This window comes from Lepeophtheirus salmonis, chromosome 7, assembly GCF_016086655.4.
Source record: "Lepeophtheirus salmonis chromosome 7, UVic_Lsal_1.4, whole genome shotgun sequence".
Taxonomy (NCBI): Eukaryota; Metazoa; Arthropoda; class Copepoda; order Siphonostomatoida; family Caligidae; genus Lepeophtheirus; species Lepeophtheirus salmonis.
The window spans coordinates 18,293,113-18,358,475 of record NC_052137.2 but is presented as its reverse complement, the minus strand read 5'-3'; the positions used below and the strand labels follow the sequence as shown (position 1 = coordinate 18,358,475).

At 31.6% G+C, this 65,363-nt stretch overlaps 2 long non-coding RNA genes across 2 annotated transcripts; both read right to left on the bottom strand.

Annotated features, from left to right (window-relative positions):
* Positions 1-21,239: 21,239 nt before the first annotated feature.
* LOC139906034 (uncharacterized) lies at positions 21,240-25,126 on the bottom strand. The gene is made up of 2 exons (XR_011781231.1): positions 24,685-25,126; positions 21,240-21,728 (listed from the first exon to the last, which is right to left on the bottom strand). It is a non-coding gene; the product is annotated as an uncharacterized lncRNA (long non-coding RNA).
* A 6,562-nt stretch (positions 25,127-31,688) lies between these two features.
* On the bottom strand, positions 31,689-63,812 carry LOC139906033 (uncharacterized). Its single transcript, XR_011781230.1, has 3 exons — positions 63,512-63,812; positions 31,851-32,027; positions 31,689-31,762 (listed from the first exon to the last, which is right to left on the bottom strand). It is a non-coding gene; the product is annotated as an uncharacterized lncRNA (long non-coding RNA).
* Positions 63,813-65,363: the final 1,551 nt, after the last annotated feature.

Below are 65,363 nucleotides of genomic sequence, written 5' to 3'. Positions count from 1 at the left end.
TCTAGAATTTTATCAAGAGAACTAATAAATTAGTTTTGATTCATTTGGTTTAAATTGGTTGTTAGCAATTATAAATCATGCAGTTGTAAGGTTGATAGATAATCAATATTTTAAGATTATTTTCAAATGCTACGATTTTTAAGGAATTTGGTCCTAGAGTAAACTCCATCAAAAAACAAAAAAAGAATTTGTTCACCCCACTTCGAAGCATTCGTTTCAGTTTAGTGTTCAACTAGTTTGCTCAAGTAACAACATAAACGGACCAGATGTGAAGTCGGATAATATTTTAACGACTCAAAATATGAAATTCGATTCAACATTTCAAAATATGTTATACCTACTCCGAACCTGTTCGATTACATCAATCATATAATCAGGTATCTGTTGAATAATTCGTTGAAGCATATAAACGGGGGTGGTCTGAATAGTTTCTGACCTAACCAAAATGCAAGACATTTTTCCTTAATTTTTATTTTATAACGTAATCTCCATGTAACTACACACTTATCCCATCAGTGCTACCTTTGCTGTAACCTGGCCAAATTGTACTCGGCGTTTTTCTCTGCAAAAAAATAATATATATATATATATATTTAAAGAAAGCTCGATATTCCCGAAAAAAATCTTTTTTCCGACTTGCTTTAGACAGATTTTGAATGAATGAAATTTCTGGGCATCAAAAAAAGTGTCTATCTTATTTTGCCATGACTCAAAATTTACGATACAAATGTATGAAAATTCGTAAAGTAAGAAATACAAAATACTTATTCGTCTTAATCAGCTCGGAAATATGAGGAAATGGAGAAGGAAATAAACAAAGACGTTATCAAGAATTACAATAATGCCCAAGGGCGTCCGGAAGTTTTTTTAATTTTGGGCAGCTTGGTTTACAAAAATCCAAACCTATTTGCAAGAATTAATTTTTTTGGAAAAAAAAATTCAAAAATCAATAGCTATGCTCAAACAGTAATATTTTTTAGAAAAAATTTCCAAAATCCACAACTGTTTACAAAAAAAATCAAATATGAAATTATCTAGTAAAAAATAAAATTCCTTAATTTGGAGGGGGATGCTACAAGCCCTCCAGCCAATGCCTGTGAACGCTTCTGATGTTGTTCCCCAATTATACTCTGGGTACAACACGGAATTACAATTATAACTCTGAAATACACGCTAGAGGGCTCTCTCTGTCTTTTTTGAGTACACACGAATGTTCAATCAAGTTAGGAATATAATTCAATCAGTAAACAAAGAAATTAATTACTCAGGAATTAAATAGTAATGACAACTGTTAAGGAAAAGAAAATTCAATGTTTAGAGAACCAATAAAAAAAACAGGTCAACTATAACTACCCATTTATATAGTTCCTACCGTTGCTTTGTTGCATGCGGAATAGGAATTATGTTTTTTTCCTTTATTTCCCAGCTGTTGCAGTGAAATATACGTCCCCCTTGAGTTACCTCCAGGGGGTACTTGCTATTTTGAAAAGTATACTTGTATATATAAGTAAGGGGTGTTAATTCATGAAAATGAGCAAATTAAATTTAGTACCTACTTTTTGGATGCAAGAGTATCTTTTAAGCACTCTAGAAAAGTAAAAAAAATAAAAAATTGGGCATTTTCACCTATGAATCTGTATTTTTTAAATATATTTTCAAACTAATAAGAAGAAACTCGGGAATTTCGTCATCATTAAAGCCTTTTTTTCCTTAAAGCATTAGTTTTCTCCATCTTTTATGGGCACATACGAATGTTTAATCAGGTTTTGAACGTAATTAAATGTAGTTAGGAATATAAACTCACTACTTAGGATTTCAGATGACCAATTGCAAAAAAATGGACTACCTTAAAAATTGACATGATTTACATCTCTGTGCGTTTGAGTATCCGAAGTATTTCGTTGGCCTACAATTTGTTTTTCTTCCAAATGAAAAATAAGGAAAATATATTGTGATGTATTACTTGAGAAAAATAACTTTAATGAAACCCTTGAAATTCAACAACATAACTTTGAAATTGAAACTTCGGAATACTTTTACAAATAGAAAATGTCGTTAAAAAAAGTTCCTTTTGAAATGGCTACAGAGGTCAAAAAACGTTCACTGAAGATTCAAACTTTACAAATATAACTTGTTCCTTTTTTTCAACTAAAAATTATTTGCACTGGTTAGGAAGTACTTGCCTCGATTAATGAAAAAGGTTTTACTTAATGAAGATTAGACAAACATAAAAAAATTATTGATATATATATTCAATGTATTTATTTAAAATCCAGGTTTTTTTATTTGTTGGAATTTTGTCAAATGCTATGACGTGCTTTTGAAAAAAATATGAAAAAAAAATTTCAATACTTTCTGCTGGATTATTTCTGTACACAAATAAGTAAGAAAATATTGTACGTCAAAGTAAAAAATGTATTGTGTTCGTCGGTTTGGGTAAGGACTCGACCATAACCTGGAATTATGCGAAAAAAGTTAATCCGTAGGAAGATTATTACTCATACAATTATGAAAAATACTGACTAAAGACTTCACATGCAAAAAATAAAAGAATGCGCAAATTATTTTGAAATCAAATTAGTCATACAAATGAACTTTGATTGCTTTAATTAGAATGAGCTCTTTTAATGTTGGTAACAATTCTTAACAATTATTGAAGAATTAGATAAGAAGCAACTGATTTTGAGAATTTTTTCTTTTTCCTAGGTAAAAAGGTTGTGTGATACTTCAAAGTTAAAGACGTTACATATTTTATATTTTTAACATTTTCTCAATGATGACAGAGGTGTTTAAAATAATTTTAAAAAAAAATCAGATATTAAATTTTTTGAAAAAAAATTCAAAAATTAAATTTCAAATACTAATTTTCTTGGAAAAAATTTCAAAATCTAGTTATACACGAATATCTTAATATTTTTTGAAAAAGTATTAAATATTAAACTTTGTAGTTAATAGCAACAATTCCTTAATTTGGGGTGGTAAACAGCCACTCCAGCCCAACCCTATGGACGCCCCTGTTATTATTAGATTCTTGAAGACAGAACATCAAAAGTAGCTATTAATGCATGTGCTCATGTGAGACTGAGAGTAAGAATGAGGGGTTGCTCATCAGGAATTTTAAGTGTAAGAAGTCCTTGTTGTACTCGGAGTAGAGTTGAGGATCGACATTTTCAGTTAGTAGCAACCTTCAAAAGTAAGCTGTCAAAATTTCATGATAATCTGTTCTTTTGATTGTGAGTTATTGTGCTAAGTGTGACGTCACTTTTGTGATTTCCAAAACAATGAGTCAATAACAACTAATTTTAATCTTAGACTACTTCTTGATGGAAAAAAATACAATTCAAGCAAAGAAATGGGTTGAAAAGTGTTCTAGGGACTTCGTGTTATACCAAAGAATGTTTACTATATTGTTGAGCTTTCATATGATTTATGAGTCGTACTTTGGAATTATTCAAATATAATTTATCAATATACATATAATTCGTTCAATTGTGACAATGATTTTTTGCGACTTTAAGAGTACAATTTGCGGCACGAAAGGATTAATACGAATAATTTGTGTATAGAAAAGTACGATAATTCAATGAAGTATACAAATCACTATATGATCATTAGGAGAGCCTTTACCCTGCAAATATAATTTAGACTCATTTTCTAGAAACATAATTATAGCTTGCCTTTGAATTGACGGGTCACATGGTATGTGGGAATATAAATTTTGATTAATCTAACAATGACTCTCCCTAATTTGATACCATTATTTTAATATTTTAAGATATTACGTCGTGGAATGTACCGAGTGGTCTGTTAAAATCTGAACACTTTGAATTGAAAACTTCAACAAGATATGATTGATTAATTAAGAATAGAATTTCAACAAAATTAATGCTATAAATAGATGTGTGTTTGAGGCCTCTTAATAATTAATGTTTGCCACTCTCTGTGGCAAACATTACTTCCAGGCGGAGGTGGTAGGCCTCGCCCGCTGCAGATTTAGTCCTCTGTTATGGTGTCGCAGTGCTGACTGACAGCGGCTTTGAGGGACTTGGTGTTTGGACAGCAGACACTACAGGCCTTCCCCTCGACATATACACAAAAGGTTGATTCGAGAGGGTTAACATCAGGCCTGTAGGGGGCCAAAGGTGTCAAAAAAGATTTGAAAAGAGTCTTGCAGCGGATGAGATTGGTTTCTTTCATTGCTTGTGTCAAAGGTTACCTCTCCACCCTCACCAGGCTCTCTCCAACCTCTTTTTGGTAGCTCTCCAGAGAGTCTGTTATGAAACCCCGAGATTTCTTGGATGGGCCCTCATGGACTTGAGAGGATTGGTCTGGCCTGCTTTCTTAAACTCCTCCATGTCCAGTTTGGCCTTTTTGACAAAGCCCTTCTTTTACTCCATCGTTTCGGGCTTGCTGACGGAGTAGACGGGGGTCCTGGAGACGCCCAAATTCTTGGAGTGCGCGAATGGAAATTCGTTGATCACGTTCAAGTGTCATTTTTCGACTTGTTCGTAAGCTAGAGAGCTCAGGTTTGTTTTGTTTAGTAACTAATTGTTTATGCTTTAATAAAACGAAATATGACTTAATTTCAATCACTCAACATTAATTAATTATTGAAAAGTGATCAAATTTTAATGAACCACCCGGTAGGCCTCTTGCAATGATTTTTTTTGTCAGAGGAGGTATCTAAAAATGTTCAATTAGATCATCGATTCCAACCGACTCTAAAATAAACTTATAAGTTATGATTTGTGATGCACCGACATAAAAGCAATTTGAAAAAAAAAAAAAAATCAAGAGAAATAGAAAATCCTAATATTTATTTTTTACTTCATATATACTCCTATATGCATTCAATACCTTACAACTAAGCAATTAAACATACAAAAACGAGATTGTTTTTTTAAACTGGTATCTATACAGTCATAATAGATACCTATTGATGGCTGGCAATAGTAATCAATAAAAAATAATTTTATTTGAATTTTTTTTCAAAGTTTTTTTTTTGTGAATAACTTTGGATTTTGATTTTTTTTCTAAAAAATGTAACATTTGAAAAAAAAAAAAAATTTATCTCTGAAATTATTTTCCTAAAATTTTTGATTATTTGATATTTTACAGCACCTCTACACTCTACACCGGAGACATTTCTATAAATAAATTAAATATAAATCCTTGTATACAAGGATTAAAAATCGACCAAAAATAAATTCGTTTCTTATGAAGTAAAATAGTTGGAATAAGAAAATCATTTTTTTCTAAATTATTCTGCCCGGATTTTATGTTAAAGATTCACATTTGTAACACAGATATTGGACTAAAGTATTCTATAATTATTACTGCACTAATATTCCTTTTAAAAAAAAAACAGTAGGTGAATAAAATTCTACCCACTTAAAAAGTAATTGTAAGCATGGTTGGATAAATTGTATTCATTCATGTTACAAAAAAAAAAAAAAGTTAGATTCTAGGAATATAGTAATATATAATAACAGATAATACACTTTTTCATCTCTAATCATGTCATCTTCTTGGAAGGGATCTTCTTATCAATAAATAGAAATATGACCTACATCTGTCATTTATTGATTTATACAAAGACATTATTTATAGAGAGAAACATTAAGGCTCGTAGAAATGTATCAAATTTATCTCCATATCTTCCTTTCACTAGGTATTTACAATTCCAGGTTTATAAGTATTTTTGCTCCTTTTTCAAAAAATTATTTGGCTTTATCAATCATAATTCTACAGGATTCGGAAACAAAACGTGGACAGTTACTAAATGCTAATTATGTAATTGAAATAGAGAGGTTTTGTGATTTTTTCCTGCATACTCCGAATCTCCTGTCTTTTTTGCATAAGTAAACAAAAATAAACATTTCCCAACAAAAAAGTTTTGTGATAAAAAATATTGACATTCTTCCAAAATCAGTCATTCAGTTCACGTTTTGCTTCCGAACCCTGTACATAAAGGAAATTCACTACTCAAGTAATAATGAAAACAGCTAAATAAATGAAAATTCACTCTTGATTTTGCCAACTCCAATAAAGCAGGCCAGCTAAAAAATACAAACGATTTATACCACTATATATGAAACTCAAGAAGGTTTTTAACTAAGAATAACTTTCTTTAAATCACCAGACACAGGAGTGGTACTTAAAACTTAAAGGTTTTCTCCTCAAGAATGAAAATTGTTTAAATCGTGATTGTATATCGAAAAGAAAGTTATACGTGGGTAACTTTGATAGACTACATATATGCTGAGAGAGATCAATAGGGTTGTTACACACGTAACATACAGAAAGACGATGCCGTTACCTCTAATCCTCACCCAGAAAAGATGTAGGAAGGTTTGCCAATCGTAAGGATTCAAAAAAGAAACTGAAAATGACCATGGTCACCCAATCCGTTTTAAAAAAAGTTTGAGGGGGAGAGCAGCTTAGCTCTCACAATGTTTAATTAATTAGCTGCAAATAGCTATGAGACGAAGGGTATAAACACAAGTCCCATTCCGTATCACTCAAGGTATGTTGTTAATCCTCATATATACTCTGAGTCCAATAGGGACTTAGCCTTACAAGCAGTGATGCAAATTCGTAGTATTTGTGACATTTTGAATGTTCTAAAATTTGGGAGGAATACCTCAGTTCCATAATCTATTTTCAAACGACCAATTTGAACCTCGGACCTTGCTTTAACAAAACTTTTGAAGATACCGTGGCAGGTTGGCTCCAGTTTAGTATATAGTGTTGTTTTTTAATTAATACGTAAGAAACTTGGCTCAAGGACTCTTCTCAGAGGCTCTAGAAGGATACTACGAGATGCATGCTATGAACTCATTAGTGTTTAAAATAGTTGTCTGTCGTTAGGACCACAGTGGGATTCTGCCAGCAACAAGGGAGGTCTTGGAGCTCATGCCAGCACATGATTCATGTGAGAGGAGCACGCCCTGGGATTGAAGGTACTGAAGTTCTAAGACCATGCACCACAAAAAGTAAAGCTTAGAGATAGTATGATCGGGTTTTGATAACTCAAATATTCTTGTAGGTATTATGTATAAATGTCTTTTATTTGAAAAAAAAAGTCGGTAAAAGGTCAGAAAAGGTGAAATTTATCATAACTTAACCTGTCTTTTTTTATTTAGAGTAATAAATTAAACATTACTAATAATTTGGGAGACATTAATTATTTGTAAATATGGATATTATTTCTTTTTTGATCAGACAGATGGAAATATAACAAAATACAAGCTATCATAGTCCTTGCTCCTTCATATCAAAACACACGTTTTGAAAGAAATCGTAAAATTTAATTACATTGGATCCATTGAGTAACCTTTTAATATTTTTCAAAACCGCTTAAAATTTATATACGAGGATGTCTTTGGACTAAAAAAAAACACGACATTTCTGAAATTTAAAATATAAGCTCCATCCTAATTCAATATATTCTTGTTTTTTATTAAAATTTATCTTCATTCCTTATGGTTTATATCACATATAAGGCAAATCTTATAGAAAAATGATGTTTTGACATTACAAGTGAGATAAAATATTGGCAAATTAAATTTCTTTCAATGAAAAAATCTCACTAAATACACATACAGGGTTGATCTTATCTACTAGTGGTAAACATTTTATTATTTTCAATTATTCAAGAGTAAAATATAAACAAGAGGTTATGTGAGGACATTTATTTAACAAAACCATATGAATTAACCACTTTTCTTACATATGTGAGCCCTCAGCAGTAATAATTACCCTTTTCCGAGGCCTAAATCCAATGCAGACCTTGGCTATGTATTCAGACTCGAGCTTGGTCTACTCCTTTATGATGGAAGCCTCTAGATACTGGCCACTCCTGAGATGAGTAGCACACGCCCTCTCCTCCGGGTATGTCTAGATAGACTAGTCCAAAGGATTCGTGTCAGAAGAGGAGAGCGGCCACATGTTGAGTTCCCCAAAGTCTGGAAAGTTGTCTCTCAGGGAAGCCTGGGTCTTGATGACACGATGACTTGTTGAGTGAAAACAAAGTTGTCCCCAAACCTTTTCCTGGCCAAAGGTAGCACTTTCTTATCTAGAAGTTGGATTTAAGCATCTACATTGAGCCATTCCTTCTTCTTCACAAAAATGGGAGGGCAGACTTCACAACGACCAGGACCATGGTTCAGTCTGGATTTTATGCTCTGAATACATGTGTTACTGAAGCTGAGATATTGTCTGGATGTTTGGTTGTGATGCAGCAGCTGTTTTGCTTATTCACAGTGACATCAACAGTCAAAAAAAAAAAAATCATACGAAAGAGCAAACAATTTTGGTGGTCTGGATAAAATTTAGAATCTTCTTTGCTCTTTCCAACCGTCTTAGCTTGCTTTGTTCTGAGATAACATGTCTTATTGTTCTCCTCCTTGATTTTGCTCCAATCTCATTCCGGATTGAAAATAATAAAATGTGCACTACTACATAAGATCAACCCTGTATCATGGGAATGACTTTTAAAGTTAATTTTGTTTTCGTATAATGTGCATAATTAGTTTTAATAAATCAACTAAATATACGCACCCTCTTTATTTCAGCCTTCCTCCCATGATTGTCTAATACTCGAACATCATCTGCACACAAGCAGAGTTTGTAGGGGGGTGGGGAGGAGACTCCCATGATCCTTAAGATCCAAATATACGGAGTGCGAAAACATAAAATCATTTTTATAGTGTGTTGCAATCAGGATGTAGAAGTATTTGCAGATGGGCGTAGTTTAATTCCAAAGGCGAGGTTCTAAAGTTAACTTTGAAATACAGTCAGTTGCTATCATGCCTTTGAGTAGAATTTGAATGATCACCTTCAAGTGTCATTTTCTCGACTTGTACGTAAGCTAGAGAGCTCATATTTCTTTTACTTTGTAACTAATTCTTTATGCTTCCAAATATCAAAATTTTAATTAATTTCAACGAATCAACCTTAATTAATTACCAAAATAGTAAGTGTTCAGATTTCAATGGACCACCCGGTCTTTGGGTTTGAATGATTAGAATTGAGGATCGAACACAGAGTAAATCCTGCCTAAGTCCTTGGTTGATACAGAGTGGGGTTTATGTAATAATAGCTACAATATTATAATTTTTGTAGCTACCGGGGTACGTTTCAGTCCTGACTAAGTTGTTTATGCTCGCTCAACTTCGACTGTCATAAGAGAAAGGAAATTTTTGAAGAAAAAAAAAAGATGTAGTAGCTAGCCTTCTTTATTTTTGTTGTTGTCAAATTTTATTATCATTTAGATCAGGGATGGACAACTGACGGCCTGAGGCCCGCAACTAGCCCTCAAACTCACTTAATGCGCCCTGCATACGAAGTATATAAAAAACTGACAGCCTGAGGCCCGCAACCAGCCCTCAAACTCCCTTAGTCCGCCCTACACACGAAGTATATTAAATCCAAAGAGAGAAAAAACTGACGATACTCTTTTTCATTTGATACTCATTGGGACCACAAAAATTGACATTGACATCCAATCCATTGTGAGCCAGCAGGGTAAACCACAGGTCTCACATTTGATTTAATGAATGTTGCCATTATTGAATGTGAGCTATTTGTATTAATTTTTTTAAAGAAACTTCTTATATGGAGGAGTTAAAATTCATTTTTGCACTTTTTTTAAGCAAATGTTTTGTCTTTGTTGCTTATTAAGGACTTCTAAAAATCTATTTATATACAGAAAATAGTTGTATGTTGGTGCAATAAACAGATATCAATACATATATTATGTGTTCTTAGTGATAATCATTTGTAGCATCTGTCATATCAAGTCTGTGATCTAGTGCTATAAAATTGAGCCTCTTTATCATGGATGTTGCCCTCCCCGGATTTAGATCATACATAAATAATAACTTTTTTGTGTTCATATTACGTAGAATCAGCTGCTTTAAATCATGCAATATGCTTAAAGCACTTCTTAGAGTTTTTTTATTTGCAATTTGCACAATCTGCACGTATAGAATACAAATTGTTGACAGCATAAAATAAATGATGGACATTAAACAAACGACATACTTTCAGAATATTCCCCTTGGATGAAGCTTCATATGAATGAAATGTCTATAATTTAATAATATAAAAATGAATTAGCTTAAAGAAATGATTAGAGGCTGTTCCGAGCATATTGGGAGTTATACAGAGTTATTTGTTAAACTATAACATATTGTTTTTAAATCCTATATTACTGAACTGGGATATTTTATAAAATGCTTCTTAGTCCTTTGAAATAAATTTTTTGGGGTGTCTGTGGGGGTTGGTCTGGAATAGCTGTATCTTTTCCCCTTCCCTCAAATAAGGAACTTTTGCTTTAAAAAACCCGTGATTCGGCAAATTATGCAGCAGAAAAAAAAATGATCTAAACTTTTTTTTAACAAAATAATTAATTTTTTTGAGAATAGCGGTGGATTTTTAAAATTATTTAAAAAAGTTAAGCATTTAAAATTCCATTTTTCTATTAATTTTTTTCCCAAAAAAATTAATTATCTCTGAATTGCTATAGATTTTTGAAATTAAAGTAATATCTGAAATTCTATTTTTTTTTTTTTTTGAGGCCGAAAGTTAGTTGACTAAAATAATGAAAAATATAGTTATTTATACATTAATCACTCCTGATATTGTATGAAATCATCCTATTCTCTAATAAAAACTGAAAAGTTCACTAAATAATAATTGAATAAAATGTCAGTTACAGTGGGGATGGAATATGAAAATACTTAGAGTCCCTTCTATGGTGTGAATAAGGTATTTATTACAACTATAATTGTAATCTTTTTGTCAACTACGACGGCTTCAAGTTCTTCTTCTCATCATCACTCTATATAGCGAAGATATTAGTGGTCATACTTTATAGTTTCTCCCCTCAATATTGAAATAATAATGTGAACAGCTTGAGAAAATAATAAAACATAAATTATAATTTTCATCTATGGAAACAAGGTCCTTAGTGTGACAGCCCACTGCTTGTTGACAGTGGCCACTATGTCATTAAAAATTGGATGTCATATTTTCCAAGTCCTCCTCTCTTGATCAAGAACAATTTCATACTTCAGGGGGCAAGTTTAGGGGGAGGGGGACACATCTTCCAAGTCTAAAATGCTACAAAATTGCCAGGATACTACTTTTTGGTTTACTTGGACATATGGCAACGTATTACAAACAGTTTTGCTACCAAATTTATTTAATCTCTTTTAAATACCGGGCCGTGTAGAACTATTTACCGATTTTTGTTCAGAACATATCGCGGACAAAAATGACATTTCGAATGACTTGAGAAACAATTTATTCATACATTTTTAGAATCATAAAATAGTTTGTGATCAAATTTAATCAATGTAGCCACCATTTGACTCAATGACACTGGTCAGGCGGTGTCTGAAGCTGTCACAGACTTGCTGGATGTAATCGGCGTCCATGGAGGCCCAGGCCTTGTTGACAGCAGCCTTTAAGGCATTTATGTTCTTGTGTCATTTTTTGCAGGCCTTGGTCTCCACGTGCGCCTAGATAGGGAAGTCAAGGGGGGTCAGATCTGGGCTCTGAGGGGCCAGTAGTCCTTGGCAAAAGTTCATGTTGTCCTGAGCTTTCTTGGAAGCGTGGGGGGGTGAACCATACCGGCTTCATGGCCTTTCCGTTGGATCTCCAAAGCTCACAACACAGTCATTTTGCCTGTTGAAAACAGGATCGACCGTAAAAGTTTTCTCATCTGAAAAAATGATGATGCATCCAGATGAGCTCTTGATATCATTCAAGATTTTCTTGGCACGCTCAAGTCTGACTTCTCGCTGACGTTCAGTTAGCAGAGGGCGTTCAGTACGCCTCAGGGACTTTCCTCCAGCCCTTTGATGTCGACGTTTCCATCTTTCTGGCCATGTCGGCAATGTACCTTTTGGGAGTCCTCTGGAACACTGCCTTTACTTGCCTTGTTGAGACAGTGGGCTTCCTGCTAGCCCCAGGGAAATGCTTGAGATCACCCCCAGCCTTCAAGCGCTTGGAAACGTTGTAAATTGTCTTCAACGAGGCCCCAACCTTTTCCTTAATGTTGTAATGAGGCACTCCCGCTCTTGTTTCCTGATTGGACATGGTCTCACGTGTTTCACGTTGTTTCGCTCTCACAGGAAGGATTTTTGTTTATTTTAACAGTAAAAATACGAAACAATCAGATTGGTTGCCACAAAACCTCTTAAAAAGTATATTTACATCATCGGTAAATAATTTTGCACGGCCCGGTAGAGTATGAATTTGCCATATAGGCCTGAGTGTTTTAAGGAAATAGTCAATTTTCGTAGTTAAGTAAATTTTCCTAGTTTTTTGTTTTTTTTCAAACGAACAATACACAAAATGTACATTCATTGGATAAGACATTAGTATCCCTTAATAATTCAGAGTTAAATGATAGATACAATCAAATACGAAACAAAGTTACATATAGAAAATATATGCTACATACTTTTTGGAGTGGAATAATTTTTATATGTAAAGGGGATCAAGTTTTTCAGAATGTAGAATAAAAAAATGGTATATAGTTATACAAGCATACGCATGAAGTCAGTATCAATTTGCTTTTTCCTGGAAAGTTAAAGGATGGACTGGAGTGCATGAAGTAATTGAAAGATTTCCATTCGATTTCCTTAATTGATATTCTCGCTTGTCTTCTTCTTTTTTAAATCATAGAATCAGGTCACATTTTATACAGCTGTGTACGTGCTAACATGAAAACAATCTTGAACAAAAAACTAGACAAAGAAAAAATCCCAATTTATTTTTTTCTTCTTAACATATACTCTGCTAAATTGAAAACTATATTTATTGAATATACACTGTGTGTCTTTTAACCCAATTTTCCATAAAAAAAAGTAAATTTTAGAGCTTTTGTGAAACAAAGGAATAAGGTTCTGAACTTCAGGTTTCAATCAGAGAGTAATAAGTGTTTGAAATAGAAGCAAAAAGACAATGAGTTGCTGACTTGCTCTTCGCCAAAATACTAGTGGCCTCAATTTGTGAGATTGTCCCTTGAGGACACACACTTGTTTATGAGGTGAAAAAGAAAATCAATTACTTTATTTCTTCATTTTTTAATCAGTTCTAATACTGACTGTCATAAGGACCGGTCCTAAAACTGGAGTATACTGAATCAATAAGGACTGACAAAATGATTAATTTTTCGAAAAAAAATCCAAAATTTAAATTTTTTGAAAAACATTTCAAAAACCCAAAAGGTTTAATTCCGGTAAATTATGCAGCAGTAAAAAAAAATTTAAAGACTAAATTTTTTGCTCGGCTACATAATTTGCATGTATGACATTTTCGTAAGAAAATAAATCTCAAAAAAAAAAAAAAAAATTACCTCTATTTTCGCGTAAAATTTTTTCATCATGATAAATCATTCTTACAATTTGCAAAAGTGCAATAAATATTTAACGACTAATTAAACATAGCCAGAATAATATAATTATAAATTATAATCTTCTTTTTACATAATCTGAATACAGGGATACCTCAAAACAAGACTACCATATTTCTTCAATGACCAATTTTTTTTCAGAAAACAAAAACAAAATTCCGTTGCTTGGTGGGGTGGAGAGCTTCGACCCACCTCTTGCATACGCCTCTGATTATAATCTACAAACCTTAATAATTCTCCTTCTTTCAAAATGAAGAGGTTCTGTGATTCAAAACGTTTCTTATTTGGGAGAGAGGAAATACCCTTCCTACAAACAAAACACAGTTAGAATCACATAACCTTTTTACTTTGGAAGGAGGAATTATTGAGGCTTAAAAATTATAGTTTACAGAGTTCTTTGAAATAAATTATTATACATGTATACAGATTATTTCAGGTACATCTGTATCACCTTTCACTGCATCCTGATCAATACGTTAAGCAGTAGAGGTTTGATTGTTTATTTATAAGTTTTAATAATACAAAAGAAAAAATTCATTCAAGGTGTACGTCAAATTTGCCAACCATTCGCTCAATACAAGGTCTAAAGGATTTGCAGGCCTTGAGCACGTCTGCATGGGAGACTTTGTCCAAGTACTTGATGATGGCGGCTTTCAAGGAGTCGATGCTGTTGTGTGAATTGGCAGATCCCTTCTGCACTATTTTCCCCTAAAAGAAGTCATCCATGGAATTCTGGGGGAGACATTAGCTTTTCTGTGACCAACCATCTGTCGTTCTGGATTTTGGGGGATCTGTCGACAGTTCATTGCTTCCCATCCGAACAAAAGCTGATTTGATTACCATAGCACTTCAAATCTTTCTGCAATTTTCTTTATAGGCAGCCTGGGTGGCCTTCATTTTGTCTGTTAAGGATATATCTATTGTAGAAGAGGTATGACTTCATCTTCAGGTCAGTATTTATGGCCCTGTAGATAGTGACATAGCTTACTTGGCGCTTTTTTGCAAGCCCGTTAATCAGACTCCCTGGAGATGCCTTCACACACCGTTTCAGGCCTTCAGGAAATCTGGGAGTGCGTTTTTTATCACTCCGGGACTAGTGGGCTTTTATTTTATTTGTCCTTCCTCTTTCCTGTGATTGTAGATTTCGTAGTCTGTGCTCTTTGAATACCCGAGCATCTTCTTTATGTACTCTAGGCTGTATCCCAAAGCCAATTGAATAATGGTGTTCCTCTGGGTCTCTTCCACCGTAAATACTTGTTTTGAATTAAAAATAACGCAACTACCTTAAAGCTAACGCCCAATCTCTGACTTTGAAATTAAAATAACCGAGTTAAATGATTTACTTATTGTTCATGATGTAGTTGAAGATGGCCCGAATTCACACCTGACCGAACCTATATACGTACGTAGTTGTAGGATGTTTCAATCAAGGAATTTTCACTGGGGGAAGTTTTGTCCTCATAAATATAGTATAATGCCAAAAGTTAATATTTCCATTTTTCAACTACTATTGAAGTGTCTGCCTTTCCCCCTAATATTATAATGCATTTTTTGCAACATTCTTACTTGCTTGTTATGGAGCTGACTTTTTACATGATAATAAGATTTTTTAGATCCTGTATCAAAACATGGTTTCTCTTCATTTTCATATTTTCAGTAGTGACGGATTCAGCTATTTGGGGATCCTCTTCCACTGACTGGTACTTGAACATGCTTTTTATGGCCAATATCGTATATTCCTGACTAAGTTAAAAAAAGCACTCATGTACAATTTCAGCCTTCTAGGTTCAACGGTATGGACACCCACAAAGGACAGAAATTCTATTGTATATATATACAGATATATGAGGGCGACAGTTCCCTGGGCAAAAGTTCTCGGGCGAATCTTTGCAATCTGACCATGTTTTGATCTCGATCCATATGTATTAAAGTAGCGTTTATACATTTTGCAAAAATTTTAATTGGAGTGCTTTGGAGGCAATTGCGAGAGCCCCCCCGTCGACATATGATAGATGTAGTAACTCTCCTGCAGATAAAAAAAATTGGAATAAAGTTTGCGAGATATAATTTAGTTATTTATGTGATATACATCAAATGAGGGAAAGTATATTGATGATGATAAATTTATTGCATGAATAAGTAAATTAATTTCAAATAGCATTTGATATTTACATAAATTCAATATTGTGATATATATTCATGCATTAATTTTATGAGATAATGCTTCTTTGGGAGATTCTACCTAAATCCCATTATCCTCTTTAATAAAAGAAAAACTATAAATTATATCTGATTTAAAATGTCATCCATCCATAAAAACATTGCAGATTGTCTTCCTCGCGGTCCCAGTCTGCTTCCTAATTACTTTTGGGAGCAATCCGGCATTTTCCTCATCGGGAAATTGTAAAAAAATTACTCTAAACCTCTCAAAATTTGGATAATAGAGATGAAGAAATAATAACAGTTGACTCAGTTTAATTGATAGTGGCGCCATATTCCTTTGTTTAGTGAGTTAAAAAACAAATGTTAAGACTCGATTCAACCCCTTTATTTTTTTTTCTTGATTCATTCATTTAAAAAATTGTAGAAAAATAGTTTGACATTGGTAATCTGGAAATAATTGAGAGATAAATAGCAGTCGTATGATGGACTTATGTGACTAATTACTAAAGGATTTCAAGGAGGACATTTTGAGTAAAAAATGTAGCTTAATATACTATTTAAACATTATTTGGCTAATCAGTTTTGAGTTGTCTTTGTCTTGATTCAATAAAAACCATGTTGTTCTTAATTTAGTCTTGATACTACATATTTTAGGTATAACAGAGTACCATATGGTTCTTTAAAGGGAATATTTTACCTATTAAGAAATTATAATTAAATAAAATAAAAAAACTTTATTTATAGGTGCTCATTAAAGCAAGGAAAATGTCGTTAAAACCACACGAGTTACATTTTCATTTTTAAATTGCATTGAATTTACAACTTCGTATATAAAAAAGGAAGACTTATATTTGTGGTAAAGCATTTATAGTTATTTTTCTTAAATTACATAAATTTAATATGTGAGTTAAGTTAAATACAATTTCTTTATTGTAACTTATTTATTTTATGCACACAATAGCTTCACAATTCAATAAATCAATTATTGTAATTAATTGAAAATATTAAAACCATATTTATAATAAATGCATATTTGCTGTGTCAACATAAAAACAATCTTGAACAAAAATCTCCAATTAATTTTTTACTTCATAGGTATATACATACAGTCCAATATTTTATGGACCTATTTTGGCCAACTATATGCTATATATTCAAATTTGTTGCATGAGTTAGGATGCACCAGAATCTTAACTAGAGTTTAGAACCTATATTTGAGTTAAGAGACTTATATCGGCCCCGATTAGAATACCCAGGTAGGCAGATGAGACAAAATTTTTATAAAAATACTACAAATACGTTTTATTCATTCTTTCAGCCCTTCTTTTAAACCAAAATAGATCCCTAATTTATTGTTTTACAAGGTTAGATCCACCAACTTACAATATATTTTTAGAAAATATCAAAAATCAATGTTCCAAAAAGGAGTTTGAAGATGTTTAAGACTATAGTTCTCTATTTTTACGCACAGTTACAAAAGATACTGCAAACCTATTTCGTACCTTAGAGATAGCTGAGACGTAATTAAAAATACTTAAAAATTTGATCTGATTATATAGATCGACGACTCTAATCAACAAAATTATTGAATGTGGCCTAAAAATCACTCACCCACAATAAATTTTAAAACTCTTCAATACAAGCTGCCAAAGGCTTGTTTGTGGTGAAAGAGCTAATTTTCCTCGATCTAAATCGGGAACGCATATGGTTCGCATTTCCAAATATATACAAAAGCGTTTTAATTGTAATACAGCTTGTAGACCCAATGTTATGGGTGCAAGGATATTTACCCAATGTGTGGATGGAGACTATCCCTACTTGCCAAAATAATCCCTAAAATATACCAAAAAGTTTTAATTTATCTTACGCGACATCCGAATATTGAGTGGTGATCCACTATCTCATTAAGTCCGTGATACATTTGCCTTATGTGATTTTTTTTTTTTTGCAATTGGAACAGATTTAAAAAATAATCATCTGGAGAAACTTTCTCCATCTTTAGCTGCAATTCAAAGGATTTTATCGAAAGAAACACCGTCTTTTTGATTGTCCTCGACCATGGACATTGTGATACAAAATTGCTATAGGAAGTTTTATTTTAAAATCCTTGTAGAACCCAGAAAATTGGAATTGTTGGCTTTATCAAATAGTATTTTTTCGATTCACGATTTGGCAGACAACTCAATGTTCGACGGTGGTAATTTTTTTTACCCACTCATGAAAGCCACATAATTTCATATTATGCCCATTCCATGAGAATGTTGCTCGAATCAAATTTTAATGAAGATGCTGAAGAAATACACAACAAGTTTTTAAAAATTTCAAAAAAGAGAAAAGATAATTATGAGCTCAATTGTGAAAACTAATGATGGAACCAGTATTACTTTGCAATTTTAAATCCCATCAGAATGTCTATTTTTGATGCTTCTTGAAAAGATTGTGGGAAATTATTTAATATAGAAATACATGCTTTTGCTGGCTGAAGAGCAAATTCGATTCATTCTTCAGTATCACAACAACCAAGTTGAAAAGGCAGAGCAGACAGACAAAAAAAAATTATACTGTTGATTAACCGAATACAGTACCGAATGCGACAGCAAAGCCGTGGTTCCTACAATTCCGTTCTGGTAATATGGATGTTAAAGATGATGTACGCTCTGAATACCAATCATAAAAAATGTTTATAAAATAATGGAAATTGTGGAGTTGGACAGGCACTTAGTCCATTGTCCAGGAACTGAAAGATTAGCCAGAAGAACCCGTTTGTTACCATTTGCTAAAGGCTTTCTTAAGAAGAAGCTCGATGTATAGAAGCCACACGAATTTACACCTTTGAACCTTTTGAATCGAATTGATAGTGATGAAAAATGGGTTACATATGAGAACAACAGCTGAAAAAAATCATCCTCAAAGCACGATGAAGTGGTTCAAACGATCTCGAAGCCAAGTATTAACGGCCATGAATGTTATGTTTTATGTTTGGTGGGATAAAAAATGAATCATCCACTATGAGGTGCTCCCATCGGGCAGAACACTCAATTCGGACTTATATTGTCAACAACTGACCAAATTGAAGCAAGTTACCGAACTGAAGCGACTAAAATTGTCCAATAGAAATGATTTTGTATTCTATCAAGACAATGCTAGGCCAAATACATTTTGAACGACGTGCCAGAAGCTCCGAGAGCTTGGATCGGATTTTCTATCGAACCCGCCGTAGAGTCCAGACATGGCACCAAACGATGATTACTATTTCAAGCATTTGCAAAACCTTGATGGTACAAAACTGGTCTCAAGAGAGCCTTTGCATAATTAGCTGGTCAAGTTAGTTACCATTAGGGACGAAAACTTCTTCAGTCACGAAATTATGAAATTGCCTTCAAAATGGACAAAGTTATCCAAATAAACGGAGCTTATTTAATCTAAATCGGATAATCCTAATTTTGTATATTTTATTGTCAAATTAAAGTGAAAAATCACTCAGAACTTTATAGTTCACCTATAAGTAAAAGTAAATACTCATTACGTTCCACAGATATAATTAAATATGTTCATTTCCAATGTATCTAAATACAAATTATACACTAAGAACTGTAATTATATATACCAGATTGGCCTGAAAAGTTTCGGACCTCAACGTGAAGATGGCAGCGCTCGTAAATAAAAGCTAGTCACATCTATCTAGTATCTGTTATTAGTTACCCACAAATTTTTCAGCCATTTTTGACGCGACGTTGTTATGTAAAAGTCATTTGCGTGAGTTGATGTCCGTCTTATGGTGAAAATGGACTAATTCGAGTATCTAGCTGTCATTTAATATGTGTTTTTGAAAGTATAACCTTTAGATAGAGTAAAAAATAGAAGACATATATAGGCTTCTTGTGTTAAAATTTGATGTGTCTGAGACAATCCTACTCCGAGTAATTGATTCAAAGACTAAAAATGTCTCGTGAACAAAATTTTGTAGAGAATAACGCCAAGTACTATTTGGACGTGTTATAGAGATGGGAGCATCGCTGGGAAAAGTATAGATTTACAAGGAGACTATGTTGAAAAATAAATTAAAAATTCAGGAAAAATGTGTTGTATCTTTGTTCGGTCGGAAATTTTTCAGGGCACCCTCGTAAGAAGAAAAATCTATGACTCAAGTGACAAAAAATAGGAAAACAGAATTACGTCGATCGACTTCCAAGTATCTTGAATTCCACGGGTGAGACAAGTAAAAGTAAAAAAAAAAAAAAGATTTGTAAGGGCCACCCTACTACTAGTCTGTCTCATTAGAGATAAAAATAGAAATATAAATTGCATCATTTGTTGAATACTGTAATACTAGGAATAGGTAAAATTAATCGAAATTGGAGATTCGGATGTTTTTTTTGTAATTTGGATCGACATCAGGAAAATAATGTTTATTTTGTGATTCTAATTCTTAGTTATTACTTTTAATTACAGGTATTTAACTATTAATTACTTTTCTAAATTATGAAAAAAAAAACCTTCAATTTTAATTAAAACTATGAATTTTGAAATTTTTCTGAAAAAAAATTGATCTTTGAATATTTTGTTCAAAAAATCTTATTTTGGAAACTTTTTTCCGAAAAAAAATATTTTTTTGAGAACAACTGAGGGTTTTGAATTTTTTTTTTAAGTTTATTTTATTTTTGTAAACAGCTTGAGTTTTCGAAAATTTTCGTCAAAAACTTTAACTTTCTGTATAATTGTGGATTTTTGAAATTTTTCTCTAGAAAATTTAATTTTTTGTGTACACCTATGTATTTTTTATTTTTGTTTCCAAAAAGTTTAATTTGTTGAGAATAGTTGCGGATTTAAAAAAAAAATCCAAAATATTTTACTTCTTTGAATTTTTGAGAATGTTTTAACTATTCGATTGTATAATTCATATATATTTTATTTTCTAATTTAACAAAAAAAAGAAAAACTTCAACCCTTCCCCCAAAAAAAAAAAAAAAAAATATATATATATAATCCTGTTCACTCATTTGAGTCGAGTCGACCTAAAACTTGAATCGACACATAAAGGGTTGCTTTTTTAAATTGTCCCATAATTCATTGGCTCTAAATCAAAATCTACAAGTCTAATTTTAGACATTTAATTTGATTAATATAAATATTTAATATATAAATTTATTCAATTTTGCCATCTTTGGCCTTTTTAACAACAACCAATCTCTTTCAAATCGCATTACAACTGGCACGTACTGCATCATCTGAAATTTGTTTCTATTTCTTAGTTAACAAAATTTTCAAAATCACTTCCTGACCTCCTATTAGACTGAATTCCGCCCTTCCATTCCTTTTTCCACATGTAAAAAGTTTAAATGTATTTTTGGAAAATAATATATTCAACAACAAAACCTCTCAGACATTTAATTTATGCAACAGAAGTCTTTAAAACATTGGACATTTTTAAAAAGACTTCTTGTATAATATTTCAATGGATCATGTACCTATATATTCAATGTAATATTGTATACCCTGGTCTTTAAAAAAAGTCATATTAATTATTTTATGTATATTAACATTTTTTACTCATTAAGAATGTTGAAGGAAATTAAATGAAAATTTATGAGCCTCACGACAAAACTCCATGTTTGTGTAACATAAATAATTCGGGAAATGATGCACATTGTTTATAATATAATTTATTTTGACACTAGCATAGATGCGAAAATATTATTTTTTTGCAGGGTGGTTCAAAATAAAAGTATTCTAGATGTTGATAACTTGTATTAGAATATGTATGATTCCTTTTTACAGGCTTAACATTGTTCTAAAACTGATCAATATGTATAGTGTTGTAAATCGTAAGCATTTTTGGCATATAAAAAATGGGAATTGAAAATCAATTGTTAACCTTGACAATTTGAAGAATTTTGAGTTGGAGAGCAGCTTAGCCTTGATGCCATTTTATTAAATTAGCCCCGAGCAGTTGTGAGTTGAAGGAAATAAACGCAAGGCCAACTTCATATCCAGCAGAGACAATATCACAGGAATAACTCCATTTCCGATCCTCAATTCTTCTCTGAGTCCAACAAGGACTTACACTCATGTAGTTACCAGAATTAGTACTCGGCATTGCCGGATTTATTAGGGACGTCGACCAGACAAATTTTGCCTAAAAAAATAGAAGATAATTACTCAATAAATCATGAGTGTCACACCCTGTTCTTCATGAGCACCTGCACACGTAGCTACTCAATATAAATATGATGGATGTTCTCTCCTCAAGAATGAAAGATTAATAATAACAGCTTCAAAAGAAAAAAATATTAGGAACTCATGACAGATGAACGGTAATTAGTATAAGTTTGTAAACTGAAACTACTCCAACATCCTCCCACCTACTAATAAAAATATCTCAAACTTATCATGTTCTATAAATTTAGCATATCTTACAATCAAAATAATCATTGTTTTAATTATGATTTACTAAAAAGATAAACGGTTTCTATAAATTTTTTAATCAAAGCAAATATATTTTTATTGCCTAAAATAATAAATAAATGTTTGCAAAAATTCTATTAAAATAATTTCTAAGCAATTTAACACAAATAAAATAATAAAAAATTGCTCCATAAAATCTTCAAAAGAAAATCTAAATATATCCTCATTTTAATTTTTTTCTTCAGAAAGTCAATTTTCTTTCGATTGATGTTATTTTTTAATTAATATCACAAGAACTACATAGTACTTTATTTAAGATGGCATATTTACTCAGTTTTCAGAAGTTTAGTTGGTCAAAACATGAAAAAAAAAAGCGTGTATTTCATGTATAGAGTAATCTATGTTCTAGTATATAACCTAGATCAGGCATCTATAAGCAAGTGCTTCGGCAGGGGGTGAGCAGCAGGGGCTGTAGCCCCCTCCCTCCAATTAAGAATTTTTGTGTTTTTCTAGAAAATTTAATATTTGACATTTTTTGTAAAACAGATGTGGGTTTTTGAATTTATTTTCTGAAAAATTTAAGATTTGAAATTATTTTCCGAAAAATATAGTTCTTTAAGAACAGCTGTAGATTTTGAAACTTTTTCGTGAATAATTGTGAATTTTTGAAATACTATTCTAAAAAAATTAGTATTTGTAATTTAATTTTCGACATTTTTTTGTGAGCATTTGTGAATTTTTGAATTTTACTCCAAAAAAATTTACTATTCCAAATTGACTTTTGGAAATTTTTACTCAAAAAATTTAATTTTTTTGGAAGAACAGCGGATTTTTGAACTTTTTTCCAAAAACAAATGATAGTTGTTTTTTTGGATAAAAATTTAGTATCAATCCAAGAGCAAGGTAAAGTTACAATTTTGTTGACTAGCGTAATCTTTGAAATCTCATGTGACCAACATGTTTGGGTATAATGTCAAAAGCATCCTAAAAATTGTGCATTTTAATCCAGAATCCGATTTTCAAGACACAATTACAACCTTTTTTGATATAATTATAATGTCACTTACGGTACATGAATAAAAATAGTGTGTTATCTTAACAGAAAAATGATCACCGTCTTGTATTTTGCTAGAATGGTGAGCTTTTAAGAATCCTGTTGAAAATTGAAATATAAAAAGTGCAAGAGCAATATTTTACGGGCAAATAAGTACATTTGTAAAAGCGCAATATTTGTACCTTTCGCGCATGTAAAAATCGTCCACAACTATATTCTCTGACATTCAAAATATCTTTATCAATAAATTTAGTTACCTTGATGACATAGACTTGCCATAATTAAATTTATACTTACATAAATGTAAATTGCCAATATCAAGGATGATATATATTTATTTTTTTGGGGGGTGGGTTTTGGAATTTTTTGAAAATAAAAATTTCAATATTACATTTTTTCAAAAAAAATTTCAAAAATCCACAGCTATTTATAAAAATTGAATTAAAAAAAATAATCAAATAATCTACAGTTTTTCTCAAAAAATTCATTTTTTTGAAAAAAAAATTAAAAAATCAATAGCTTTTAACAAAAAAATTACAAAATTAATAGTTATTCTCAAAAAAATAATTTTTTTTGGAAAAAAAATTCAAATATTAAATTTTTTGGCATAAAAATTCAAACAATGGCTTACAATGGCTTCGAAGAGCTTGGTGTTTGAATGACATACACTGCAAGTGTTACCCTCGATATGCGCCAAAAATTATAAAAAAAGGGAGTTTGCATTTACTGTAGGGGGCCATATGTTTCAAAAAATATTTCAATTTTTATTCCAAAAAATTTAATATTTCGATTTTTAATCCAAAAAATTTAATATTTCGATTTTTAATCCAAAAAATTTAATATTTCAATTTTTAATCCAAAAAATTTAATATTTGAATTAATGATTATGAGAGCTCAAATACATCTATTTATAATATTAATTTTGTTGAACTTCTTTTGTTAATTAGTAAATAGTATCGTGTTAAAGTTAAAATTTAAAGTTGTCAGATTTTAATGGACCACTCAGTATAAGAAAAATCTAGATTTAGTCAACTGTCCATCTGAAAAATAGAATTTTCCTTTATCATTATTTGACTGTACATATAGTTTTGTTTAGATAAAATGCTAGCTTTTAGAGTGTATGAATCTAACAAGGAGGCATTCACCAACCACGAGGCCACTTAGAGGTGGGAGTTAGGGATGAATCCCTTTAACAACGTCTATTCTCGTAAGGGAGAAAGCAGGTCAAGTTAAAACTTCATTGATCAGAATAGTTTGGCAAAATGACGTCGTTGGGTACAGAGACATAAATTTGAAAAAATATAAAAATGATTATTGTCCTTTTTTCTATTTGAAAAAAGAGTGACATATTACAAAAAAAATGGTCATATCAGAAATAAATATCAGACGGAATTAATTTAAAAAGGTCAAAAGTATGCTTTTAACTCTCTAAGTACATCCATCCTAGAGTTCAAGATAATGACAAAATATGTATTATTTTTTTCTAATTAATCTTAACAATACCAATTTGGTGTATGAACACTATTTAACTTAATTTATGATTATTATGTTTAAAACTTTATAATTTCCTTTTTGATCAAACTTGTATGAAATATTAATTATTTTTAACAAATTTTAATTATAAAAAATGTACTTATCACATTTGATGAGGTTGAGTTTGATATATAGGAAAATCGTTTGAAAAGTCCGTGCAAAGTAGGTATACTGGTGTATATCAAGGGTATTTTTAGTCAGAAGCACATATTCGAAGACGAAACACCAACTTTCAGCCTGATCGGTCATTTTCTTTCTATTTAGCATTCGTTGGAATGATAGAAATGGAGTGATTTTCAAAAAATAGACGAAGAAGAATTTCGTGTGTTGATTAAACATTACTTTATGAATGACAAAACGTCTCAAGAGACTAAAAAGAAGCTTGATAAACATTATAGGGACTCAATTAGAATAGTTAATAAGTCGTTTCAAAAATTTTGGAGTGACCATATGGGCTGAATGTTCTGGACTGTTAAGGTTGCTACTCCAGAAATCATTGATCAAATCCATGATATGGTGATGGATGACAGAAGAATGAAGGTCCATCTCCAGTTGGAACCTTATTTCCATTAATTTTGAGACCACAACTGCCGAAGTGTGAGCTGGTGCATTGCTGATGCATTGTCGGGACGGAAAGTGACATTTTTTTGTGGGCCAATCGAGGGCGTTTTTCTTGCAGCTCGGTTATTAAATGGTCCAATAACGATGAATAATTTGCACCTGTATAGTTTGCCTTTTTTCCAGATAGTCGTTGAGAATTATTCCTTGGGAATCCCAAAGACAATTGCCATAACCTTTTCGGCTGGTTCCTCGATTCAAACGAATTCCAAATAGAAATAAATAGACCGATCTGGTTTAAAGTTGGTGTGTGCCTTTCCAAGAGATGCTACAAACTAAACAAGACCTCAATAGTGGATACGCGCCAGTAGTGTCATCTCTCAGACTTTGCACATACTTTTTAAACGTCCCTCGTAGAGTAACAACTAATATTATAGTATTAGCAACGCATATACCTAAAATTGAAAAAAAAAGGGAAATAGGAAAAGGACTACTTAAAAGCGGAAAAAATAATTAAATTCACCAAACCTTCTTCAAAAATTGTCAAAACTATAATTAATTTTATAGAAATACATCTAATTACTGCAATTATTCTGAAATAGGTTCTTGGATGATACTAAAATTACTGAAGATAAAAAACTTTTTATACACATTTGAAGTAATTTTATAAATTTGGGTAGTACAAAATCCCAGTTTATTAGGGTGTACGATAAATAATGAGTTAGGTTCGTTATCTCGAAAAGTGAACAAGATAGCTCAAAATTTCTAACGGCATCGTTATAAATAACATGTTTTTGTACTGGGAGAGGTTTGGTGATGTCACATAAGTGTTATAATAGTTGACAATTGCACCATTTCTATCTATCACCGCTCTGGCCGCTGCAAATGGAGACACATGATTTTCGCTCCTACTTCTTGATCCGTTACAAGCTCGGAAAGACAGTCAACCAGATCCACACAGACCTTCTTCTGTACCTTCACTGACACTTGCCCTGGCCTTTCCACTATCAAGAGATGGAGGAAGGTCTTCAATAGTGGGAGTTTTGCCCTGGAGAAGAGCACACGCCCTGGACGTCCCTGTGAGACAAGGGCAGAGGAAAACGTCGTCCAAGTGAAATGTTTGATCGGAAGGAAACCTCAAATGAGTACTCGTGAGGTTGCTGCTGAGGTTTCCCTACGACACACAACCGTAACCAGGATCATCAAATGGGATCTTGGGCTCATTAATGTCCTCAGTTGCATCGTCCCTCACCAGCTCTCAGAAACCAACAAGAGGCAATGAGTGATGTGCTGTAAGGACCTCTTGAAGCTGTTCCGAGATCACTGGCAGGTCTATCTGGAGTCTCATCTGTTAGTCAAGGACGAGTTCTACTTGGACTTGGCGGTGCGGAGGCAGGTTTGGGTGGAGCCCAAGTGGACCTGGTTCTCAACCCCCCGTGTAAAGATGACGACGAGGAAGACGATGCTCCTGATGGAGTTCACCTGCAAACCAAAGCGAGTCTCCATCCAGACACTATTTCCCGACTGGAAGACCATGATAGAGTACCTGTATACGGCCGGGAAACGCTTCAACAACCTCAAACAGCAGAGAATTCATCTGAAAGATTGTCTCCTGATGTGGGACAACGCCCGTCCTTATGCTACCGCTGAACCAAGGGAGTTTCCTGATCCGAAGGAACCGGTCAAACAGAGCCCCTACAGCCCAGATCTGAACCTCTTTGACCGGTTCCTGTTCTGGAAAGTAAAACATCTGCTCCGGAATGACAAGTTTGGGGCATGAAGAAGCCTCTACTGCAGTGGAGTGGGCGATGAAGAGGGTGAGCGAAGACGAGCTGTTCGGCCAACTCAAAAGCTCCGAGAGCACTGCCATGACGTCATTGCAGCAGGTAAGGATTATATTTACTAATTTAGATGTGTTATTTTAAGAATTTGAGAAAAATCCTGAGTTATAATGGGTCAGGCACAATGTTTATGGTACTTATGAAGGGTTAGCAAATATAAGCTTAAAGAAAATCATTTTTTTAAATCGGAGCGGGGTAAAAAAGAGAAATAAATCAATGAACAAATTTTATGAAAATAAAATTTCAAAAAATAATTATTTTGAATTTTTTTTTTTAAATTTCGAATGATATATTTTTCGAGTTATTTTTCCAAAATCCACAACTACTCACAGAAAATTTCAAAAATCTATAACTTTGTACGATAATGAATTTTTTGAGAAAAAAACTTCAAAATGTATAGCTGTTCAAAAAAAATTGCAAATATACATTTTTGGATAAACATTTCAAAAATTTAAAGATTGTAACAGAATATAATTTGTAAAATTGAACTTTAAAAAAAAAATGGAAAAATTAAATTAAATGGCATAATATATAAAATTTTCTAGTAAAAAGCAAAAAAAAAAAAAAATCTTAGGGGGGGAGGACTACATCCCCCCCGTCCAATACCTGCGGTCGCCCCTGTAAGGCTATATACATATAAAAGAGGGGGTAAAAATTATGTGAAAAAAACAACAACACGTGCTCTAATAATTACCCAATGGCGTGGTACACTGAGTTAAAGGGACATATTGGAAACATCCTAAAACCCTTATAAAATTAGTTATATATGTATAAATGATTGAAAAATACATAATCGTATTTTTCAACAATAGTTAACTCCATGGTGAGCGTACATATTATTTTTTTCTTTCATCTCAAGATTCATTCATAGCACATTCCTGTCACATTGATTTGAATGAGCCCCCCCTTCCCCTTTTAAATTGAGTGTTTTCTTATTTTCTAATATCGTATTATGTCAAGCAGCAAAAGGGATAAATCAAATGATTGATTGACTCAATAATTTCGACTTTATAATAGGGTTAAATCTTTAGTGATGCAATGCATCTATAGAATATTAACAACTAAGGATAGGATGATTAATCAGAATAGGAGAATCGGGTATTTTTTTTTGGAAACTGAATAGTGAAAATAATGCTTAATTTGCCATTGCCATTCTTATTTATTATTACTGATTACTGGTTTTTAACTATTTATTACTTTTCTAGCTACTTTACCTACAAAATAATGAAGAACTACTCAAACGTAGTTACTCAATGCGTACATAAGATGTTCTCTCCTCAAGAATGAAAGAGTAATAATAACAGCTTGAAATATAAATAAATACTGATTTGACGCTGTTACTGATGAGATAACATGTAGTTTAGTCTCTAAAGTACTATGTAGTTGAATATTAGCATCATACACTCGATTCTACATGCAAAACGCCTGTGATATTTCATTAATATGACTACATTGTTATATCTCTCCATTTAATCATACATTTATAAATTATAAATACAGATAAACCTTGCTTTATTAATATATTTTATTTGGTTTTTGTGGGAAAAAAACAACTAATTCTTTAAAAGAAATCGACAAGAAGAATACAAATGTGATCCGGGCTCAACTTTGAGGAAAATAATTTTAGCTTGCTTCTTGTCGACAGTCCACACAGGTATTTAAGCTACTTCCTGCATTCGTTAAACAAAATATAGTTTTTTTTTGTTTTTTTTTAAATAACGAAATAATATTGGCACGTTGAGAATTAGACTTGATATATATTCATAATTAATTATTATTCTAAATATTTATTTTTGTTAGGTGATATAAAAGGCCGTTATCTACATACATATTTCATTCTCAATCAGTAATATGAAAATTTATAACAATTTTTTTAACATAAAATTTAAATATGCAAAATTTAAATTGATCTTCCCATATATCATTCAATCTTTATTCCTATTAATTTTTTGTGATACCAATAATATATTATATTAAAAAGGAGCCTATAAAAATCAATTTGATAACTGATTTTATATATTGGATGAACAGAAGAGCCACCAATTTTTGATAAATAAGTCAATTACACTAAGTAACATAATTTCCCCACTCCAAAGTAAAAATCACATTGTTACTTAAGGCATAGAATACAAAAATTTCTATTAAAAATTTCAACCGCAGCATTAACATTGAATCGCAGAGGTTTAGCATTTAAAGCTTTTTTGAAATATCTTGTCTTTTAGTATAATTTTGATTCAAAGCAATATTTTGAAATGAAATAACTATTTAGATTAAAGGTAATAAAGTTGATAAATTAGTTTTTAAGTTATCTTGAATACAGTTCCTTCATATAGGGTCTAATTATACAAAAATCAATTAAATTGAAGGGTTTTATTTATAAGCTAATATTCATAGGAATATATTTTTTAAATTGCTCTATATTAAAGCCATGAAAAAAGATTAAACCTTATTTTAAAAATTTTTACCGTACAAAATAATTCTATTATAATTTATTTAATTTAGTATCACTTTTAATTTTGTTATAGAATATATAATAAATATGCAATGTAAAATTGCGTGGAAATGTTTAGAAATTAAATAGAATTAAGTTAAGTATTTAACTAATCATAATATTTTTGAGGCAGGAAGATTAAACCCAATTTGAATATGTCTCATATACATTATGTATCAAATTTAAGTTATCTAATTTATATACATTGAATTTCTGAATTTTTCTAACTCTAAAATATTCATTACTTATTACAGTTAGTCAAATAGATTACTAGATTATTTTTAACATAGAAAAATTTCACGAAATTTCACAATGGATATTCATTAAATATTTTATAAGAAAATTAAAAACTGTGATATATGGTTTATTCTTTTGTTTAAGGGATAACAAAAAAAAAAAAAAAACATGTAAAAATTATTAGCCTCAAACTAAATCCTTTATATTACTTTATTTTTATATGATTATACTCATATAGAAGGAACTGTATTTAAGATAACCTAAAAAAATTATCCTGCAAATGCTGGATTTTTTTGGTTCAATTTTTTTAAATCATTGTTTTATTTGCTTTATGAAGTAGAGTCCCCATACCACTTTTGAACCCATTACTTAGCTTAACACTAGAACGACGGATAGTAACGACCCCCCTTAAACGACGGTGGATATCAAAAATGATACCCATTTATTTTTTAATATTTGTAACTGTTAGTGGTTGATAAAAATAAAAGTAATGTGTTAATTTTTATTTTCTCCGAAGATTTATTATTTATTTAAAAAAATAAACATAACTTTTATAATAACACATATAAAGAAATTAGCATTTTTTACAAGTTACAATTGTTTTTTTCAGTACCAATACAAGGCTTGCATACGAATCTCTTACATTTACAACAGGTTTTACTTGCTAAGCGCCGTGATTTTCTTGTACAATTGACTGCACACCAGCTTCTATTTTTAGTTGAACAGTTTGATTGTGATTGAAATAATTGATTATTTTCTTCTATATCATCCTTTGATTCATCATCTTCACCAATAAGCTCGGTAATCAAATTATTCAAAAACTGGCGATAAGTTATTTTCTTACCAGTCACTTCTCTGTACAAGATAAAGCATTTATACCAGCAAAATCCAAAATATTATAAAAAACTTGTAAAGGCCATCGGTGTGAGGAAATTTTGGTGGAATAAAGTCTTGCCATTTGATCTAGAATATCAACTCCATACTTAGTTTCATTATAATACTGGATTGATTCTGGTAACCTTTTTCGTACATCTAAAACTTTAACACTTTTGTGAACAGAGCTCAAAATTAAAACATTTTTGTTTTTTTTCCCTTGATAAGAAGTCAATGTTTTGCCACTATTTACAAAGATTAAGCTTGAAAATAGTGCTTGTTTGGTAGCTTTTAGTTCAGGAGGTATTTCTTTGCGAGCACGATTCATAGTTCCTAAAATAGTCGTCCTATTTTTCTGAAGTTCATTTGCAAGAGACAATGACGTAAAGAAATTATCTGTTGTAACATTCCTCCCTTATCCCAAATATGGTTCCATTAGCTTCATTACGACATATTCTGATAAAGATTTATTTGCTGGTCTTTGATAATCTTTTTCCAAGTAAGGAAATCCATTTACCAAGTATTTGGACGATGCATCAAGTGGTAACCAAAAATTTTATACCAAATATTGGTTAAATGGATATCTAACTTTTGTTGGGAATAGTTGCTCATCAATGGTAATATTTTCACCTGGTCTGTATGATGACTTACAATTTTCGACAAATCGATCCCATACCATTGAAATCAAGGCGACCTTGTCGTTTTGAAGTCTTTGTGATCTTGTGGAACGAATATCAAAGCGGATATATCTCAATAATTCCTTATATCTGTCGTGAGGGATAGTATTCCTAAAGAGACTTCTGTCGGCTGCCCTTTGGCTAAAATTCCTCTCGCATACATTATTGCAATCAGTTGGAGCATTTCTCGTTTGCTGGTTGTCCATACATCATTCTTAAGTTTTGAACGAGCCTCAACTTTACAATGTGATCAATAATATAATTATCGATCAAGAGTTCAAAAGCTGAAAATGTTTTATCTGTAATGATGTTACGTTTTGCAAATGATCATGGGCGTGAGACTTCCTTCAAAATGTTTTCTTGGCTAAAACGGGCTGAAATTTTTCCATTTCCTATTTGTTTGTGCCAGATTGTGTTATCCTTGCCAACTCTTCTAATAAGTTGGTTGATAATGTTTCTTAGAAGACGGGAGTTGAGTCACTTGATTGCATCCTGGTATTTCTTGAAATGTTAAATATACCAATTAGTTCTTAATAAATACATCTAGTATATAGCAAAACTAATAATGGTATTCCAGAAAATTACTTACCGGCAGGCTTGTCAAAAACATCCGAATAGTCATCAGAATCAGAAGAACTTAATTGAGGTGGTTGGACATATTCTTCATTTTTTTTCCAATTCGAAATCCTCACCTTCTGAATCGGAGTACGATGTGCACTCAAGATAACGTCTTATTTCTTCAATGGATAATTTTTTCTTGGACATCCTTGCACAATAAAAGGTGGAAGCAGAATGGATAGTTCAGAAAAAATCTACGTTTATATTTATACTAGAAATGTACACGATTCCTATCTATAGAAGTTTATTCATGTTTGAACTTGCTTCAGCCTGTCATACACAATTGTAGAACAAACATATTATTTGAAATGATTGGGTATCAAATATGATACCCACGTCTGTCTAGGTAGTGTTCACTGTACCAACGAAACGAATACTAATTTTAATTTATAATTTAGTTTTTTGTGATTAATAAAATGAATTAGAAGAATTCATCAACTTATAAACAAATACAATCAAGAAGTTTCTTACAATATTTTATTGAATCCCAAATGGGTATCAAAAATGATACCCTCATCGTTCTAGTGTTAAACAGTATTTTTTCTCATCAAAAGGCAGTGTGAAATTAAAACAAGAAAGCGTCACACTTAGTAAAATATTTATTTAGTCCAAGTACCCCTTTACCAGCAAAAAAGATTTCTAGCTTTAGCGACAAGAGCGTCCGAAGGTTTTTTTTGGGCGGGGGATTGTTTGGAATTTCTTTTGTAAAAAAAAAAATCGGAAAATTAAATTTGTTTGGAAAATTTTCAAATATTATTCAATTTTGTAGAGAAAATGTTTAAAAATCCATAGCTATATACAGAAAATTAAATTAAATTTCAAATATTAAATTTTTTACAAAAAAACAGAATTCCTTTATTTGGAAGGGGGCTTCATCCCCTCCAACCCACCCTATTTGGACGCCCCTGAGTTATGTACTACTTTTTAAATATTCTTTCAAAATTTCAAGTACCCCTGAGTGTCCCTTCAAGAACCCCATGTGGTATGCGTACCCCATTCGAGAACCACTGTCTTAGATAAAGTATCTATACTCAAAAATGAATTATACTTTCTGCAAACATAGGTATGCATACATACATACATACAGAGAAGCAATGCTTTAATTATATAGAAAATATGTTACAATTATGCTTTCCAGATGGAATATTTCATTGTCCAGACAGTAACATTGAAAATTCCCTATTTAACACAGTTAAAAATTCCTACAAAATTCCTTTAATTCCTTTTTATTCCCTTGGAAAGTTTCCATATTTATTGTTATTTATTTAATGAAAATTCTAAATGTACTTTTAACGGACAAAAGTAAAAACACACAAGAAAGTACAAGAACACCACCTTTGACGGACAACTGATATCAAAAATGATCTCACTAAAGTTTTAAAACTATGTTAACCAATAAAAATGGTGTTTAAGTCTCCCCTTACTGATATAGTTACTATCTAAGTATTAACTTGCTGCTAAAAACAAAATAAAAATTAAATGTAAACAAGTAAAAATCAGTGGGGCGAAATTAATGGAATTATTAAAAATTATATGGTTCCATAACTTCATCTAGACCACTGGTTCCCAATAAAATTCGATATAGTGCTCCAAGGTGTATATGTTAGCATACTAAAAAGTTGGCCATCTACGATATGCAAATAAAGGGCACATATCTAGGCATGTAACTAAATTACACAAAGCTCAAAATTCTAAAAATAACTTCATATTCTGGAAAAATATTTATTACAATTAATAAAACGATTTAAATGCATATTGTATTTATGATGTGCTATGTGACAGCCTTTCCTGGTAAAAATGATTCTATAAAGAGAAATAGGAAAGGCATGAATTTTCCCATTTTCAAAACTTTTTTATTTTTGATTATGGCTTTTTAGTCTGCGTTCAACAATTAATTGTACTTTATGCAGATTATATAACCAGGTTTGACGATGGACATACAACTATGAATGGTAAGCCCCTACGATGAAATTGAAAACACAAATGTCATGTTACAAATACAAGGAAAGTTGATTAGAATAGGTTCTAACGAAGAACTAAAGGTGCAGTTCAGAAATTGGGATCAACAGCTTTGGGTTCCAAACTAAATTTCTTGTTGTTTATCCTACTCTATTAGCTATTGCAAGAAATTTATTGGTAGAGGTTGCATTTTATACTTCGCGGAAAGGCTTTTTAGGAAGACTGCCAATTTTTTTAGCAAAAAAATAAATTGAATATAAGTCATTGAACGTGAAGACTTGAGATTAAACCTTACTATTTTGAATTCACCCCTCCCATCAATGGTTAAAAAATTATTTGCTTTTTAATTTTAGGTAGGTTAATAATTTTGCTATTTTTTGATTTGTTTCGTTTCAATTTTAATATGTACTTCAATTTTTTTTTTTCTAAATATTTTTTTTTCTCTTTTCCTCTTTATTACTACATTTATTAATGTATTGTCCATTCAAAAAAGATATCTATTAATGTTTAAGCTCCCAAAAAACATTTAAAAGTAACAAAGTTAATAAAAATGAAAAGGGAGTCTACGAAAAACACAAAATCGATAATTTTTCAATAGCTAAAAAGTTTGGGAAGCTCTGGTCTAGACGTACGTCACATGTTTAATAAAATATTTGGATATTTTGGAAGGCTAATATAGATCATATTTTAAGACAAAGTCCAAATATTATCAAAAATGATACAATCGTCATTTAGTGTGAAAGGAAAATTTAACATCAAATTTTTTCGTCAATCTGTAGTCTACGAAATTTCTCTTCCTGTGAAATTCGAGCCACACTGGCACGGCATTTACGTAATTTTGGACATATGCTTGGACTCAGGACAAAAAATCGAAAGACAAAACGTAGAAGAACAAAAACGTCAAACGTACAAAATGTAGAACGGAAAATTTTTATAAGGATATTCCAAAATAGAAAAAAATTATAAAATGTAACGACGTAGCTCAATGGATGACCCGCTCGGGAGAAATTATTCATAAAACGTCAATTGGTATAAGTTCGATACTCAGTCTTTCCTAGAGAAGGAAATATACTTCATGATTATGGAATTAAAATCATTCCTATGTGAGATGGAGTAAATTTAATCATATAATGTTGACTTATTCTTAATGAGTGCAACTCCATCTAACAAATAAAAAGAAAAGAAAAAAAATTATGAAACAAAGCAAATGCAGAAATAAAAAGATCCGCAATCATTTTTAATGTATATTTACGTTTAAAAAAATTCCCTTTTCGCTTAACTAAACATTTGTAGGAAATTTAGAAGCATTTTTAGCTTGTTATTAGATTTAGCTACAGTTATTAATATAGTTTTTATGTTTATTTTTGGTGATTTAAAACTATCATGAAAATGATTAAAACTCATATAAGCGGAAAAATACTTTTACATAATGTGTAGTACGGCATCCTTTTCATTCTTTGCCTCACTGGGCTAAGAAAAAGTCTTTGTCTTTTTTCAATACGCAGGTTGAAGTCATAATTTATTTAATACATCATCAAGAAAAAAGAACAAAAATTTATACACATGGTTTTTTTTTTGTAAGTACCATTTTTGATTAGGATTAAATAGATTTTTATTGCTGGTTTTATATTTTAAAATGGAAATTAAAAGGTCATTGAGGTCATTGTAATTAATAATTTTTTTTTCTGTTGAATTTAATGTGAATTAAACGTCAAAGCAAATTTTTATAATTATCACTCCAGCAGTTGGGTTGTAATATACTAAACAAATAAAAAAAGGTGAATGAACTAATTTCAACCAACTTCAATTGACGTTACCTTGAACATATATTATTTTTTTGAAAATAATTATAGAATTTTATTGTAAATTTAGTAAGTATTGTTTTTACCAAAATAACTCTAATCTAAGGTATAAGGACAGCATTCAAGCAAATACTCAATTTTATCTGTAAAAATCTAAATTTTCAAAACTTTAATGCCGTTGAGCTACCTCTAAATATTTTTCAAAATAGTTCAAACTTTTCTTCAATGTGGTTTGTACAATGAGGAACTATTTTATAACCTAAGACATTTACTTTTTCAAAAAGAAAAGAAAAATATTTTGTTTTCACCCTAATCCCTATCAATTTCTACTTGATAAAGATGCCATCTATTGGAAATATCATAAAGGAGAATAATGGGGTAGATCCATTACATACAACAATTCAAGCAGCATCACCAAAGGTAATTGTCCCTCTTGATAATTTAGAAAATCAAGTAAAACAATAATCAAGCAAGCAATTAAGGCAATGTCAACGAATTCATTATCTGCTCCATCCACCATAATTTACCAGTTCACCATTGAATGTCTTGTATATGTGGCTGCCAAATTATCCAAGAAAGAATCTTTAACAAACACATTGAGACGAGCTATACAAATATATAGTTAAGCAAATAAAGGAACTTTTTAAAACGTAGATAAACATTAATGCATTGTAAATTCATCATTCACACATTGCTCTTTGTTTTTGCACTTTCTTAGTCTCATAATTATATTTTGTTTCGAAATATCCTTATAAAAATTGTCCGCTTGACGTTATGTCCGAGCAAAAGAATATATGTAGTAACTGTAATGAAAATAAAGCAAATATTTTCCCACTTGATGGCTCTATTAATGTATGTCTCCCATTGTATAATTAAGATCGGTTTATGTTGGATGGTGTTTGAAAAATAAGCTTTCGTAGAAAAAAAAAGCTTTACCACAGTATAGAGATGGTTCTACTCTGTATTGTTTGAGCGGTCGTCAAGGATGGACACCACCAAAGAGAAAATATGCCGTTTATTAAATTTTTTCTTCAAAAAATGCAAAACGTCAGTAAGATGGCTGAAAATGTGAATATTGTGACAGCCAATAACGAAGTATTTTAGTTTCTTCTATTCAGTTCTGGGAACATTTATGTCAAAGATGCACCGTCGTCTGGAAGGCCAACTTTGGAAAATGAGGGTTAAAATACTGGAAATGTAACGAGTCAGAAAGACATTTAAGCACTGTTTTAATGGCCAATAATGTTAACAAAACATGTAGACAAGGTTTTTCCACTTCATATGGCCACCTTCATGATTAAGCACAGCCTTTACACATCGCCTAATGTCCATGTAGGAGTTGATGACACATTTCTCGTACAAGTTATCGCATGCAACCACTATTGAGGACTTCATTGTGTCCACATTTGGGTGTGAAGTCCTGTTGATTTGCCTCTCCAAAGTGCCATGTATAGAAAAGTTCAGTGGGTTCAAATCTGGTGAAGAAGGGGGCATATTTCTTTGGACCAGAATCTATTCTTGTTATCTGTGCAGAACTTTTGGCACTTGGTGAATGTGTGAAAAGGGGTACCGTCCTGAGTCCACATGTAGTTACCCTCCGGATAGTTGGTATTCAGCCATGGTAAGATGGTGTATCTAAGCATCTTATAGTAGGTCTCCTGGGCGATTTTCTATCCAACCTTAGAAAAGAATGGAGACATATTCTTTCCATCAGAGGCCACTATACCGAGGACCATTGTTTTGGCAGGATATTTGGCGTTGAAAACTCCTTGGTCGTCTTCTTTTGTTTCCACAAGCCAGCGGTCGTTCCGGCGTTTCTGGAATTGATGAACTGCGAAAATCTTCTTCTCCAAGAAAATTTTCACCATTTGCCTTGATCCATTTCAGGATTTTCTTGCTCCTTTTGAGGCTCCTGGCTTTCAGGCCCTCTGTAAGAAGGTGGTGTGGGGTCCTTGTAAAGGAAACTAAACGCAAGTTGTGCTTTATAGCCCTCCTGAGTGTTCTAGGAGCCACAGAGAAGCTGTGGGCGAGTCGATTCATCGATTTAGTGAGCTCCTACTTTATATTCTTCTCTAAACTGAACAAGAACTTCGTATCCCTCTTTGAAATTATGACCTCCACTTCCTGACATACTAGATAGGTCTTCTCCATTTCTTTTCATCTTGGCCAACTTTAAAAACAGGCTCCGGAAACACTGAAAATATCGGTAATTTCAGCACAACAACTCCTGCATTTAGAAGATCTGGGATGCTCTGCCTTTTTGCTTGTTGCTCGGTCATAATGAAGAAATGACTAAATAATAAATTTAGTTTGTTTTTATAAAAATGATAGCGGAATATCAAAAAATATAATCTCTACGCCTTTTCATAAATGAGAAAATAAACATTAATTATAGGTCCAAGTTTTGCTGCCCTACCCTGTATAATTTATATATATGTATAAAGCCATTATTTATAATGTATTATTTTTTGCTACACCTTAAATGTTGATCAATTCTACATTTCGATTCTGTTGTTTGACTCTTAACCTTACCTACTGGTTTAATTGTAATTATTTTATAAAAATAAAACAATTCTTGAAATGAACCTGCATTATAAGGACTTTTATTACCTAAAGTTCTTAGAAATAGTTAATCAATTAATGATATTGCACAAAAAATCTGCAATTTGTACACATAGTGTTTGTTTTTAAAAATAAACATTAATTCTATTAAGCTACAATTTTTTCTTTTTTCTTTTTGTATTATTTTTTTAAGAGTGCATTTCAATTAAAGCCATTTTAAGTATATCCATATAAAAATAATTTACTTTTAAGATCAAAGTTGCATTTTTCTTTTTATCAATCGTCAATTCGTATTCTACAAATTCAATATAGTTTATTTAACCATTAAAAAAAGTTGGATTATAGTTCTATTATTCTATAAATGTTATTCCATTGTATACTTGAATTATGTAAATATCATCGAAGTGGCTAAATATATTACTTACTGGGTCCAATGATGAAATTGATATTAAAAAATATTTGACAAGCAATACAATGTTTGAAATTTTTTGTATAAAGGTATAGATTTTTGAATATTTTTTTTACTAATTTAATTTTTGAAATTTTTTATATATAGCTACAGATTTTTGAATAATTTTCTTACAAATTTAATATTTGAATTTTTTTTTTTACAAAATAACTCCAAAAACCTGTACAATCCGTGGCCTTAGGTTATTATGGCATGTTAGAAGGGTTCCTGGGGCCCTAGAAAAGTCGGGGTCGTAGAATTTAATTTGTATTTTGGCTTAGCACTGTACAACCTGAGAGCACGGGTGTACTTTGAAATAATAGGATGTTTGCTTGATGCTCTGGAAAGCAATTGTGACACTACGACTTTGGGGTCTGGCACACAATAAAGCAACTAATTTATAAGAAAAAAATAAAAAATAAAATAATGCTTGTGTTGACAGACGTCCTATGCTAGGCTCTGATAGTTTACTTCTTTTATCGCAGTTTTGCTTTTGATTTCATAAGAGTTTTGACATTAATAACATTCTGTTCCTTTTTGGCATAATTTGGGTGTTTCAATAACGTTCGTGGATTGTCTTCTGTGGAAGAAATCTTGGAGAAACTGTTCCGGAGTATCAATAAAGGGTGTAAAATTTCTTTTGTAACGTCCTTTTATAGAATTTATTAACTAAAGTCTGCTTCTCTTCCTTTTTTTTTAAATTTTCTCATCGTGTTTTGTTCCTCACGGGAGGTTTGTTCTTATTTTAACCCTTTAATTTATTCCGAATAATAGGAAATAATTATGAAGAAATCTTCAAGTGAATGTAATTATCTTAATGCACATAAGAAAGATCTTCCTTCAAAAACCATGGAGGGTAAGATTATAATAGATTAAAACCGATTTAGGGTGATCATTCTCCTAAAAAGCCTACTTATATAGAAATAGAAGATATTATTTTCGGAAAACTGAAACTGAACCATTCAGTGCTTCGGGGTATTCATATTATAAAGCGTATTTTGTAATATAACTTTAATAAGTAGCTAGATATTGGTGTTGTTTTCTTTCACGACGAGGATGAGTTTATATTGAGAAAATCAGATGAAAATGGAGGTGGTATCAAAAAATTGTGAGGAGCCTAAAAGCTCAACGTAAAGATGCTTCTGGAAATTCAATTCTTTTGAGAAAAATAGTACTATTCATTCGCCTCATGAAGTTGTGAATAAAAGAGAAATAAATTCTATTTTTGAGAAATATGGAACGATTGTGAATCATGCAAAAGCAAGTGTCTTCCATAATGGAAGGTTAAAGGGTCTAAGAAATGTAAACGTCGGGTTGACTTTAATCCCTAAGTAGTGTGAGTTGCCGGTTTTCTTCCCATAAGGGGTTGTAAGACCCGAATCAGTTATCCAGGTTAGCCTAAAACATTTGCGAAATGTTTCATCACTGGTCATTTCACAAAAAGATGTCCAAATACCTTTGTAAAAGGGTAAAAATTCGTTAAAAACACAATAAGTAAATATGTCAAGAGAAAGAGGGCAAAAATATCGATGAGGGTGGAGGAATAGATCCAAATTATAACTGTAAACTTTCAAAACCTAAAGGAATCGAAATAGGTTATGTCGCAAATGTTGTGGAAAATCAAGAACGAAGTCACTCACCAGGGAAGGATGTCAAAATCGTAAAGGGGGAATTGTTTACAACAGAAAAACAGGCTAATAATGATGGATATCCGGGAAATGAGAGGGAAATAATGATTTGGGATGAAGTTGATGCGTTGAACGAGATATCTAATAAAAAATTAAGTGAAGAACAGGTACCTTCACTTTCGGTCGTTGATGAAACAGGTAGTCATATAACTACGCCTATAACAGAGAATGAAGCCAACAATTCTTAACCATTGAAAAATATTTCATTAGACTCAATTGAAAATTTAAAACCAACTAAGAAAAAGAAACCTTATTAATTCAGAACACACGATTAGCTCACGTGCAAGGTCAGGATCGGTTGCAAAAAAATCTTCTCTAGATATTAGTCTTTCCCCACAGAAAAGTGAAAATCCCAGGAAAGTACTGAAGAATTAATGTTTACTAGTTTTTAATCTTTGTTATTAATATACATACTTTCCTATCATAACCTCCTCTGCCGGTATTACATTGTCAGAAAAAAAGATTGGGGGTTCCTTGAATCATATGAAATAAGCAGAATTAAAAAATATGCAACCGTCTAGGAGAAATATTAAAACGAAGTTGTTGTCCTAAGACTTATGGTTTATCCTATAGATAAGAACTTACGTTCTTTAATGGCATATTAGCTACATTTCTACTATATTTCATTAGGTAGATATTATGGACTAAATTTCGCTATAATTTTGTCACTGTATCTGTCAGCTAACTTTTATTTGAAGTCCAAATAGATACAATTTTTCATTTATTTTCCTTTTAAGTACATCGTTTTTTTTAAATCTTCAACTAAGTGGTGTATCAAAACTTCTTTTATTTTTCAATTAGCGTCGAGGGCTTTTGGGAATATATATACACATATGGTTTGAAACAAGTATAAAATGAAGTTTTATTTTCTTCATAAACAGCATAAAACCATCTACTACATACTTCTTTGTACATAAAAATGTAGGTTAGACTGCTCCGGTTTTAGGTTAATATTTTTCAAATATTTTTTCATGTGGACAGAAAAAAACTGACTTATTCAATGTTTGAAGCCTCGCATGTTAATTTATTTGTGCTACAGAATAATTTAACTAACTTTTTAAATAAGATTTTTATGTTGAAATTGGCCATTTTTATGCCTCTTGGTTCAGCCAAAATAAGATTTTATTATTTAAAAAAGGTATATTCTTTTGTATTTGACTCATCAAAAAGAGTATTCCTTTATTTTTTTTTATAATTTAAGGGTCGTTATTAGGATTTCCCTTTTTTTTGGGGGGGAGGGGAGGGGAATAAAATGACAATTTTGAAAAGAAGTTTCATTTATGTAAACCAAATTTGACAGAATATTGTTTTTTATTTACACCAAATTTGACAAATAAAAACCTTTAAACAAGGTACAAAAAACAAAACTACTTTTTTTTTAAATTTAAAATTTGGAAGTAATTATTTTTTTAGAGATACATTTGAGAAATACTTTTATGAACAATTAAAAATGATTTTTTTAAGGTACAAAATTTTGCAAGAAAAAAAATATAATTAACAAAATCATACGAATTTGCACTAAGCGTCAACCATCTTTCCCACTCCCCAAAGTCTTGGGCCCTCTGCAAGGGGGTCAAAAATGTGGTCCAAATCACCAACACCGGAATGTATATGTAAGTTTAGTTTTTTTTTTTGGGGGGTTATATAATGATGACTGCAGGTAGTTTTTTTTTTTTTGGGGGGGTTATTGCCGTTGGGGTTTTGACAATTATGACAGAAATTGTTAGAGCACTATTTTTTAAAGTTCTTATTTATTATTTTTAATTGTAGAACTCTAACTTTCACTAGCGCTAACAACAGAAAAGATAGTTTAGTGATATTTTCTTCCTCTCGTTCATTCTTCTTCTCTCCCTTCGACCAACTTTGTCCCTACAAACTACTTGAGAACAGCTAGAGCAAAACTCCTTCAGGGATAAACATTGTCACATTGTGCTCTAAATAGTAAACATTGTAGTTTACTAATAACTTTTGAGGTCAATAGTTTGAGTTTGCGAGTGGCCTTTAAGATGACTTTTTTTTTTTTGTAGAAGAAACAATTTTTTTATTTGAAAAATTTTAAAGTAACATAAAGATCGCTTTAAACTTTTTTTATAAGTAGGGGAGGGCGGACAATGGCTGCATTGGTTCAGGTGTAACTGGTGCAAGGGAAAACCCAAATCATTCAGGACATTTTATTATTTATTAAAAACAAGGTCTTCTGTGCAGTCAAAAAACTATTAACACAAAAACAAGACAGTCTAATGTACTTAGTATATGATTAAAGAGAAAATAAAATACTCAACCTTGAAAAACCATATTTTCCACTTGTTGAAATGTTTTTATAAATGTTTACTATCTTCTTTGTTCTTTTAATCTTATAAATTTTCGACTCTCTTATAACTCAAAAACCTGCTTTTTAAATTACGTACGTACTCATATTAGTATTGAGACTTGGTCCAAGACCGAATTTTCTCGTTGGTTCGGACATTAGGAATCAACATAGTACCCCTGACAATTTGAAAAATAATTTTGAGGAAAGCAGCTTAGATACTCTGACGCTTCATCTAGAATCAGCCGTGACAAAAGAGGATAGAAATAATCAAGGACACAGGCAAGAATTGCCCGGATGCTGATTCTTAATTCACAACCAATCATTTGGTTGGCTTTCCGTCTTTTATGGGCACACACAACAGCTCAATCCGGTTTGGAGTATAATCGAATATAGTCGGGAAGGAAGTTCACTCCTCAGAAACTAGATAATAATATCAAGAGTTTGGAAAAGGAAATTCATTCTTCAGTTTTACAACTAAAAAAAAAGCAGAAACCGACGGAGCTATTAAATAAAACTGATTTTCATCACATGTTTTCATTATAATACAATATAAAACAAACATATTATATTTTACTTAATGATATAACTTATTCTGTTGTATTACATGCTAATTTAAAAAAGGAGGAAACACCCAGAATGACCACATGAGAGATCAGTTTCATCTCCTTCAAGAACTAACAACTGGGATCGGATGAGACCGGACTGGATTGCATTCCTTCGTCCTAAATAAGGACCGAGACAACACTAGTCTAAAACCCTTCCTATTTTCTCCCCTTCCCTACTGTAAGAGTTGTACAAATATGATTTATGTAAAATATTTAAGTCCATATGACGTCATTTTAACAAACTTTACAGTTTTGAAACACACATGACCGTGAATCTCACATAAAATCTCATATTATACTTGGATTCTCTCTTAAATCACTCACCACCTTAATTAAGATATATTTCATATTGTTCTTCCCCTTCGATAATATCCACTGATTAGAAAATAGAATCATTTTGCTTATGAATTTTAAGCCTATCTTTGTATCGTTGATCCATTCAAGTTTCGTTATAAGGAAGCTCCCAGTTTGAACAGAATCCCCGTTCTTTCTAATATATTATTTAGCCGTATTTAAAATTAAACAAAACGAAAACGAGTACTGAACTTGTTGAAAACGACTGAAATTTGAAGATTTTGACATTTTGATAAAAATCATCCCGAACGTAATGTCAATATCCCAAGATCTTAGAATAAAACCCAAGGTGTGGCATCTATGGCCTTGACGTTACCAACAGTTCATCTGCAGAGTTCGTCTAAACAAAATTTTATTTTATGGCCTATTTTTTTGTAAGACAGATCCTTCTTTGTGACCGATCCAGACCTAAATTTTTGTAAGGCCCGAGTGAGTTCAGTACACTGAAAATAATAACGGTCTCAGAATGGGACAGAATTTTCCGACCAAAACTAATTCAAAAATGAACGCTACACCCAGATATGTCTTGAATCCTCAAATTAAGTCTCACCTTTCTTTAGGTGACCTTATAAAGTCGTTTGGAGGTTTAGAAAAAGTTTTATTATTGAGCAGAATGGTTAAACCAAATCTATTTCAATATATTACCTTAAGCCAAAAACTGGTTGAAGGGGGAAGTGTGTAGTGACTACAATATCAGTATGCTATAATAACATAATTAAGGGATTTTCTGGTCTTTTTAATCTTTTCTTCTATTCAATTTTTTATAATTGTATCATAGAGTTAGTAATAAATTAGCACTCAGCATGTTTACTAGTGAGTTTCTTTTTGAAGTGTCCAAGGACACTACAATGGTGATCCCAACTAGCCGGTGGATAGTATTCCTTAAGACTGTGAAGTGAGTAAACTTAGTCACGTGTCAGTGGAACACTGCCATCTTTTACCTCCTTACGCCCAAAAGGATACTTCCTTCGCATTGAAGCTCAATTTGAGTTGGCTCAAATAACTCAGGAAATAACTAAATTTAATCATATGCTGAGTGCCATTCCGGAGGACTTATTGTAGAAAGTCCCGGATTATTATTTAAACAGCTGCCTGAATTCAGTACAGCCTTTGCAGGACTTAAAAAGTGATTTTAACAAGACTGTGTGCAAGATCTGAGGAGAATCTATGTACTCTTAAACTTAGTTCTAATTTGAAAAAGGAGCTTGATGTCGATGAGGAGTCAATATTATCAAAAGGAATGCTGCCCAACGTTCGCGTTTTAAGCGTAACAACGCATGCTCAAGGAAATTACTTAAATAAAAGTTCTGTTCCTTCTACTTTTTCTTCTTCCAATGTGCGTAAGAATAATAATAACTTGTGTATTTTCCATAAGAATTATATCAATGTCTTTCTCCCAATATTTGTTTGGATATTTTAAGTTAAAATAATATAAAAAATGATAAGACGCAAAATGATCTATTTAAATGTATTAATTATAAAAACACTAGAAATATTTTCCCAAATTTATACATAAATAAAAAATTTATCAATCTTATATTCAAAGTCCTAAATTATTTAAAATGTAGTCCTACATTACTGATTCTTTCACTAAAGCAGATAATCCTATAATATTTTTAGTTGATACTGCTGCTGAATGCTCATTGAAAACGGCTATAGCAACAATTTGTGGCTTTTTCCAGTATGCTAAGATGCCTTTTGGGCTAAAAAATGCCACTAGTTATTTTCAGAGAAAGATAGATAAGATCTTGGGCAACATTCAAGGATGCTTTGCTTACGTAGATGATTTTCTCTTATATTGGCAGACGGAAAAAGAACAGACTGATATCTTAGAAAAAAAAGAAACATAAAATTAGCTCTTATTTCGGATAAAAATATAAACTTATTGAAACTGTTCTGAAGGCCTTGGAAACTAATGTACTGTGATGCCCAAAAATTTAGTTCTTTAATTATTCAAAACGTTCCACAATAGAAAAAAAATGTCAAGGCCAGTATTTTTGGACTCCGATGTCTTCCAACATAAGGGACTACATAAGTCGTTGTGATGTCTGCAGTAAATCAACGAAAATGGGATTATCCTATTTACCGTTTAAAAAAATTAAATCCCCAACAATTTTTTTATCATATCCACCTTGATTTAATTGAGCGATTAAAAAAAAGTAGAGGGCAAACAATAGCTCTTACAGTGATAGACAGGGTAACAATTAGTTGGAGGTGTATCCTTTACCTAATGCAAGCACTCAACACATCATTAACCAGTTTAGAAAGAATTGGTTCTGTCGATTTAGCTACGCTAAAATCATAACAATTAACCAAGGAGGTCAGTTTGGCGTATTAGTTTGGGAGAAACTGATGAATGATTTTACTATCCAAAATATAAAGGCAACCCCATATCATCCCCAAGCCAACGGCCCAATAGAACATGAACATCGAACCTTGAAGGAAGCTATGCAATGTAATATATTGGAAACAGGTAGTAGTTGGGTTGATATTCTACCAGATATATTATTGGATTTGAGAACCACTCCTAAATCTTGTAAAAATTATTCCCCTGCAAGATTAGTTTTTGGAGAGGATATCGTAGACAGTTGCTCTTTTTGCCTCTTCCATGGTTGTTGTTGATATTTACGCAGCAAAATTGGAATCAAATGGTTGTTAAGACTCTGAACTCTCATATATGGGCTTTAAACGACCACAATGCCTTCGTTACTCTTCTTAATGATGTCAAACTTTATTTGGATTTATTTGCAACAACCCTGTATTTTGATTATGGGAATATAATCCCCGCCTATTTTTTCAATATTGATGAAACCATATAAGTCTGTTATAATCCAGAGACAACCAAAGACAAAGGCCATGATTTGAAAAAGGGCATAATATCCCCATAAAGTTTACCTTACAGGAGATTTGAAAAAACCGATTGTCATTTGAAAACTAGGATCTGATCTACCAGCAACAAACTGCATTTTGTACCAAGATGAATTTTCCTTATTTTTGCAACATACTAAAATACTTACCGTGCCCAACTATGAGTGGTTCTTCAAATGGACAATTGCAGCAGACACACAGCAATAAATAATATGAAGTGTATTGCTGCAATTCCTATCTTATAGATTGATGAACCCCTTATTCACCTAAGCTGGTGTCTACAGACTTCTTTTTGTTCTGCAAGGATATAGATACCCTGTTTTTCACCTCAATTGTTGGCAATACCGTCAATATTGAGTTGGAGGGTGTCTGTTGTTACCATCAACACGGGTAACTACGAGGCAACTATTAGCTTGTTGAGTGACAGATAAATAAGGATTATGTCGAAAAAAAAAGCATTATAAAATTCTTTCTAATCCATGTAGCTTAGATTATTTACGTTCATTTGTATTTGTGTTGGATATTATCTCGTGAACAAATTAAATACTTTTTATCCTCTTTTTTTTTTGTAACCATGAATTCATCATCTAAAATAGTAGGTGAAGAAAATAATATTAAATGTATTAACTATTTATAGATTATGAGTGTAATATATTTAAGTTCCTAGATCCGATAGATCTACTTCCCCCTTCGTCTTATATTTTATGGTAATGTTTTACAACTATTTACTGTCCATATAACTTGAATATCAGGGTAGTGTGACATCTTTATTCATTTAGTATATACTTTAGGTATATTATTTCCTCCATGTCTCTCTTTTATTCTCTCGGTCGTTCTATATCTCTTTTAATGGTTTGTGTCTACTTCATCTATTTAATGATCCGCGCCTGTCTGTTATTTCTTTTACTCCATTTGGTCTGGAAAAAAAAACATCTCCCATCGAAGAGCTGTATGCTCCCAATTTGTGGGAGCGTGAGTCATTGTTCATTGCGTCCCAACACGCAGGTGATCCGGATCGCGATGATGAGTTAGGATCTGTCAATATATGAGAAGCTTCCAGGAGCTTGACGCGTCGTTGTTCGCATCCAATATAGCCAATGCACTGGATCGTTATGTTTATTTTTGCGCTCATATTTTTAGTTGACCAGTTTGGTGTTGATGGTGATTGAGGGGGTGGTTTTGTGTATTACGACTAAGTCGTGGCCCTTCCTCTCAATCCTCTTACTATTGTAAGCCTTTTTATAAATGTATTAAATAGATTATACTTTGTAATATTGTCAGCTATATACATCATGGCAGACGAGTAGCTCCTAAATAGCATATCTATGTATTTTGAAGTCTCCTTCACGCCTTTCTCTCTTGGTCTGATTTGGTTTCCAATTATGTTGCGTAATTCCGGCTCGTCATGTTACAATACCTTTCTCTTAGGCTCACAATGGCTCTGTCCCATGATGTAAATAATAATTTATAAACGGTAACTAAAGACTTTTTTAATGCCTTTGTACATCGAATTATTTCCATTTTGTAAGCCATGTGCCATGATGTGTCACTCCCCTGTCACGTTATAAAATTTTTTAAACATACAGAATAAGTCATCTCCTACTCCGCTTCATTTTCTACATTTGTCATTGGAGTAGTTTATTAATAGAAAAACATAAAGTAAATTTATGAAACTTCGAGAGTCATTCTTGAATGTGATTGTAACCTAGACACAAATGTCATCCAAAAAAAAAAATTAAATAAATAAAAGAAAGTATATGATAAATTTATGTTTTAGTTTTTTTAATATATTTAGAGCAAAACTGTGATCCACACAAATATTAAAAGGACATTTCAGCCTTTGGGTAGATAAACACTCCTGGAATGGAAAATATGGTCAAGATCTTAAGGATTCTTGTCGGATTGATGTAACATATATATAAATTGGATTATTAGAGTTTAAAAAAAAAGAATGTGACGAGGAAAATTTGAATGATGTATGCTATGCCTTGTAAAAAAAAGGTCGGGCAAAATTTGTCAAGTCTCAAAGAGTATTCTATAATACCTCAAAAAAGCAAACTATCGATTCGAACCTTCTTCTGATCACAAATTGATCAACTCATAATTTTATACCAATCCTCCCAACAAAAAATTCAGAATCCTTAATCGGGTGATTAGATGATCATAAATTAGAACTAAAATATAGACTGAGGATTTCTTTTGACATTTCCTACACTATCCTCTAATAAACTAAATAGATATTTACAAAAATTATTGGAGCTACACCCATTACCTTGATAAATAAGAAGAGGAAAGGAGAGATTCAGTTAAAGGAGGATGTTGAAGACATAATAAGAAAGGTTCCTTGTTTATTCGAGATATAAAGTAGAACTTCTTAAACAATATAGGAATTTCTGAGATTTTTGTAGAAGAAATGAAGAGAAAAATTGTGATAGAAAGAAATCCCAGCAAAAGATTGAAAAGTCTGTTGTCAACAAATGGAAGATTTACAAGAGGAATTAATAAAATAATAACTGAAAAAGAAGTGCTAACTCAACCAAAGTCCATTATCAAATATTTCCTTGAGTTTTACCAAAATATATTGTTGGGGGCACTAGAAAGAGATTTCCAAGACCAAAGAAAATTTGCCTTTGTTCTTTATACACGGAGGAGAATATACCCTACTATATTAATCACCAGTATAAAAATTATATAGCATCAGGGCCAGATAACATCACAGGGAAGATATACACTTTATGCCCTGAGTACACTATTCTATTCCTAGGATACTTAGGGGGGAAAAAATATTTAAATGTCAGCCTTATAAAAAAAAGCGTTATATCATATTTTGGCAAAGATATTTGAAAAAAATAAAATTTGCTTTTTTAAAACGGTCTTCTTAGAATTAGAAAAAAAATATAATTTTCTAAAAAAAAAGTCAATAAATGAAGTTTATTAAAAAGATGATGAAAAATATATATGGTAAAACATTATTTTATTACAAAGTAACATCATTCAATCTATATTACACAACATTTTATTAAACTTTTGTTAGTAAACATCATTTTTATGACGGGATTTGTGAACTGTGTAAAAATAAAACCTATTAAATTACATGATACACAGTTGAAAAATTATTTAAACTTTGTATCTTTACTCAACTATTATTTATTGGAGTCAGAATAATCTCCCAAATCCATCATTAATATTTCGAAAGGCTTAATAAAATTATGTATAAATTTAACAATTGCATTAAAATATAAATATACTTCATTTAAGAATTGTTCAAAGGTACTTTATTAAACTATTGACATCTCTAAATTAATATAATTATGGTGATAAATTATTATTAGCGCAAACATTTAAGAAAATAAAATTGTTTGAAGTAAGTTATGCTTTTAACATACCTCATTTTTTCACTTAATCACTATATGTAATTCACAAAAAAAAAAAAGTTAGTCGAAAAATTTGAAGAAAATATTCATCTCCACCTTAGAGCAAAGTCCTTAATTATTTAAGATTATTATATAAATATACATCAGTTCGAATGTTGTTAGCGGGATAACTGATTGATAAATAATTCTTCTATTTGAATCTCTGTCGTTTTTGTATATTATTTAAATTATTAAAAGTATTACAAGGGCAAAGATTCAAATTACATTCGAACATCCTATTGTTATGTTCTGTTGTTATAATGATCATTAATAAATAGGAATTAAAAACATATTTCTCAGCAAAAGAACACTAATTAAATATCTATATGACAAAACAGTATATAAATAATACCTTTTTTAATATTATCATTTTGAATTGAATTAAAACATACAATCGTACATACAAAAATTTATTAATACCCTTTTTCAGCCAAAATGATCCCTTTGCAAAATGTCTGTTCCTCAAATTAACCTTCCGCAAATTGTTAATAGAAAAAAATGTTTTCTGGCAACATTTCGTGCACAATTTTCTCATGCCATAGATGCTTGCAGCTAACTTAATAGAACATTCTTAATCATATTCTAAATTTTCAATTTTATGAAATTGATAATATTCAAAGATTTACTTCTAGTTTTCATATGGCTTATTTTAAAGGATAAGTTTAGGGTAAATGTGTCAGAATCATTGACTTATACTATGGAGGAAGATTTCTGATATATTTAGCCTAAACTTATCCTTTAAAATAAGACAAACTGAAATCTATCTACATATTTTATTTAGAAAAACTCATTCCCCCTCCCATAAAAAATTACAAAAAACTTCTTGACTTTAAAGGAATGATCATTTGTATATAATTTGTCAACCACATTATTTCTTTGATAATAAAATTATAACTTCTTAGACATAACATGAAGGGAAAAAAAGTTAGATGACAGTTGTGTATACTTATTTAAAGTATTGACTTTTCCTATTGGTTCTACATACATATATATACAATATACTCTTAATTAGTTTATTTACAAACAACTTACATGTAAAGTTGCTGATATACTTGAAAATACACATTTAAAAAAACTCTCAAATATATACATAATGAGAATATATATAGCTTTAAAGATATGACTGCGAATTTTTGTATAGTAGGCAATCCGAGTAATATTTATTTGATTTTCCAATGATGTTATGAGTATCCTTTAATTCTTTAGGAGAGAACAATTAAGTATAAAGTAATGAAGTGGGCGAGCGATTACAAAAGAAGAGGAATTGAGAATTTATTTGGAAATTATTAGTCTAAGTAAGGAATGTCAAACTCATTTTGGCTTGGGCGCCGAATGCAGCTAAATATGATCCCAAAGTGTCCGGCCATTTTACACATCGAAACCATTTTTCTCGAGAAGTCCTACACCTTGTGTCCACTTTTCTTCTTTTTGACAAAGACATTTCACTGATGAGGGTGTAAGGATTAAAGAAAAAATAATAATACAATTGCCACCAGCATATGCTAAACAGACTCAAACGATACCATCTAGTGGTGTTTGTTTTACAAAAACACTGCATCCCTAACAGATTTTGTACCTCCAGATAGCCGGATACGTTTGACACCCCCATCATAAGTCCTTGTTAGATCAAACATTTGAGTAATTCATGCCTATGTGTATACTAAATACAGAGTGGAATTTGTGTTTATTTCCTGGATTGCAGATAATCTAATGAAAGGTCACGAGAGCTAAGCAAAACTCCTCCAAGACATTATTTTGATTGTTAAGGTGATCATGTTAGTTTTCCTTTTTTTATCATACTAGTGATTAACAAATCTTAGGATATCAATTATTAGTGTTTTGAGAAATATTGAGATAAAGTTGAGTTTAAGGTCAGAATGGTACGAGTACGATATGTTTATGATTTATTCTCAATAGCAAATAGCCCATAAAATGAAACAGAGGAACCAGATTGCAATTGCCAGTGTGCTTAACCTATTCACTTTTATTAAATTTATATTTATAAAGCAAAGTTTTGATGGCTGAGGATGTGTGTGTGTTCTCTTTATTTCTTAGAACTGCGTCACGACTCTATCTAAGAAATAACAATGTAGCTACGATTGTGTGTAGTTAAAGCTCAGAGCGTCGAATTAAAAAAGAAAGTAGAGTACAATATCTTTATAAATAAAGCAAAGTTGGTCTGTCTGCTTGCAGATGGAGTACTCTTTTTTGAGTGACTACTCGATCTAATAAACAACAATGTAGCAACGAGCATATCAACATAAATAAAGCAAAGGCTGTCTGTCGACGCCCAATGTGAGAAACTCCCGCTAGTAGATCAATAAAGTCCCAGCTAATGATGTTGTGTACATCATCATATGACTAGTTTTTAAAGCTGGATATTTTATAAGAAAGGTATAGGCAGTATTTGCCACTTACATCTATCTAAGGTATTAGTCTTCACATAACAGGTCTTATGATACTTGTGTTGTCAATTAAAATATGTATCGTAACCATGAGCCACCAGTTAAGTTAATTTAATTTATGGTGATCATTAAAAATATTTCGTATTTATTTTTCCTTTCTTTCTTTTGAATCTTGTTATTTTTTTTATTCTACTTCTGTTTATTAAATATCCAGGCATTTGTCTCACAAAGCACAGAGTTTTGGAATAATTTATATAAAAAAAGTTCCAAGACTGGTTGTAAAAAGATGAAATATTCAAGGGACCAAAACATTATTTCACAAATTTACAATCCATTTCCATGTAACTTTGTTTTCCCTAAAAATATCAAAATAATTAAATTAAGACTTTAGAAGAAAATAATTAAATACCAGTTTCTATTCCGGTAGTTGTTTTTTCTTTAAATAATAAACGAAATATAAAGAAAGATGTTTTTCATATGTAAAATAATTTTTCTTTCTTATTAAATATTCTCACCACCCCTTCCAGCGTTTTTGAGAAAGCGTCGTATCTTAATTAAAGAGGATAAAGTTTTTATCAATTCCTTCCTTTCATTCAATGATAATTTAAATTCACAACACATAGTTTAAATGCTGTTGCATTGTGGTAGCTTACACTATGGAGGACTATACGAAAGAACCCAAAGAATTTGTAAAAAGTATTTACATAAAAATATTTATCTATACATCCGTAAGATGATGGGGAAATCAAAACTTTTTACACACTTGGATTTTTAACCGTGCCTCACAAACAAACAAAAAACAACTCTTCAACACACCGTTGCCTTACTAACACAAAAATGTACACTATATGTTGTTGTCAGCTGTCGATTTTTTCGCTTGTTTTCTTCTTATCAGTGTTCTGAGGTTGATTTGTTGAATTAAAATTATATATTTAAGAAAATATATTTTAAAATTGTGAACAATTCCAAAAGATTATTGAATACTCATTCCATAGTGGGAAGGATGATTTAGTAAAGAGATCAGCAGACAAAAAGGATATAAGACAGGTTCCTTTGTATAAAATATAACACTTTATGAAATGGGGCTCCTTTTTTCTATTTGAAAGAATTTAATCTATTTAAAGAAACTGTATATATGAAAATAAGTAAAGTAATCCGAAAAATAAGAGCGTTATAAACAAAAACATGGAACAACACAAAGCTGTATTCCTGATGATATTTGCAAGTGGAAAAGCACTATCAGAGATCTTGAAATTACTAGATTGAAACAGTTCTACTGTGTACCGGCTGTCCACGAGAGGGACTCCAAAAGTTTTCACAAGGTCCAGATCAAGGCCAAAGCGGTCAAAATAATTGTGAATTGGGCATTTTCAAATATGTGCTAGGGAACTGTGCATGGCTGGAATGTACAAAAATAGAAAAAAACTTTTTAATCTCTCCCAGATTGAACATGAATTCGGTTTGAAAGCTCATTGGAACTTTTTGCGACATCTCACAGGAAATCTCCTTCTGACAGCATAGGCGGGACTGTGAAACCACTCACTGCAGCAAAAAAAGTTTAACTTTACCCTACAACAGCCAGATTTTGACAGTAGAAGATACGTTTACGTTTTGTGAAAGTCATATACCTAATGTAATATTTAAGCTTGTTCATCAGCAGTAAATGGGTCAACTCTGCACTCTTCATGCTGATCGGTATGCAAACATATTGAAGATTCCATTCCTGGTACAAGATTTTATCATCATTTCATTCCACTGAGTCGTGGCAAAATTGTAGCAAAACGATGCTGTGAAGATGTTGAATTTGCTCGTACTCACAACTTTAATGAAGTGTTCTGTCTGGAAGAAGAGGTTGTTGTGGGATCATATACCGCTGTAATGTATGATTAGTGTTGGTGGATTGCCTTGTTCCTTCCGAAAAATGATGTTGAATGTGATGATCGAGTGAAATTTATGCACACTAAAGGTCCATCTCAATTCTTTCATTGGCGGCCTCAACGTGAAGATATTTACTTCATACCAAATGATTGTGTGCTTAATTTGATTTGAGTACCAAAAGAAGGTAATAATCAATAAATTCAATCTATTTTTAAGAAAATAATAACCTCATTATAATTATCAAATTGTAATTATTCTCTAATTTGTTATATGGTATTAAAAAGTATGAACAGGTTTTATTATGGTTTACTATACATTCTTGAACTACTTTTTTAGTGTTTTCATTTTAACTTTTTCTTGTGAAAACGAATCAAAGATTGCATGAAATGATAAGTTAAAACTTTCTAATTGATCAAACGATAACGTGGAAAAACCTATAACATTATATGTAGAATGTAATTACTAGTCATAATATAAGTATTAAACATATACAATTTAGTATATGTACATCCTATAACAAGCTCTCAAATTCGTGCATGACAAGTATATAATTTAGGTCTCAACTTCAATCTTGAATTATGCAATTACTACCCATTTCTCATTCATAATATTTTCCAGACAGTTACTTTTAGTTTTGAAAATAAAAGTTTCATAAAAAAACTATATTTTTTTTGGGGGGTTTTGAGGTAATGATCAAAAAGTTGAAGGTGGTGATTACATACAATTATTGAAGTTAGATAGGCATAAAGGCAAAAAGATGCATGATTACAACTGACAAAAGGGGTGTAATATGAACTAATTTCAATCATTGTTTTTCTTACATTAATAATCGGCAATTCCGATTTCGAGCTAAAGCAATGATTTTTAACTCTGATTGAATCTGATGATATAACAAAAAAATAACAAATGAACTTCGTTCCTTTAGCTGAAATCATAATAGACCTTTAAGCACAGAGATATAATAACATCCAGTAAGAATTAGTGTTGTGTCAGTCCATATTTATTAGGTCTAGTCCAGGCTTAGGAATGGTCATATCGGTCCTTGGGACTGGTCCTTTGATTTTTTCATTAGAATATCAACTGATTATTAAGCCAAATAAAATATATGAAATATATATTAAGATTATTGCATATCTCTGACAAAAAATATGATTTTTTCATTATAATACGAACATATTATATCGTTATTTAATTATATAGTTTATTCTATAATATAACAGAATAATTAAAAAAAGGACACACCACCTTATTGACGTCACGAGGGACTGATATACCTTCTTATAGGACCGACAAGTGGGACTAGGCCACGGTACTTGGTCATACATAGGGACCAACGCAATACTAGTAACAATGATGCATAAAACTTGTCCTGTGGTATATAAAGTTAAAATAAACTTAAAATGAAGGTGGTAATCCTGATAATTTGAAGAATGGAGAGCAGCTTAGCTGTCATGATGTAGCTGCAGGGAGCCGTGAGAAGAAGGAGATTAGCACAAATCCCACTGTACATATAGCAAGGACATAAAAAAACATGTTCAGATAACCAACTAGAAAAATGTACTCCCTGTTTCTAGGATATATTTTAAACACAGTCACACTCGTATATTCATTTACGAGTTTAATTAGTTTTTGGAGCGGAGTTTTTATCCCAAAATAAACATCTATCAAATATGTTGTGGCTATCCTCACTCAAGGTATTTTTGTATTTACCCTTTGCCATAGCTGACGTTCATTGCTGCAGACTGGAGATTTTAATTTACTACAGCCTCACTATGCCGTACTGCGAATCGAAATCCTTTTGTCGCCTGTATGTATTTTTCTCTCTATGATATATACATCCAATTTCAGTTTCTTTATCTAAGTCTTTACTTTTATGTCATAATGAAGTATATGAGTATAAAGCCAAAATTGACTTTTTTTTATTGTGAGTGTGAATAAATCCCTATTCTTCAATTATTTTTAATGGTTATTGTATGTTCTTATAAAGCTCTATCAACTACTAGTGAAGTAAGTAATGTATTGAGGTAGTATTCATTTGAATAGATCATTTAATGATGATGATATAAGATATAAATGATTCAGCTACAACAGTATCCTACAAACATTCGAGTAAAATTTGTCGAAAAATGTCAACTTTAAAGGATAAAATGTATAATTATATTCCACAAACTGTAATGATTAATTTTTCATCAAATTCATTCATTCAAATATAAGGATGCCTCAACAATTGACTTGAATCGCTATTAGAGGTGTTGTAACAAAAAGCAAACAATAAATTCACGAGAGAAAAAATGATTTAAAGAAAAGAATGTGTCAATCAATCAATCAGTGATTGAGATTCAATTAATTATACCAATAAATCAATCCTTTGGCTTGAATGTGTTGGAGCTTCTTTCTATCTGAGGTTTGTCGTCTAGTATATAATTACGATGTTCAATAAAATCATTGAAGTAAAAAAGTTGTTTGCAAAATTGCTGGGGTATCATCATTACATGATCAAATCCTGGCGTCCATTTTTATTTTTAGGCAAAATGGCTTTAGTTTATATATTTGTGAAGCAAGATCATTGTAAGCTGTATAATTGTGAACAATTTACAGTAAGAGATATATTATTGTGAGTAATTTAATAGCAATTAAAATATATTCAGGCAATCAAACTATTGAATTATTATAAAAAAAAATACCCTGCAACCGCTTTCTCCAGCATCATATACCCCTTCAAATATAAAAAAGTACATCGCTGTCTGTAGGTTTTACAATGAATTTATGGACACCAAGCCAGAATAAATTCAGCTACGGCTACGTTTCTAAGCATAAGAGATACCTGTATAATATGTCATAGTACACCCTGGTCCAAGGGTTGTGCAGGTGAACGGTTGGGCCCCGAGAAAGGTTAAATGTCTTTGCGGCCGCTTCCTTGATCATCAAGGAATACTTTTAATGGCCCAAAATACATATCGGTCCACATTTAGTGCAGATGAACAGCTGGGCCCCATAGCAGGTTAAATTATTCCGCCAGGGTGTAAGAAAAATAAATCAAAAAGTTTTTTTAAATATATAAAACAGATTTGGCCGGAATATGTACATACACAACCTGTGGGTCGGTGTGTATTTTGACATATTATAATATGGGGTCATTGATGCTCAAGGATGCGGCAGAGGGAGAGTTTAATCCTTTTTAGACAGCAATTCACCAGCACAATGCGTGAGTGGGCGTGTATAATAAAATATCAGAAGAGGTCCCTGATGCTTAGAAATACGGCAGCAGAAGAATTTAACCTGAAGTATATTTTTTCCCGTCAAAGTTTCTGATCGGCAAAATGGGACTCGCAATACCGTACATGTTTATTGCATATATACCAATTTATAAACTGGGCTGTTGATATATATTGCGACGCTGTTAGCTTTAATGACCAAAATACATATTCTGCTTACTTTCATTGATACACTTGGGTTTGTTTCTGGGAAATAATGAGATCAAGTCTTGATCGGAGGGGTGAGAGGCTTACACGCAAAGGAGTATTAAAAGCTGCTTTCATTTTGATTTTGTGAGAGTAACAATAGAAAAGCCTGCCTCAATAAATAGGTGGAGATGAATGGGAACATGAATTGATTACCTGATTTGACAGAGATGGATATTTATAGGCAACCAATATCCGGAGTTAAGCCGGATCTTATTTTGTGGACCGCAGCTGGAAAATAAATTAGATGCCGGTATGTTTTAAAAAAAGAAACCGAAAATTAATGTGGTCACCCTAAAAATTTGAAGAAAGTTTGGAAAGAGAGAAGATTAGCTGTCATCTATGAATAAAAGAAATAAACACAAATCCCACTGCAATGATACAGGGAGGAATTAAAGCCATGTTGATTCTCAATTCTACTCCTAGTCCAACAAGGACCACACTTGTAACTCTCTATCCAATCCTGAATGGTGTTATCCGTCTTTCACTCACTAATAATTATTTTCAACTCATATTTCTCTCTAAATGAAAAAAGGTGTTTAGATAGCAATGACAAATAGAGCTTGATCTTCAAATTGAAGATTTTTGGAATATCTGTCTCTCATTTAATTTTCCAACACTGTGGAGAGGGCTATTCCTTCTGAAGCAGAATCCACAGATTTAGGACTTAATTTTATAAATAATTTAATAGCACAGCCTCTGTGCTACATAAAAAGGTAAACTGGGGCACGCAGGTTGAGAACCCCTGTACCTGTGGTAAAAGATAAAAAGGGTGCGAATCTCCAAGAGACAAAATTAACGGTGGAGAAAATGTTTGCTGCAAAATTACTTAGACCCCCATTCAATTAGTATATGTCGTATATTTTATGGTATATCCTTTTCAAAGAAACTTTAGCAACGAAACTGACTCATCTCTATTTCAATAAGTAATGAGGAGAATTATTTTTTATATTTGATAATTAAAGAACCGATGAGGCAGCATTAAAATCATGATTAGTTTAAGAAAGACTTCACTATAACTTGAGTGGTTTTTTAGTTCTTTAACAAATGAACATAATCAGTAATTAAAAAAGAAAATATTCAATATTAAATGATTTCCTTAATGGATGGATTTCATAAATTATATGTAAGTATAAGTTGCTGAGGCAGGAGGGTCGTAGTTTTTCTCCAAATACGTTATAGACAGAATTGATGCCAGAAAGACACTCTTTATGCATTATATAATGTAACAAAATGCAGGCCTTTGAACGCCCAACGGCTAAAATCCTCAACTAATGTTGTTATTTAAGCCTTTTAATACGAAAAGGACCTTTAAGAGCTTCAACCAAAATCGGTTATGTCTTTAAAACCATTTTTTAAAAACACGTTTTTAGAGTATAATTTCGAATCAACGCCATATTTCAAAATGAAATAACTTTACAGATAAAAATTAAAGTGAATAATAATTTATAAAAAAACATTCCAACATTCGAAAAATAAAATATTTTTAAATTATCTTGATTTTAATTCATAAAAATCTTTCTAATCAATTCTTAAAAATATAGTAAAATAAAAAATCAACTTTTGTATATCATAGCTTAAATTAAAAAATAAACCTCATATTATGTTCAACTTTAAAAAATTGTACATAAAAAGATTAGATTTTCATAACTTTTTTAACTTATTGAATATTTAATAAATAGGCAATAAGTTTTGATAGAAAACTTTAAGATTCTAAAGTAAAAGTGAATTCACATTATAATAAATGAAAATTTATATTAATAGGGGCTTGAAAGAAAAGTAAACTCATAGATCCATTGAGAAAAATTGTCTCCAAATTTAATCCATAATATTCCTTCAATGACAAAAAGTAGAAAAATAGTTAATGTGCTTTTAAAAAGTATAGATTCTAAGCTTTATAGCAATATTTACTTTGTCATACTGACACTCCGAGATCTCTTGCATGGGCCCTCATTGATTGCCCAGGGCTATTTTATTTAACTCCTCTGGATTCAGTTTAGCCTTATTGACAGAGCCCTCCTTCTTTTCCAACGTTTCGGACTTGCTGACGGCATAGGCGGCGGTCCTGGAGACGCCCAACTGCTTGGAGTGAGGGAATGGAAATTCGTTGATTACGGTTCATTTTTTCTCGACTTGTACTTAAGCTAGGGAAATCAAGTTTGTTTTGTAACTATTTGCTTATGTTTTAATATATCGAAATATGAGTTAATTCCAATCACTCAACCTTCATTAATTATTGAATTAGTAAGTCTTCAGATTTCACTGAACCGGAAAAACGGTGGTCAAATCGATCCATTATGCTTTAACCTTAGTCCACAATTTTCAGTCTCTATTGAACCGATTGGCCTTGGTTACTATTGAAAGCATTTACTGATGACGTCGTATATAAGAGGCCTTCCCCAAATCCTTCAGATACGTCATCACAGTCCAATCCCTCACATTGAGATACCTTATGAAAAGCCAGCTGAATTTAATTCAATGAATATAATGTAAATCATGATAGTCCAGATCTAAATCATATGGACTTTTTTGTGTTGGGCTATCTTGAATGTTTTTAAAATATAAGATTATGTTTGCCCGGGGCATTAAGAAATCTAAATTAATTAAGAATTCTTATGCTTAATATAGACCAAAAAAACACCAACGTTAAATTTTAAGAATTATTATAGCTGTATTTTGGTATTGGTATGTCTCTTTCTACCCTTTTTTCAAATAAGAAGATAGAGTAGGTTTGCCCGGCGTTGGCTGATACATTAAGAAATTAAGTTAAGAATATAAGACAAACAAAAACAACATAAAATTCTAGGAATTGCTCTCCCTGAATATTGGTGTTGGTATGTAAAAAAGTAAAATCATTTTTTAAATGGAGATAGAGTATTTATACCCGGCGTTGGCCGGGATATTAAGAAATTAATATGAATTCAGAACTCTTTTGCGTGTTTAAAAGAAGATTATAAGTAGTATTGAGACTCGGTTCAGCACCGATTTTATTTTTTTGGTTCGGTGTTAAGTGATTTTTTCTAGACCGATATTTCGGTCCAGACCACTTTCTCACCCTGTGGACCGATTTTTCCGTCTCGCTTTTTAGACCGATTTTGATTCGGTCTCCCTCTATGGACCGATTTTTTTTTTTGTCTCATATGTTATAGGAGACCATTTTTTTTTCTTGATCAACTGTCATTCATGTTTTTCACAAACATCTCAAAAGTATACGATAAGTTCTAGAAGAAATACTGTATACATATAACAGACGACTGGATCAAAATTAACCCAAGCTATCTCTTTTTAAACTTCGTATAACGTCATTGTATTTGAAAAAAACATATGATATCATGTTCTAAACTATTGATCTGTAAAATCGGTCTATACCGATATTTTGGAGAGCGAACTAGACCAATTTTTTCCTTTGGACCGATCTAGACCAAATTTGTATATGAGATCGGTCTAGACCGAACTTTTTGTTGAACTTAACTAATTCGGTATAACATAAATTATAACGGTCTCTGACCGGTCTAGACCAGACCGAACCCTACACTAATCAAAAGGTTTAGAAAAGAAAAAAATATTCAAGTTAAACTATCGTTCACTCATCTTTGTTTTATTTTATTTTCTTCTTCTCTAAATCTTATAATAAATATCCTTTAAAAAAAAGAGTGAAAAAATACGATAAAAATTCTTAAAATTTTACGGTCTTTATTTTAGATGAAATAGTCGTTTATTAGCCAAAAAAATGGGAATATCATAGAACAGTACTGTATTAAGGCCGTTTTAGCCTTGAAGACCAAAAAATTTGTTTCCAGAACATTCTCTTGAGCCTTAAGAACTTACATGAAGAATTTCAGCAAAATCCACTAATTGGTTTGTCCCTGATTCTAGGACTCACACATACACAGATATTCGTATTTAATTCATATATTTATAAGACTAAAGCCTCTCTGCTAACCACTGTAACTTCCTAACCATCTATTAGAAAGAATTGAAGTTTAGACACGTACTATTTGAAAGTTAGTACTCACCGGAAATTATATGGGTCTTTCAATAATGTTGCCAAATATGCATCAAACCTTGAACCTATTGAGGCATGTGTTATATGTACATAAGGATAACAGGCTTCAATTTGTGAAATACATACGCGTTTTTAATTACATCAAATCATAAAAAATATATCGGGCGTAAACACCCTTAAAAGTGCCCTTATTTTAATCAGCCCTGTCCTAGATAGTATTTATGAAATATCTACTATCATCAAACATTTTTTATTTTTAATTGAGCTAAGAATGGTCTTACATGCCACACAAGACTCAAGGTTATGACTTTAGTTAATGCAGGTCACACTTCATCTGGTATTTCAATGCTAATTAATGAAAGTGACCAGGAAGAGTATTTATAATTAACTGATGACTTGTCTTGTGTTGGTCCTTATTTAGGACTGTCAACTGCAGTCCAGTCCAATTCAGTTTCAATCAGGTCCAGCTCAGTCTTCCTTATCAGTCCTAAGACTGATAAAGTTCAGTCCGTGATGACGTCACTCAACTTTATTTCTTCTTTTTTTAATATTTTTTGGTACTGGCGGTTTGAAGGACCGGTCCAAACACTGGACTGAATAGATAAACACTAACACAACAATACTGATGCCAATATAATCCTTAAATAATATCAATCTGATTGACTCATCCTTTATCAACCATTGATTAATGAATTTAATAGTTAATCTTCTTTGATTTTGAATTGTATACCTTTAATCAATCCATCATTTCTTGGGATTTCAATTTTATGTCATTATAATTGTACAAAGATCCTATGAGCTGACCAATAGGGATTTATGATCATAAATTAGGTTTTTAGTACAACAGGTTACCTGATGGGAGATTGTGCTCCTCCTGATAGTATTAGAACTCACTGATTAATTAATTATTTCATCATAATTTTCCTTTTTTTTTTCTTATCCTAGCTATATAATTAATTTGACCAAGATACAACTCCAAAGTGCGAACCGATAACATAAAAATATAAAAAACGGCGAATATTTCATGCAGCAAAATCTCATCGAGGGGAAATTACCGGTAGCAAAAATGGTGGCAAAGAAATTATGATGACAGTCGCTTAAAGTCCATGGAATTTTAAACCATTTAATTGAGTAAATGTCAAGTTATCACCCGGTATCATATCCAATATGTATTTTTATTGAATACAATAATAGATAAAGTAAATAAACTATTTAGACTTGTTTTAATAAAACGAGAAAAACAAAAAGTAAAAAAAAAAACAGAAAAAACTACCAAAGAAATATATGAGAAACACACTTGCTTAAACATACATATGTTATATAAATGTATGTATGCTTTTCTCTACGTGAGCAATAAAAGCCCTATAACATTTAATATGTATTCAAATATATATATATATATATAAATATAATTTTTATTTGAGCCACCATGTGCATGCCATTATGTAGCATATATATTATATGCTTAGAAACAAGGGATGTTATGAATTTTAAAATCGATTTAGGGTAAAGACATCATCAACGCTTCATAGTGTACCTGTCAAACTATTTTTATTGTGTACAGAGTGGGGACCCAGAAGGGTAAAGTGGCATTTAACACTGTTTTTATGCCCATTATTGTTAATTAAGAGGTTTCACGAAACGACAGTTGAAACAAAAGTAAATAAGTTTTGTTCTTATCCGATGTTTCTAAGTCTAAAAATGTTGTAGCAAGAACAAAAAAAGCAACGCACAGGTGTCAGTGACGATAAGGGACTGACTCCTGACATCTCCATCTGGACTGCCTACAATATTAAAAAGTTCAATACCACCCCATACATATATGAAAAACCAAAACTGAGGTAGCAACAATATGACTGATTTTTAGCTTACCTCCATCATCCGGCACTGACTTGTACCACGTGGGCATTGCATTTTAAGGCTTTTTGGAGAAGAATGTCTGCTACACTTCCCATCCAAATTTGAATTCGCTCCGAGCTGTGATCAACCCAGCCTGGTACGCCATGGAGCCCTCCATAGCTGTCAATCTGGTTGCTGGAGGGTCGAAGCTGTTGTTGCTTGTGAAAGAGGACATACAGAATAAAAAGTATAGCTTCATATTGTATTTAAATATATGATATTTTTTTAAACGTTCCTTTAATTGGTCAGGTAGAGTTGCACTGATTTAGTATAATGAAACATTATAGTATTAAAATTACTCCATGTCACCTAGACCAATAAACGCACACGCTTGATTGTATTTTTTTTTTTTTTCTGAGATCGAGTATCTACATTCAAAAATGATTTACGGATAAAATTTAATATTTATATATCCATATGTAGTTATTTGTATTTTGAATCTTTTTGAGTTATTGAGGGATGAGAGGTTGCAAGAGGCTTCCTATTCTTAGTGTTTAAGATATTATTCGTATGCACCATAAAGATAAAATAAATAATAGAGTCCTTACGGAGTGCAAAAATAGGGAAACTGGTTTGAAACCGACTGTTAGTTGAGCAAAATATTGGAAAATATAGTTCTTTATACATCAATCTCTCCAGATCTTGAATAGAATTATCCTATCTATATTAATAGAGTCTGTGTCTATGCTACCCGTAAGTCTTTTCTGAATGTAGATAATTGATCTATTAAAAAAAAAGTATATATTTCTTAAAAATTGTTTGAAAACAGTATGTAAAAATGAATTAAATCTCGCAGGCCTAAAGGTAAACTCATATAAAATAAAATAAATAATTTATTTATCCTATAAACAAGATTCCCAGAAAAGTAACATTAAATATATTTCTTTTCTTTATATTACTAGGAGTGGCTGTATTAGACAACTTTTTATTTCAATTTAGGGTAGATTTTTTAGCTTACCAATACACTATCTAGATTTATTCATTCTTTTAAGATTGGATATAGAGACGCCTACTTGTTTTATTGATGTTTTGACAGTTGTTAAACCTAAACAAAATTAAAGATACAAGGAATGAGGTGAAGGAAACGGTTGCTTCTTTTAGTTAGCAATATCTACGAAGAAACCCCACCCCGTGTTGCAATAGAAGCTCCCAGTCAAAAAAATTAAGGGCATGTCTAAAATTTGGAAATATTATTTGTTCATGAGGCAGTCGCAAAGAAGTACGATTTGGGCAATAGAGCTGATGATGATTAATAAAACAAGTTATCAACATTAGGATTATACAGAAATAGAGCCTGCATATATTTTGTCTAATTAAAATAATACTAGTTATATACTTTTTTACATTATAAATAAATAAAACATGTATCTACTTCTATTTATTTAAGCTACGTTTGATTATTTAATCTATAATTACAGTTTCGAAACATATTTTGTAATCCCTATTCTAATTACTAAAATACTTGTAACTTTTACAGGAAAATTTGTCTCAAAATTAGGCTTTTTATCTACGAAACTCAAACTTCATTAGTTCAAAATGTGTTTCAAAGATTTTTACGTTTTAATGTAACCGTAAAAAAAAGGTAGTTTATACATTGACTCATTTTTACATCTCTAGTCATAGGGTGCAAAGGAAGTTACTTAGAGATTTTCGGTTACGGTTTTTTCATTGTCAGAAACTCAAGTCATCTATCATACAGTTACATAAGTGTATATATGTATGAGTAGTGTTGTGACAGTCCTTATTTATTCGGGTTCAATTGAGTCCAGTCTTTGGACCGTCAGTACTAGAATTGTTTGAAAAAGAGTAAATAAAGTTGATTGAT